This window comes from Panthera pardus, unplaced genomic scaffold, assembly GCF_024362965.1.
Source record: "Panthera pardus isolate Hobbes unplaced genomic scaffold, ASM2436296v1 HiC_scaffold_2, whole genome shotgun sequence".
Classification (NCBI taxonomy): domain Eukaryota; kingdom Metazoa; phylum Chordata; class Mammalia; order Carnivora; family Felidae; genus Panthera; species Panthera pardus.
In genome coordinates, this window is record NW_026526765.1 from 73,805,033 (window position 1) to 73,877,121 (window position 72,089).

Genomic DNA, 72,089 nt, shown 5'->3' on the forward strand with positions numbered 1-72,089 from the left:
ATCTTTAGCAATTATATAGAAAATACATATAAAAATATAACTTCTTAAACTTACACATTATTGGGTACAAAATACATAAAATCTTTAGAAAGTGTGTATTCTGTGTGCACAGTGATCTCATGAATGTTACTTAGTCCATTGCAGTGAAACCTCTATGTAGAGAGGTATATAAACTAATGAGTTGCATATCAGCTACTCAACATTAATTTGATTAAATGACTATAATGGAGAACTAACAGAAAAAATATACTGTTAATGGTAGCCATAAAAATGATAGGTTTACAATTCTGTAGAATTTATGAGTATGCTCTCTATGCAATGTGAAAGAGAGGGCATGAACCCAAATAGCATATATAACTAGGAGACAGGAACTCTGCCAAGTGTATACAATCTTTCAGGATGCTTCTTGTTTATCCACTCACAAGATAAGAAAATCCTTTTTTGTTTGGTTGGGTTTTGGTTTTTGTTGTTGTTTTTTTAAAGAGAGAGAGAGAGCAAGTGTGAGCAGGGGAGGGGGAGAGAGAAGAGAGAGAGAAGGAGAGAAAGAGTCTTAAGCAGGCTCCACACTCAGCATGTAGCCCAACACAGGGCTCAATCTCAGGACCATGAGATCATGACCAGAACCGAAATGAAGAGTCAGATGCTTGTCCTGACTGAGCCATCCAGGTGCCCCAAGATAAGCAAATGATGAGTTAAGTATACACATTGCAGCAGTACTATGCAATGGCAGTGATTAAGAATCACATTGTAGTTTATATAAGAAAATAACAATTTCAAACTCAAGATAAATCATAAAATAGAGCAAGCAGAGTTACTATAGTCCTATAGAAAAGGGTGTAATTAAATGAGGCTGAGGGGAATGAACAAGCCTTCACGGAAATGTTAGTGATATCCACCTAAGTTGTTATTACTAACAAAAGGATACATAAAATCATAAGATACATAGACCATAAGATCACATAATAGTAAATATCATAAATCATAAAGTATTAGAAGATCATTATGTCAATCAATTCATCAATTGATAAACTGAGCATTTATTATGAACATATATGCTTCTTACTCTGGAAGGTGTGCAGGGTAATGTTATAAAAGCAGTTTAGCAGTAATCACTATGCTGAGGAAGACAGGACAAAAAACATGTTCAAAAAACATTTTTAAAGTAGTATTAAAATTTTTTTCAACCCCAACTGAAGCCCATTCTGCAAGTGCTACCAACCACACAACAGAATGATAATGTAGTATACACATTATTTGGCAAGTGAGTTAAACTCAGTTAAACCCAAATATCTGCATCTATTTGTGAATAAATCTGTTTTCTTTCCTCTAAAAAAATTTGGCATACAGTCAACACATTTAGACCTAGAAGGAATACATGGTTCTTTAAAGAGAAAAGAAGAATAGAGAAGACAATGACTGCCCATTTATAGCAAGCAAAACTAGTTTTATCTGTATGCTAACAGTTTATAATGTTGAAATAAATGAAATAACTAGCACTGAATAAATTTAGTAAAGAAAATAGTCATTTGGTGTGATCTTTTGAGAAATTTTGTAGAAATATCAAAAAGAAGCCACACTGGTTAGCTTTGGAAAAGAGCAATAGAGAGCCCTTCTTACTAGGGAAAAAAATTGCAAATTTGTTGAATTGGATGAAACGTCCCAGAAAGATAATAAGAAATATGCTATTTTTGCTGAAATAGAGAATACAAAGTATAGAAACAATGGGAAGAGATGAGTAAATAGAAGTGAAGAATACAGACACAGAAAGGCAATCTCTAATTGAAATAAAATTAAGATATCGGGGTGCCTGGTGGCTCAGTTGGTTAAGTGTCTGACTCTTGTTTTCGGCTCGCGTCACGATCTTATAGTTCATGGGATCAAGCCTCACGTTGGCATTGACACCATGGATCCTGATTGGGATTCTCTCTCTCCCCCTCTCTTGCCCCTCCCCCTTTGCCCCTCCTCTGCTTTCAATCTCTCTCAAAATAAATAAATAAACTTTAAAATTAAGATATCATAAGCTTCTGTGAAGTTACACCACCCCAAAATTTTAAGTCCAACGTTTGAAACATCATTCACAGATACAACACATATCTTGGAATGTATCTAGCCAACTTGATATTCACCCCAAATTGGGAGGAGAATAGGCAATTCTATGTTTAAGTGTTGAATATTTTTCTCTTTTAATAAATAATGAAAGGACCACTAGAGAAGAGTCTAGCAATTTTGAAATATCCCTGCAAAGTTTGTATGTAATTACTAATTTATTCCACCATCACCACACACTATGCATTTAACTACCTCACATTAATACTGCATTTATATATAGCAATCTTACAATGTTACCTCCCTCCTTCCTTCCCCAAATAGTGAAAATATGAATCAATAAAATGGTTTCTTTCAGGGAAGGACATCTTCTTTTGACATAAACAGATATGTGCTATTTGGTTATGATAAAGGGGCCTCTGTGAAAAACATGAAGGAACTAAGAATAGACTAATTGTTCACCATAATATAGAATCACAAATTGGATAACACAGTGCAAAATAACAAAGGAAGAAGTCCAGCAATGCGGTGAAGACTGAAATCCAAGTAGAAAACATGCCAAATTCCCTCATGATCACAGGATCAAAGGATAATTATTTGAGGAATATCTACCACTCAGTATACATTGTTTTGTTGATATGCTTGCTTTCTTCTGTTCCTTTTAATTACTCCAAATGATTCCATAAATGAAAGTACCAGAGATTAGTATCTAACTAAGAGTAAGAAAGGAAGAACAGAGGTAAAGGACTATAAACAGACTGGGAAATGGACATTCAGTTGAAAGACAACAACAGAGAGATAATTAAACATAAGGGCAAAGGATGCTATTTTCCTTCGAAAATGGATTAATTTTCTATTACTGTATAACAATTTACCAAATTCAGCAATTTAAAACAACACAAATGTATTCTTTCACAATTTCTATGTATCAACAATCTAGCACAAACTGGTTGCTCTGCTTGTGGTTTCACAAGCCTAAAATCAATGTGTAGCCAGGGCCACTATCTCATTTGAGAGTTAGGGTCCTCTTCAGAGCTCATTCAGGTCATTGACAGAGCTCAACTCCTGGAGGTTATAAAACTGATGTCACTCCTTTTTTTGCTGGTTATTCACTGGGGGACATTCTCAACTTCTAAAGACTGCCTCTTATTACTTTGAATCTCTGAATTTCTCATGTGACATCCATACCCATATTTAAATAGCTTATGTAATTGAGTTAGGCACCCAGGGAACCTCCTTTACTTAAAGTCAGCAGTGTCATATAACATAAGCTAGGCAAAAGTGTGAAATCCCATCATTTTCATTGGTCTGGCCCACATTAAAGAACATGGCATCATACAGGACTTGTACAAAAGGGAGTGAAATTTTGGAGGGACATCTTAGAATTCTCCTACCACAGATGTTCAACTCCACCTTTTGCTTCAGTCTTAATATTTAGACAATCCCCAAGAAGTTGAAAGATGATATTTTCCTTGTAGAAGTAAAGAAATGTATTTAATTTTTCAATTACAGGATTTCCATGATGATTCAATTTTTTTTTGGCTATTTCTATTTTTAACATAATTGCGACTAACTCTAATTTGAGATTTACTTTCAAAGAAAATACTTTATATGTACCATAGTTTTAAAAACACAGAATTTTGGAAGAAAGGTTTACCTAACTTTTATTGTAATTAAGGTTTCTCCAGATAATGCAGGTATGAAAGAATAAATATCTTCAATTTTCTACGAAGTCAAAGAACAATGAACTTATGATAAAGAACTGATGTTGTGGAAGCACCCCAGTCCTAGAAGACATGCTCAAGAACAGGAGTAAGTAAACTATTTTTGTAAACAGCCCATAGTAAATATTTTAGATTTGGAAGGTTAAGAGGCAAAATCACGAACAGTAAAATAAGGACTTTTAGAAAAAGAAAGGCAAGCTTCCACACATATTTTTATGGATGAAACTCAAAATTTTATTTGTAAATACTGAAATTTAAATCCCATATAATTTTTATGTGCCATATATTTTATTTATTTATTTTTGCTTTTTAGCAACTAAAAAAGTACAATTCATCTGTAGCACATGGGCTATACAAAAACAGACAGCAGGCCAAATTTAGTTTGTGAGCCACAATTGGTTGAACACTTCTCTAGAGTTCTTATAGAAGTCACCCTTGGTCCTATTAATAGCTAAACCTTATTTTTTTCCCCTTACTTTCCAAAGAATCTCTCTGTATATATGTGTACACACACACACACACACACACACACACACACACACTCTATTAGACTAATTTTATTTTTTGTTTCTATTTATAATTTAACTCATAAATTCTCCTACTTAATTCCATAGTCATGATTATATACAATTTCATATGACTAGAAATAGATAAAATAAATCCCTATATTTTTGGGTAAGCTATATCCCTGAATGATTTTTTATTTTGGTTCCTATAAGACTCAGTTCTAGGGGCACCTGGGTGGCTCAGTCGGTTAAGCGTCCGACGTGGGTTCGAGCCCCGCAAGGGGCTCTGTGCTGACAGCTCAGAGCCTGGAGCCTGTTTTGGATTCTGTGTCTCCCTCTCTCTCTGCCCCTCCCCCACTCGCACTCTGTCTCTCTCTGTCTCAAAATAAATAAACATTAAAAAAAAAATTTTAAAAAGACTCAGTTCTATTATCTTTTACAAATAAATTTGTTTCACTATGTGACATTAACAATGGCATCTAAAATTTATGGTGTTATTACCTTGTGTCTTTTACAGTGAATGCATAAAAAATTTTTAATGAGAACAATTGTGTTTTGTTCATTTTTCTTAGTACTAGTTCTTGGGCTTTTAACAGAAATGTTCCATGGTTTACAGACACACACACAAAAAGATGGCTGAAATTTGCATTGTGCATTTGAGATTAGTAGAGAAAATACGTGCTAACGTAGTCCTTGATAGTCTAATTAACCCATAACACTTCAATCATTTTTTGTGCTCTTAAAACTTTTTCACAAGATTATTTATTCACAAATGGTTGCCTCTTGTACAGAAAGGGTATTTTTAAAGGTAAGATTCAGTAATGATTTCAAGAGATTAAATTATGGTCTATTCGCTTTGAACCCATGAGTAGTTAAATACCTTTCTTGGAAAGTAAACACCAATGTTTAATGGAAGCTAGGATATTAAAAACAGATTAAAATCAGATTTATATTTTTTATATCTTACAAAGCAATATTTATGATTTTTTTTTGACAAAGTGGTACCTCATAAATACTTTTTAAATAGCATTTTATAGGTTTCCAGAAACCTTCTTAAGAAAATGTTTTAACCTTGTGGCCCTAGAAAAGTTTTCAAGCTTGAAAATGCCTTACTGTTCTTTCATTTTCCAGGGCAGAACTTAGGTTTTTTTTTTTGTTTGTTTGTTTGTTTGTTTTTGTAAATTTCAGCTGAATGGAATAAAGAGATTTCTGAAAGATAAGGAAAGATAACCAAAGCAAAATTCAGCTGTTATCACCTCAGCCTTGGGGCAGAACTACAGGACTTTCAAAAGATTGAATCTCAAGAATGAAACAGGTCAGGAACATCCTTGATTTTGACAAATCCAGAGCAGCACCTCAAGAATAGTACTGAAAGAGGAAATGAGCGAGTGTGGAGGTAACAAGCCAACATTGAGGAAAAATAAAATGACTGATTCTGGCATTTAGAGAAATCTTTTGGGTATGAATACATAAAATCTCTTCTAAGTTAAAACAATTATTAAAGGACCTATGTAGTAACTTGTGTCTTACAGAGTTGTCATAAAAGGAAAAAATGGAACAAATACTGGGATGGAAATCAAGGTAATACAGCACCTTATTTCTATAGTTTCAAAACAGTAAGTCTAAGGTAGATGGCTTCTGTTAAATAATTACTAGTTACCTGGAATATCTTGACTGAATGGACTTTCAAGGGTCTAACTAGCTAAAGGAATGTTGGATAAAATGTTAGGCTCTATGATAACAATCTCACTTTCTGGCTCAAACCAAGTAACTGAGTTGTATGAGGAGAAATAATTGCCATAAATTTCCTATATATTGAAAAATTTGAAAGAACCCAAAGCTTTTGTCCTGATCTGTTCCTTCAGTTAAAAGGTTCTTTTTTTTCTTAAGTTTGAAAAACAGCCACGGTACTTAAAATATTGGCTGAAGTGATGACCTCATGAGATTTTGTAATTTCAATTTTTTACCAAATCTGCTTTATTAAAGCACTTTCATTATTAAAAATTATTTGAAAACCTCCCACTTGGTTTTACAGTAAACCACTGAGACTTAAAAAAGTATTTGTAAAAGATTTTAAATAAATAATTGAGTAGTTTAACAATATTATGTAGAAAGCTAGAAACCAAAAATAAAAGTGCAACAACACTAAAAATTATCTAGTAAAAATGTCCACTAAGCTTCTCCATGTGCATGATAGTTTATATTATAAACTGATTTTTTTTCTCCTAATGGTTGAAAAATGTAGGTTATCAATTACCTGTGGTTCTTTCAAAACAGTATTACATATTTATATAATTAAACAAATGCTCACATCCCCATTTCTAATAGAAGACGAAAGTATTTAATCTTACCATTTTATTTTAGTGTAGCAAGCTATTAAATTTCCTAATTGTTCTTATTCACAATATTATCTGGTATGCTAAACAGAAACATTAGATTAGACATCCTCAAATTATAGCCTGAGGGCCAAATCCAGTTGTGCTTTGTTTCTGTAAATAAAGTTTTATTGAACAGAGTAATACCTTTTTCTTCCTTTCTTTTATTTTCTTTTTCTTTTTTTTTTAACCAAACTCTATAGTTGCTTCCCCCCTACCATGGCAGATTTACATAGCTATTATAGGGACTATATGGCCCATGAAGGTCTAAAATACGTAATATTCGGCCCTTTACAGAAGAAGTTTGCTGATTTTTGGCTGTTCCTAATCATCATCAAAGCTATTCCTAAACAAATATGCCCAGTAGTTCAAATGTTGATAACTGGAAAACAAATAGAAACAAAAAAGACATTTAAAGAAAACTTTTTTTCATGTGATGTTCAAAGATTGCCTAACCAAAAAGAACATTTTGTAGCACCTTCATAACATTAACAAACTGCTGTCCTAGGTACAATAAGCAGCTGATTTATTGAAAGTGACTTGTATAGTCAATACCTGGAATGAAACAGCTAGTTTCATCTTGTCCAATTTTTACATTACTCTTCATTTTCCCTGAGAACTACAGAGCCGAGACACTTTCAGTGAGGCACTTCCTGTAAAATGATCAGTTGTATCTGTCACCAGGAAGAAATGCATTTTCCGTGCTTTACTACAGCCATCTGCATCCTTCATTTTCTTTTAATTCAGTCACTGGAGCCCTAATGATCGCAGTCATTTCAGGAGATGCCATCAATTATAGCAGGGAGCTCATTCAGAAGTGAAAGATGAGTTCCATTCTCTGTTACTTAGAGGTCAGTGATCATTCCCCAACCTCTTCCCAGTGAACAAATAGTACAGTAACTTTCACAGGCTCCCTTCATTTTTCTCAAGTCTGCTGCTTTACGACTTTTGTAGACCTTGGTTATAATAACTTCATATGTTTGACTCTGGCAGCCTTAAGACAAGCCTGACCCAATCATTTTCTTGCATCCATCATCATAAATTCAAACATATATAATTCTGACTCCCATAAGAGATGTTTAAAAGAATAGGTATTATTAAGATGGCATTTTAAAACTTCTAAAACAAATACAATTGTTAAAATTTACATCAAAAGGATTTTAAAATAGTAATCATTTTCATCTGCAAACTTTCTATTGTTTTCTATAAATATAATCATATTGAAAGATGCAACACAGATTACACATTTGTGTAAGAATTAGCACAGGATTTGATATACTACCCTTACATGCTCTTTCTAAAACCATCTTAAATTTTTTTTTAATTTTATTTTTTATTTATTTTGAGAGAGATAGACAGCAAGTGGGGAGGGGCAGAGAGATAGGGAGGGGGAGAGAAAGAATCCCAAGCAGACGCCATTCTGTCAGTGCAGAGGCTGATACAGGGCTTGAGCTCACGGACCATGAGATTATGACCTGAGCCGAAACTAAGGGCCGGACGCTTAACCGACTGAGCCACCCAGGTATCCCTATAACTATTTTAATAATTAGGATTAAAATTCAATTTTCAATATTTTGTTTGATAACAAAAGGTTGGATGGCTAATTCATCCACATAAAAGCTTTAACACAAATGTTTATATCAATTTTATATATAAACACTAAAAAGTAGAAGCAATCAAGATATTTATCAATAGGTAAATGGAAAAAATGTAATACATCTTTGCAAAGAATATTATTCAACAATTTTTTTAAATGAGTAATTAAGCCATGAAAAGACATGGAGAAATCTTAAACGTATGTTCCTAAGTGAAAGAGTCAGTGAGAAAAGGCCACACAACGTATCATGCCAATTACATGACATTATGGGAAAGGCAAAACTAAGAGGATGGTAAAACAATCAGTAGTTGTCAAGGGATCAAGGAGAGGGATAGCAAATTGAATAGAGATAGATGATTGCATAGGTGAAGCACAGGGGATTTTTAGGGTTGTGAAATTATTCTAGATGGCACTGCTTTGGCGAATATTTCTATTTCTAACAAAGAAAAGGTAATCTTTTCAATAAGTGGAGCTGAAATGTATTCACATACAAAAAAAATGAATCTAGACACAGACCTTACACCCTTCAAAAAATTAATTCAGAATGGATCACAGGCATACAAGTAAAACACAAAACTATAAAACTCTTAAGAGATAACATGGGAGAAAACCCAGATAACCTTGGGTCTGATGATGACTTTTTAGATACAACACCAAAGGCATAATCTATGTGAGAAATAATATATGAGCTAGACTTCATTAAAACTAAAAACTGATGCTTTGCCAAAAACACTGTTAAAAGAATGAGAAGACAACCTACAGAGTGGGAGACAATGTTTTCAGAAGACACATATGATAAAGGACTGTTATCCAAAAAATACAAAGAACTCTTAGAACTCAACAAGAAAGTGAACAATCCAGTTAAAAAAGAGGCAAAGACCTTAACAGACACCTCACCTAAAGAAGATATATGTATGGCAAATAAGAATATGAGAAGGTGCTCCACATCATATGTCATTGGTGAAATGCACATTAAAACAAAAGATACCACTACACACTATTAGAATGGCCAAAATACAGAACAATGACAACACTAAGTGCTGGTGAAGATGTGGAACAATAGGAACTCCCATTCATTGCTTGTAGGAATGTGAAATGTTACAGCACTTTGGAGGGAACCCTGGAAGTTTCTTATAAAACTAAACATACTCTGGGGCACCTGGGTGGCTCAGTTGGTTAAGCATTCAACTTTGGCTCAGGTCATTATTTCATGGTTCATGGGATTTTCTCTCTCCCCTCTCTCTCTGTCCCTCCCACACTGGGAGCGCATTCTCTCTCTCAAAATAAATAAATAAATATTAAAAAATATATAGGTGAAAAAAATTAAGATAAAGCATCGTAAAATCAACCATAGAATGTTGAGTACATCATGATATATTGCTAAATCAGTTATATTACTAACTTGGTAATAACTGAAGACTTTAAGATACTTATGGAGAAAAAGAATCCACAATTTTTCATCTGATTTAGTAAAATTTGTAAATAAGGTAATTATTTTATTAATTTAATTGTCTTGGTTTGTTTTTAACTAATCTCTTCATATTCTTCTCCTATCTCTTCCAGCGATTTCAAAATTAATATTAGCTCTATAAATGAATCACAACCTATCTCTAAAGCATAACTGCTGTCTATATTAATTTTCACAAATTCTCAATGATAAGTTAAAAGAATAATTCTGGAAAATCAAACACCATACCCTCATAACAGAATAGCAGATCTCTCTTAGTAGTAAACCCTCCAAATTACAGAAAGTCTATTTTCCTCAAAAAAAAAAAAAAAAAAAATAAGGAGCTCTAATCACACTCTTAACTTAGTAAGTTACTAATATCATCCTTCCTTAGTTTTAGGTACAAATAGTATAGAAATGGCTTTCATTTTAGAAGAGAAAAATATAACCTTTGGCTATATGAATTTATTCTCTCTGAATGTTGTTACATTCACCATTGGTGGTAATTTTTCATAACCTTTTAGATTAATAATTTATTTGATATCATTAGTTAATAATTTACTGCAAAATGTCCTACATTCTATAGAAATATATAGGGATAATAAGAACTATAAAAATAGTGACTGTGTCTTAGGATTGGGTTAAAAAAACAAATTTTATTTTTGGTTTAGACAATGAGTCCCCAGATATTCAGCTATTTCCAGAGTGATTGCTAGAAAAGAAACAAATTGGGTTAGAACTCCAGCTAACTAAGTACTATATTCAGCACTTACACAATATAGGCTACATTCATAATAAATGGCTTTAATTTAAATGTGATTTCTAAGAAGAATAATCTCACTACTCTGACCATATATATGTTAGTTCCTTAGGATAATAATTACTTCTAAGAATTAAAAACCTTGAACTTGCTGGCATAAACTTTACTGCCAGCACAATACAAGATGAAACATTAAAATTCAGCAAAGTCAGAGGTATATAAAAGATTATCACTCTCTCAATCTCTCTCCCTTCCCCTCCATTCCTCTCCCCACCCCCCCCAGCCCCCCTGTCACCACTAAAGTTAACCATTGGTTAATATGAAGGTTGGGAAACAAAATTAGATATTTTGGGACATACATTTATATTCTCATTAACTCTTTAAAAAATACTAATTGTCAACTAGAACATAGGAAATATGCAAGTGTCTAACTACTGCATCCTCCCCTCAGAGAGATGATGGTCCAAAAAGGAAGATGATAATACTTATAAATAAGTCCTATATGAGACCTAAAGTAATCTAAGCCCCCAGAAGAGTAGTATTCATAAAAGGGGTGATTCAGAAGACTAAGGGAGTTCATCTAGCTGATAGGATTAGAGAAGGCCACACTGAACAGATGATGATTCAATGAGTTTTCTAAGGTTTGTTAAGTTAATTAAACTACTAAGCTATTGGACTAGGGCAGTCCTGATGCTGTGATGGCCTATGGAAGGAAACCAAAATCTAAGACTGTATGTTAATGTTTGAAGGTTACAAAATTGAAACTTAAAGACAGTCAGTCATAGTCAACTAGGCTGTAAACTACAGTCAACAGTCAACTACAGTGGTTAGGTAGAACATCCTAACCACTTCTGGTTTGGTGCTTTTGGATTCAAATTAATTTTTGCTCAAATAACTTTTAATTTTTTAAATCCCTCAGTTAATCTTTAACAGTTTAGATATGATTTACAAGACAATTCTGGGGGCGCCTGGATGGCTAAGTCAGTTGAGTGGCCAACTCTTGATTTTGGCTCAGATCATGATCCCAGGGTCATGAGATCAAGTCCCGAGTTGGGTTTCATGCTGAGCGTGAAGGCTGCTTGAGATTCTCTCTCTCCCTCTGCCCCTCCCCTCCACTCACACACACACTCTCTCTCTAAAGGAAAAAAAAGGGAAAATAAAAGAAAACTCTGAAGAACAAGAAGGAAACTCTAGACAATGATTTCCTCCTGAGTATAGAACTATGGCAGGTACTTGGGGCACATATGGGAAATACTAAATAATTTAGAGTATATAGAAAATGTATACAATAATATATACATAATATATAAATAAATAATATATAAAAATAACAATAATTTGGAGTATATAGAAAATAATGAATAAAGTTAGAAAAGCAACTCATAGTCCTCTTTTCAGCATTTATTTTATTTATTTGGAGAGAAAGAAAGAGCCCACGTGCAAGCAGGGCAGGGGAAGAGAGAGAGGGAGACAGAATCTCAAGCAGGCTCGACACTGTCAGCGCAGAGCCTGACACAGGGTTCCTTCCTACAGTGAGATCATGACTTGAGCCAAAATCAAGAATCCTACACTTAACCAACTGAGCTACTACCCAGGGGCTCCCGTAGTCTTATTTAGTTACACACATTGGCTATATCATCAAAACAAAACAAGTTTTAATAGAAAAATATAGAGGTATTTTCCTCATTTCTTATAATTTTTGTTGTTGCTGTTTTCTTGCTTCCTTGAGTGATTCCATAAACTGTTATCTCAAATCCTTGGAAACACAGGATTATTACAGAGGCTAAAAAGTATATGGTTTACTTAATGAGAAGAGAAATATAAAAATAAAGTATTTGATGGCAAAATGGCTTTACATTATAAACTCATACATACTTCCTGTTAGCCTATAATTCTTTAAAAATAAAAAACAAAGTTAAGGGCATCTGGGTGGCTCAGTTAAGTGTCCAACTCTTGATTTTGGCTCAGGTCATAATCTTGTGGTGGTGAGATTGAGCTCTGCATTGGGCTCTTCACTGAATGTCTCTCTCTCCCTTTCTCTCAGTCCCTTCCTTGCTCACACATACTCTCTTTCCCAAAACAAATAAATACACATTTTTTAAAACAATAAAAAAAATAAAAAAATTAAACTCCAGAGATATGTATACTTAAGGATTAGGGTCTTAGCCTATATATTTCTAAATAAGAGATCTATAGGTTCTAATGCTCCATCATTATTAAATGCCTGTAGAGAACATTATGCCATTTTAGGGCATCATTAGAATCCTCTGTACTTTGTCTCCTGGCCATGCTGCTTTTATGTAGGTATTTATTTATTTGTTTGTTTCTATATAGAAGGTGTCTACAGGTAGTAATATAGAGAGGAAAGTAGGCTATAGAACTTTCCTGAGAGTGTACTTTTAAAGCAACCTTGGATTTTATGTCTATTGTATGTTTATTTTGGGTAGCCAGGATAGCCATAGGGTTCAATAGGGAATTAAAGCCCACTCAAGTTACCACTTGGGGCCGCCACCATTCATTCATTCAACACATATGTACTTAATGCTAACTGGGATTCAGGGACTATGATAGTATTAAACATAGAGTAACAAATGAGAGAGATAAAGTCTATGACCTCAAGGAGACTTGAAATATGTGGGGAAGAGAGAAAATTCAACAAAAATTGCACTTTTAAATGCAAATAGATGGTATAGTATGAAGGAATGAAAAATATAACATTGGTATGTAGATCCAGAAATATTTTATGAGTCCCAGACCCAAGAGAATTATGTCCACTGCATAGTACTATCATTCTTTTTCCAACTGAATCAAAATTATGAATCTCTAGAGTCGGAAAGTTACCTGAAGTCCAGAAGAATTACTGGTTAGTATGCAGGAGAGAATTTTATATCATCTTAACTTTTAATAATCTGTGAGCTTTCACCTGGAAATTGCTTATCATTCCAGAGTATGTATCAATGACTGGCAATCATAACTGGATACAAGTAAACACTTCTTTACTATCTTAACTATATACAGGAAAATATGTTGAAATGATTGCCAATAGAAATGATAATAATAAGGTGTGTCAAATTGTAAAATAATACTATCATAAGAGTTAATTATATTTATAATATATAGTATAATATATATAACTATATGTTATGTGTAATAATATAAATTATATATAATATATAAATATATATTTCAATATCTATATTATACACAATATATCTGTGTATACAGAGTAACGACAATATAACTATATGTTTGCATGGTATTGTAATATGTATAAAGTTTTTTACACATATCATTGCATAATTAATTTTCATAAAGTTTTATGACATAGGCAAGACAGGAAAGATGAAGTGTTCATGTGGTGAATTAAATGGCTTTCATTTCTTTTCTTCTTTTTTCATCTTTCTATTTATTTGTCCAAGTTTACTATGGCTATTGAGTAGCCGTCACAGTCCTTGAATCCCTGACCAAGATAGTGTGTCCACTGACCCAAAATGATAACATTATTCATTGGTTAAATTGGTGTAATAAGATTATAGACTTAAAACTAAGGGTGACATTGAATCAGAGTATTCATTGTAGGAGTTGGCTGAGGGGGCCGCTATTGCATTTTGGTGTTTTAACAGGACAGTAAGTTTTACAGATGAAGAACAGGCAGAACCAGAGATCAATCCCTCCATTTAAGTTCTTACACTAAGCACAGGTATACACCTGTTTTCAGATTTGAAGAGAAGGAGGAATCCTCACTGGAAAATGTAGCAGCTAGTTAAAGAGGCTGGAGCACCCGGGCTCTAAGAAGCAAGAGGTGGGTGTTGTAATTCAAATTGCATGCTAATTCTCATTGATCAGCCTATTTAAATGGTAATGAGGCACAGATAGTGTTTCTGGCCCAAGTGCTAGAAATTCCAAGCAGAGGATATCTGCCAGCAAGAAAAAAATACTGCTGCTTGCTTGAAAAGCTGTGGTTGCTTTAGGGGCTTGTGATTGTAAAAGGGAATTACCTTCCAGTCCTTTGACCTGTGGGGAAGGAGATCCTATCAAGAATTTTCAGGACTGCAGCAACACCCAGCTGCTACCATTCTTCTACTGTCACCTTCAGCTTTCTGGGGCTATATTCTCCTGTAATGAGAAAGAAGAACAGATATAGCTACAGTTGCCACTTGTGGGGAGAAGACAGATGACCAACATCACAAATCATCCTTAGCTGAGTACAGAGGACGCCTGATTGCTTGTCATGTTCTGCAAAAATCTTAATTATGCCATATGGATGTAAAGTATTGATTCAAGCAACAGAGCAAAATTAAAATGCAATTGTTTAGAGAATGAAATGCTCTTGAATAAAGGAGGTTATGGTTCAATAGGGAAGGAAAGATATAAATGCACTTAATACATGGTAGCAAGTGATGCTTACCTTAAGGAAAATATTAAAAGTGCTAGCTACATCAAAAGAGGTAGAAATGCTTTAGGCTGGAGAATAAGGGAGCACTTAATGGAAGCAGCATTTAAAATAGGTGTTCATTGGGGCGCCTGGGTGGCTCAGTCGGTTAAGCGTCCGACTTCGGCTCAGGTCACGATCTCACAGTCCGTGAGTTCGAGCCCCGCGTCGGGCTCTGGGCTGATGGCTCGGAGCCTGGAGCCTGTTTCAGATTCTGTGTCTCCCTCTCTCTCTGACCCTCCCCCGTTCATGCTCTGTCTCTCTCTGTCTCAAAAATAAATAAACGTTAAAAAAAAAATTAAAAAAAATAAAATAAAATAGGTGTTCATTACATGTTAACTAACTAGAATTTAAATAAAAACTTAAAAAAACAAAATAGGTGTTAAAATAAAATTTGGGAGTTGAGAAACAGTGAAGAAGGCATGGAGGGCATTTCACGTACAACACAGTAGGGATCATTTTAGGAAAAGCGTCTCAGATACTATTGCTCCAGGAAATAAATACTGCCTACTGTACAGGGTGCCCCTGAAACACTTAGAGAAATTTTAAAAATTATTTCTCATCCAATAGCTGTTCATTTAACTTTAGAATTAATGATGAAAGCAAAGATTGTAAGATGTGTATGTATATGTGTGTATGCATACATGTGCAATGTTTTTTAAAGTTTTGCTTGGAATTTCAGAATTTTATTGTTGTTTGTATTCATTTAATATCATTCTTAGTACTCCTGTTTGGTTCTTAGGGAAGAACTAAGCCTTTTTTTTCTTTCCTTTTTTCTTTCTTTAATGTGCATTATCAGGAAGTGTACCAGGCATTTTACCTACATTTAACACATACGAAGCCCAGCTAAGTAATCATATTAAAGAATTTTTTTGTTCCAAACCTGAGAAAAGGCCAATATCATATTAACAATCAACTTTGAAAAAAGTATATCTGAGTGATTTTCTGGAAGGTAATTTGGGGCCAACTTCATTGTTAGATGTGTTGGAGAGAAACTTCCAAAATGTTAGAGTATAACCTAGACAGCTATCATGCTTATAACCAGCCGACTACCTCAAACCAGATGGTTAAATTGGCAAGATACTTTAACCAGTCTAATTACTACCCTAATAATCTTTAGCAAGGTCTTCCCTTCTTATACATATGTTAACAATGTAATCTAGTTACTTTTTCTCCCTATAAAATACTCTATCAAATGTAAATATTTGAATGGCATTCCCAGAAGCATATTTCCCAAGGAAATTTATAAAACTTTGGATGCATACTCAAATATATTCTGCCTAAGAAGTTGCTTTAACATTTTCAAAGAAATAATAGAAAGTAAAACCCACATAATGTCTCTCTGTGGTTAGTTTTGCACACACACACACAAATTTTTTTTTTAAAGGTATTTTCACTAAGCACAACACAATCCCCTAATAGTGTCTTTTGGCTATTGATGTCAATCTTTATAATTTCTGTTTTATAATAACTACGCCGAAGTCTCCTCAATTCCAATATAGAAAGAAATACCCTCTCCCTGGAATGTAGCTGATGAGGCTTTCTATTATCTCACCTGTCAGCTACCTGGCTCCGCTTTTTTAATGTGCATCAATTTATCCCCTCTTGCTTCTTCCAATTTTCCTGTTTGACAATAACCTGGAATCTTCACAATAATGGAGCATCCAGGAGCTGATTAACAAGTAGGAACTCTTTCTCCTTGAATACTCATATGATAAATAGTGTTAGTTCTCTAACATTTGTCTGCTTTGATCTTTTTAGTCCTTTGCCAAGAGGAACATAAAGTGTAATTTTCAAAAAAATAACATTGTAATTGTCATGTGAATACAACATGAACATGTGTATAAGGTTTTATTCAACTCATTAGTAAGAAACCAAGTAAGCAATTAAAAAAGTTCAAAGAACTTTTAAGAAACTGGTTATTTATGGGTGATTTAATAAAGGAATGCTAGTATATAATTGCTGGGTTAAATACAAAACTGCTTAATATCCTACATTTGGGGTTGTCTTTTCTGCCAAAATAAACTATTTGTATCTTTCCCAGACAAAATTCTACATGTTAAACTCTACTTCTACACAGTTGAAAAGTAGCCTAGTCGATATAAAATAAATCAAAGGTTTAACTCAGAGCCATGCTGAAAGAACACCGAGTAATACCTTCTACCTATTTCCAAGCTTCAGACAATATTTCTAACACAGTCCTTCCTATGAACAGATACATCCTTTTTTTTTTTTAATGTTTATTTATTTTTGAACTAGAGAGAGCACGAGTGGGGAAAGGACAGAGAAAATGAGACAGAAGATTCAAAGCAGGCTCTGAGCTGACAGCAGAGAGCCCAATGTGGGGCTCAAACCCACAAACCACAAGATCATGACCTGAGCCAAAGTCTGATGCTTAACTGACTGACCCACCCAGGCACCCCCAGACATCTCCTATTCTCATTCATCTACTGAGTTAGAGGTTTCCTTTCTGAACCATGGTGGTGCTATGATGGTTTGATTAGCTATTTCTATCAGTTTCTCCTCAGAATTGTGGGAATTGAGAATTGTCAAGATGACTGGTATGGCAGCATTATTTTAATCTCATCCAGTCCCAGGTTCTCTGCCCTTTGTAATCTCAGAAAAAAATCAGCTTTTTTTCTGACAGTCTGACACTTAATATTTTGGTTTATATGAACTGAAATTATTATAGGACCACCTTTTTCTTCCTCTTGATCTGAGAAACACAGGTACTGTATATATGATTAATTACAAAAATCTCATTTGTGAGAAACTATGTCATACTAAAAGCAAATGAAGAGTTAAAACTCCAAAAATATAATTTAGTTATATTAAATTAATTGTATTTTGGAGGATGGGTGATGGGAGGTGATGGAAGAAAGCAAATCTGTGACTGGGGGAAGGAAATCTACTAATCCTCTCTCACTAGTATCCTGCTCATTGCAATCCTATTTTAAGAGACTTAAGAATACCCGTTTCACTTTTTTTACCCCCAATATACCCTGACATCTTTGCTGAGCTGAATTATTTATTGTCACTTACTAATTGCAGTCATGAGGTTTCATTTCCCCCCCTAACTTTGGTTAGCTACAAAAAAGAATTAGAATTCAATGACACTCATGGTTCCTGATAGATTATAATAATGTTAGCTAAATTGTTGCAATAGATCCCTCCAGAGACATGGTCCAGCCATTTCTGACTCTCAAAGCTGAGTTATTTTGTTTCATATTAGATGGCATAAGTGTATATTCAGTAGCAATCATATGCACTCACTGAATCCTTATAACAACTTTTTAAAGTGTTTCCTATTATTATCTACTTTCTAAAGAGATGGAAACTGAAGGTCAAGGAAGTTAAGTAGATTGTCCAATATCACTATCTATGGGAGAATTAAGATTCAAATTTGGGTTTGTCTGCATAGAATAGATAGAGAAGAAAGTTTGTGTTCTGTAACATTCCATTGCCTTATATCTTGAATGGTTTTAAATATTTTAAATATTATATAAAATTGATTATAAAACAAGGTAACAATTCCTGTTTAATATAGGTGAGATCTATAAAATGAACAAAATCATAGGTACAAATTTTATTTCCTAAGCTACTAAGTATAATGATAATATATCTGCCAATTTTAAAACTACGGAAAAACCAAATGCATATAATAAATCTATAAATACTCAAGATGACCTGATTTTATATATTTTTCCTGAAAGGTAACTTCCAATTTTAATTTTTCATGTCTCTCAGTAATTTGATAACATTTTATACTATAATACAAATGTCTTTTATTTAAAAAGAACCTAAATTTTTATTTTTCCATTCTAGGAACAAATCTTTGAGTATTTAGTGCATAGTTGTTAACTATTTCCTAATATTAAAGATACTTTGTTCTTGTTGATACAACTGGTTTGGTTTTGACTTACTTTTTCCAATTCAGAAAAATGCTTTCAAATTTATGATATATATTAGTGATATGATATTCATCTAAACATTATTACCTACTGGCAAAAATACAGGCCTACAGGGTCCAGGTAATTTACAACTGTAGAATAGTGAGATATTCTTAGCCCATATCTACTTTGACGAAAATAAGGTACTGGATTAGATGATCTTGCCACTTGCTTCTAGTTCTAAGATATAATGCTAACCATTTATAACCATTCACATATTGAGTGTAATCCACAGGAAGTGACATTTACCACTTTTGGCCTGTAGTACATGGTTGCCAGTATTTGAATACCCTATCACAATAAGAATTTTTTTTTTATAGTCTTAACCTCAACTCTACATACATTATGCTATATGATTATAATTGTATAACATTATTATATGAAAACATATTTTTGTTGCTTATGTAAATAGACATTCAATTGAATATATACTATATTAAGAGCTATCAACAGTTTGTACTGTAATGGAAAAAAAATAGGGAGATTAAAAGAAGGCATAGGAGAATATTCTCATTCCAAACCTTGGAGATGGATATAGAAAATTTGGTGTGTGCAGACATGTATGCCAACATGTATGCATGATACCTCTTTCTTATATATGCCACTGATACCATACTTATTTTACATTGTGCATTTTATTTATCTGGTGTATTTATTTATACTTATTTTATATGGTTTATATTCCATTATTTGGCTGTTGTTGATATTGCTGCTATAAACACTGGGGTGCATGTTCCCCTTCAGATCAACATTTTTTGTATCCTTTGGATAAATTCCTAGTGATGCAACTGCTGGGTCGTAGGGTAGTTCTATTTTTAATTTTTTGAGGAACCTCCACACTGTTTTCCAGAGTGGCTGTACCAATTTGCAAAGAACAAAAAGTTAAGCCACTTGAGTATTTCGCCAGATTTTTTCTTGACCCTAATTAAAAATGCGAACTTGAAATTATTCAATGCTAGTTCATTTTACAACTGTAGAGATTAATACCCTCGTGTGTTACTGTGTGTGTGTGTGTCTGTGTGTGTATGTTTTTGTTTTTTAGTTTAGTTGTTTTCTGCTGTGTTTCAGAATGGAGTTAAACAAGAATAGTTTTGTATTAGTAAACAACCATATTATTGGTGGACTGTGAATTCCTTGCCTCTTTTTCTTTTTTTTAAAAGTATTTATATATTTATTTATTTTGAGAGAGATAGCGCAAGTAGGGGAGGGCAGAGAAAGAGGGAGATGAAAAGGGGGAAAGAGAGAATCCCAAGCAGGCTTCACATCACCAGCACAGAGCCCAGTGTGGGGGCTCCAACCCATGAAGCCATGAGATCATGACCTGAGCTGAAACCAAGAGTTGGAAACTTAACCAAATGAACCACCCAGATGCCCTCCTTGCCTTTTTCTTATTGGTATCCAACACTTTTATTTTCTGTTAACAAGCTTAGGATACTCTCTGGGAGTGGGGGTGAGGAGAGGATCTGAACAACCCAAAGCAAAGGGCAATTTCACTTCAAAGTGTTTAGAAAATGATAGAATGTGAGATCCCAATCAGAACTTCTGCACACTTCTGCTGCTTTGGGAATCACTGGTGATATTCATTCAACTTTTTTGTAATTTATATGTTGTAATATTGTCAAACTTACTTTTCTCCAAGAAACTAAAAGGCCTACTTCTTGTGCCATGTACATTAATTCTTACTGTCCCCCTTAAGATGAAGATCAAGTAAACTTACGGTGTTATAGAAAAAAAATTCTTTTCATCTATAATATTAGTTATTGGTTCATATAACATACAAGTGACTCTCAAAACAGATAGTAAAAACCACCATCGACAATGACAAAACAGTACTGTGTATTTTAATAGTTTATTTTGAAAGTAATTTCTAATATAAAAGTTATATGATGATATATATGTCTCTCTCAAAAATAAATTAAAAAAACTGAAATAGTTGAAGAAAGTTCCACTTTATTTTTATTTTTCACTACATAACACAGATGTTACACAGATTCTGGTTTAAGTGAAACAGTGTTTTTATTAGGAATAGATAATTTCCCAGATATAAGAGTGTCCCCCCAAATGTAATCATATGAGTTTTAAACTATGATTATAAATCCTCTGATGCTCTTCCTATAGAATATGCCCTTGTTCTGAATCTGGGTGAGCTTGTGACTGTATCAACCAAGAGATTATAATGGAAGAATACCATGAGAATTTCAATACTGCACTTCAAAAGGCCTTGCAATTTCTCATTTGTTTGTTAATATACTTGCCCTTGGTATCCAGATCCACCATCTAAGAAGTCTGAATTTTTAAGACCACCATGCTAAAGTCTACTGTAGGCAGTTAAGTCAGTAGCACCAGCTGAGACAAGCCCTCCAGCTACATCCCTGCAAACACACCAGACATGTGACTGAGGCCATCATGTACCCTCCAGACTAGCCTACCTGCCAGCTGAGCACCACCAAGTGACTCCTGTTGACACCACGTAGAACAGAAGACTCACTCATCAAGTCCAGCCAGAATTCCTGTCCCACAAATAAGGGAGCTATATTAGTAAGATCATTGTTTTAACTCATTTATCTTCTGAAGTAATCTGTTACATATCAATAAATAATTGGGACACATGTCAAACATGATTTCAGATGATTGCCTATTCTGTCTCCTCAGAGTCAAAAATCCAGAATATACATTCTCTATGAAATGATCACATGAAAATCCAAAAATATTAATAATTAATTAACAATTAACCATAAAAACCACAATAATATGTACTGGTACTTATTGAGTGATTTTGCCAAGCACGGGGCTACACATTATAAATGAATAATTGATGTGGGAGCCAAATTACCTAGGTTACATGTATTGCACACATTAACAAAATCTGGGTATGATATTAAATACAGAAAGTCGAGGGCTGATAGAAAGTAGGGTATTTGTAAGAGTACTCAAGAGTGCAAGACTGAAGTCCTGATTTGTTTAGGGATTTCAGCAATGAGTAATGATGATATCCAGTTTATGTAATACAATCATGTTATCAACTATGAAGGCCCACTGTGAAATATTCTTTAAGATTAAATAACCACACAACTGACACTGTGGAAAGCTGTGTTTGACTATAAAATATGATTACTCTATAGAAAAATGTTTTTTCAGCATTACAAGGAGAAATATAGAGGCATAAAAATCTTTTAGGAATCAGTATGTAATGCATTTTTTTGAAGAAATATGTAAATAGGTTCCTACAAAATGTTTTCTGTGCACTTTGGAGTTGATATGTGAAAACTAATATCATTTGGATTAAAAATATTTCACTAACTCACTTAAAGCTAAGGTGGAATATTTTGCAATAAAGAAAATTACTTAAGCTTTGATCACTTATGTAGTGTTTAAACTCGTTATACATGGGTGAAATATTATACCACCTGTGCCATTACTAAATACTGTTCTTTTTTTTTTATTTCAAAAGTTCAACTACTGTACTAGGCATCAGAAATTTAAACATAAATGCAACCTTCAAGGATCTCATAGACTAGTTAGAAAGATGGGGATTTTTAAAAAACTTTTTTTAATGTTTATTTTTGACAGAGAGAGAGAGAGACAGAGACACAGCATGAGTGGGGGAGGGGCAGAGAGAGGGAGACACAGAATCCGAAGCAGGCTCCAGGCTCCAGGCTCCAGGCTCTGAGCTGTCAGCACAGAGCCTGACACCGGGCTCGAACCCACAAGCTGTGAGATCATGACCTGAGCCGAAGTCAGACACTCAACCAACTGAGCCACCCAGGCATCCCGAAAGATGGGGATTTTAAAACAAGTTATACAGTCTAATAAAATAGTAAGCACATTAAAACAATACACGGGTTGCACAGAGTAGATGACTGAATTTGCTGGGGTGGGCAAAAAAAAGGTGATTATGGATAATCTACTTATTAGTTTTCCATTGCTTCTGTAACAAATTATCACAAACTTAGTGATTTAAAATAATACAAATTTATAGGTCAAAAGTCTGGTTGGCCTGGCTGGTTTCTCTGCTCCTGGTTTAATAAGACTGAAATCAAGATAACAGATGACTGGACTCCCATCAGGAGTCTCATGGAAGAATTTGTTTCCATGCTCACTTCAGAATGTTAGCAGAATCCAGTTCATTGAAGTTGCACAACTGAAGCCCTTGCTTCTCTAGAGGCCTCTGTCTGATTCTTGCACAGAACATTTTCTGCTTTAAAAGGGTCATATGATTAGATTAATCCCATCCAGATAATCCAGGATCACCTCTCTATTTTATAGTTCATAACATCAATTATATCTGCAAATTCCTTTGCCATGTAAAACAACATGGTCACTAGATTCAGGGATTAAAGTATGAACATCTTTGAGAGACCATTCTGCTTGGCACAGTTCATAAATGTAGTTGGTTTTGTTTTTTTCTTTTTAGAAAGAAAGATCAAGTTAAATCTAGAAGCAGAAAATGAGGATATCTACGTTGAGAGTGAACTATCTAGTAAAAAGACCTAAAACATAATTCATGATAATAATATGAGAAACTAATCTGAAAAAGAACTGTGTTCAGGCAGGAAGACAAATGTTATACACTTTATTATGTGAAAAGAAATGAAAATAGCACTAATACATATAGATCATGTTATCTTGAGCCTAACATAGCTTCGGCTTGGTGGCATGGCCTCATATACATGTTCCTTTCATAACCTACTAATGAAAGAGACAAACAATAACAAAGACAAAACAGCATCAACAAAAAAGACTCTCCCTAATTCTCCAATTATTGTCCAATGTTTGCACCATGCCAAATATAGCATACATATGTAATGCTGGAAGAACAGCAATTCCTGGGGGAAAGGACTCTGAAGTCAGTAACTCATTGAGATGTGAGATGTTAATGTTAAGGTGGCATTATACATAGAAGCTGGTGGGTCCTAGGGAACTTTGGTGAAATATGCATGCTGATTTGTGTTTTCAACGCATCCCCTCCTCCTCATGTGGGAATATTAAGGGATATTCAATCTTATACAAAAGTATAGAGTGTATATGTGTATACATACAGTGAGTTGGAGGAATAGATAATCACAATCAAGGTTATGGGTGTAGGGATGGAAAAAGACTGGTTTGTCATCAGAGAGGAACTTTGAAGCTGGCTCCTCAGGAAATCATACCCATCAAGTTTTACCAAGTGAATGTGTAAAGAAAAAGTACAGACTTCTATTTATGGAAAGAATATGTCAAGGGAATAAAAGGTAAAGCACAGGGAATATAGTCAGTGGTATTGTAATAGCATTGTGTGGTGAAAGATGGTGACTACACTTGTGATAAGCATAGATAACATATAGAGATGCTGAATCATTATGTTGAATACCTTAAACTAATGTAACATTGGGTGTCAACTCTACTTAAACTAAAAACAAACAAACAAACAAACAAACAAACAAAGAAAACAAGTTATAAAGTCTAATAAAATAAGTTCACTTGAAAAAAGTTCATTTGATATAATTTAAAAGTGTATTTATTAAAGTACTAGTCCAGAAAGACTATGACTACTAGAGAGTTAATTTTGGATAACATCTCAGTTTCATGCTTATTGGAAGAAATATTAGTTCAGGTCCTCAAAGATACAGATGCCAAAATGAAAACAGAAGTACAAGAGATTTATTGGAGGAAATGCTTATGAGCGGAAAAAAGGAGGAAGCTGGCAAAGGCAGGAAGACCTGTCAGAACATAGCAGATTATGACCACTGCGATAGTGAAAGGGAATGAAAAAGTTAGATAGGAAGGATCTCAGATTGCAGCAATTCCTTAAGAAAGTTTTGGACAGGTTGATGGGGAGTCCTTAAACCAACATCATCTGTCAGAGGAGTCCTGAATTTTGCAGAAATTGGTCTTAGTATTGTCTTGTGTTCATTTGTTGGCTGGGAGTAACCAGTGAAAAGCATGGCCTGTGCATGAATGTGGTGATGGATTCAGAGCACAGTAGCTTCAGCTGTCCATCACTTACGGTATCTTAATAGAATAGCAGGTATCTTAATAGAATATTTTTATGCCTGCCACAGTCCACTTGTACTGCAAATATCTATTTCTGAATTCAGCTTTAGGGAGCACATCGTGCTTGGTTTCCATGGGCTCACTTGCTGAGAGGAAAATAGAGAAGGTTACTGGAGTGATCTGTAACCTTCTGTCAAGGTGATAGCTAATGGTGAAAATTGTGGCCTTGACACCAACTGCAGCAATAGGTTCTTCCTCCTTTGGGCCTTCTTAAAAGTTGGCAGCTGTCCATGTCATCTGATGTACAGTCCAGGGAAGCACTCCAAGGTATGGAGTATGTTGCCCCAGATCCCAAAGATGCCTACCAGGTATTGTGCTTCCTTCTTCGTGGTAAAGAATGCATGATGCATCAACCTTCCCTTTACTTTGGGGTGGTTTATGACACACTCCTGAATACTAGAGCTTGGAAACTTCATCGAGTGGCTAATTCCTAAATCTTTGCAGAGTTTACTTTTCATCATATGTAACACATATGTCTTACCAAGGCTGCTAATGAACTATCCTCTTCCTCACTCTGTGCAATCAATAGGATGTCATTTATATAAAGAATCAGAGTCATATTCCGTGGGATTCTCAGGCAGTTCGGTTCAGACTATAACAGAGGTTATGACAGAGAGAGAGCATTCAAGTATTCCTGAAGTAAAAATTTAAATGAATACTCCTTACTTTTATACTATATGAATGTGAACTGTTTTTGACTTTCTTTTATTATCAGAATGGAAGGGCACCCATTCTCCAAATCAACAGCTATACACTATGTACTTGATACCTTATTAACCTGTCCCAAAAATGATGCTTCATCCAGCAAGGCAGCCATAACCAGAGCTGTTATGTCTGTTATGTCTGTAGCTCTATAGTCTGTAGCAGTCTATACTCATTCTCTAAATCTGAGTTTCTCCAGACGCAGACTAGTGAATTAAATGGAGACTAAAAAAAAGAAAAAAAGAATGACCTCTACAACCTTTAGATTTTTAATGGTAGTAAGAATCTCTCACATACCTCTGAGAAAGAGATTTCATTTATTGTTTACTATGTTACCTGGAAGAAGGATGGGGTTTTAAGAAGCTACAACTTGGCTTTCCCCAAGTTTCCTAGTTCTTGATCCACAAACCAAGAACCCAATATGAGTATTACTCTAACTGCCAAATGAAGTCTAACTTTACATTTAGAGACTGAGGAAACAATCATTGGTTAGATCTATGGACAGAGTGGTCCCACCATGAGTTAGTTAGACATTAACCATTACATTTAATCATCACTCCCTTTATTTCCTGTCATGCGTAAGCTTCTACTCTCACAGAGGGGCCTGGGTAATGCTTTGGGTCTTCAGTTATCAATATCACCTCACACTCAAACTCTGTATTCAATGGTCTTCAAATGTGTATTACTTCCCCGTTCTTAAATGTACAGTGATATGAGGGGGAATCTCACAGCCTATAATGTTCTGTCCTGTTGCATGGTCCTTCCTCCTAGGGAACTGACCACCTCTTTAGTCAGTATCTTCCATACCTAAAAATTAGCACAGGTCTGGACACTGAAGTTTTATTGAGGTGACTCTCCAAACCCCTGTGTCTCCATTCTTATTTTTTAGGGGAAAAAGTTACAGACGTCAACAAGCACACTTGTTGCCTATGCATCTATTTTGTCCTAGGGGCTCATTGCTCTATTAATCATCTCCACAACTCCATTTGGGTGAAGCTCCGTTGGCTGTCTATTTGACCTTGACAATCTTTGTAGTATAAATGCCCCCCATCTTCTGGATTTCAAGCACTGACACCTAGATTCTATTATTTTGGAGTAACATCACCCCATATATATTATAATGCCCAGCTCTGAGATAACTTTTCCTACTGTCAGCCCTCTTCTATAGAGGAGAGCCACCAAACCTCTTAGTGGTCCTGTGCTCCTCTAAGCAGCACATGCTGATGGCTTTGATGAACCATGTGATCGATCTCTGGGTCCTCCTGTAAAGCACAACTATATGATAGGTCTTCTTACCTCACATAACATATCCATTCCAACATGACCATTGCCTCAGCTTCTTTATTCCTTTCTCTACTTTCTTCCAGGGAAACTCAGGCATTCTATTTTACTTAATATTTTAGCCACAGTTTTTCTGGATTTCTAAAGGCAACCCTAGCATCTCCCCATTGCTGGGGGTCCTTATCAAGGTGTTAAAAACTCAAGTTTGGTTCAAACTCCCCGTTATCAATGAATTCTTGCTTTTGTGGTCTTGTATTTCAACCTTCTGATCAAGTACTCTCAAAATCCAAGCACAGTGGTACATCCTCACTCTTGTATATACATCCTCTTAATTTTTGTAGTTCATTAGTGTACTGTACCTCTTTTCCTTGGTAGGCTTAGCAGGTCCTTACTTAGGGTATGGTGGGATCTAACTCTAGTTATCAGCCTAGCAGTCAGAAGGAGTGGGATTGTCTGTTGAGGGTAGCACGTGTTGCCTTGTGGGAAAGAGGACTGTGCAGTGTCTTAGAGCAGAGAGGAAAAACTAGATCTTACTGGGAATGGATGGGCTCTGCCAATCTGTAGAGTCATTATCTACATGGACATCCTTCCAGATGTCCCTAACCCATGTTTCAGGGCCCCAGAGAAAGACTTTGATCTTAGCACAGCAGATCTACCTTAAAGGGGTTTTCAGATGTCTTAGGAGTTTTGCAACTATAATGATCAAATCTTCAGTTTGCTGCTGTATTTGTTCTTCTATTCCGGGAGATAAGTCTCCTTTTAAGTTACCAAAGAGACCATCTCAAGCTCATATTTAGCCATTAACTATGTGTTTACATCCCTCAGTTTCTCATTATCCCTTTGGAGGGCATCAATATAATGTAGAAGCCTACTGCCTTTTTTGATGCATCCCCTTATATTCATATTTTTTTAAATGCCTGAATCATTTCACTTAAAAAGGCATTTCCTTCCACAGGGACATAGTTCTGGTGGTGAAATCATTATCAATTAGCTTACTGTCTTGTACCAGAGAGTCTCTATACCTTACCTACCACTTAGGACAGCATCTTTTTCACTTGTGAGGTAATGACTAATTCTGTCTTCAATACCAATCTTGCCGTGTGTGTGAGTGTGTGTGTGTGTGTGTGTGTGTGTGTGTGTGTGTGTGTGTGTTTTGGGCCACTTTCAGTAAAATCTGTGTTAGTTAGATCCTCAGAGAAAAGATGTTAAGACAGGATTATTTGTGCAAGACGTTTATTGGGGAAACACATGTAAGGAAGAAAGGGGAAGGAGTCAGAGAAAGCATGATGAAGGTCTGACTTCTGGGAAGGAGAGTAGGAAAGAAGTAGCACTGGGTAGGAAAAGTTTCAGACTGTAGCCTACCTCTAAGGAAGATCTGGTCACAGCAACAGAAAATCCATGAACTAAAGCCAAGTGTCAGGGGCACCTGGGTGGCTCAGTCGGTTGAGTGTCCGGCTTCGGCTCAGGTCATGATCTCATGGTTTGTGAATTTGAGCCCCGCGTCAGGCCCTGTGCTGACAGCTCAGAGATGGAGCCTGTTTTGGATTCTGTGTCTCCTTCTCTCTCTGTTCCTCCCCAGCTCTGCCTCTCTCTGTCTCTCTCTCTCAAAAATAAATAAACATTAAACAAAATTTAAAAAAAAATAAATAAATAAAGCCAAGTGTCAGAGGAGTCCTAGATTTTGCAGGAATCAACCAACCATTGTACTCATGCCAGGAGTGGCCCATGAGAAGCATGGCCTTATAATAAGCATTGTGGTAGAAATAGCAGGGCCACTCATCAATGCTGCCTTTGGCAAGAGCTCTATCTGGTATATTATCATGGCCTCCATAGAAAATATGAAAATTTATGCTGTGTTTTCAGAAGCTGTATTAGATGAAATGTGGGGTGGGACACTGCTAAAGTTAAGGGCCAACATTTGCAATATGTGGACATGTGAAGCTGGGTTATGACTTGGAAAGTAAAAAGAATAGCAAGTATTGCTGGAAAGTAACTTTTTAAAAAATGTTTATTTATTTTTGAGAGAGAAAGAGATAGAGCACAAGAAGGGGAGGGGCACACAGAGAGGGAGACACAGAATATGAAGCAGGCTCCAGGCTCTGCACTGTCAGAACAGAGCCTGAATTAGGGCTTGAACCCATGGACCATGAGGTCATGATCTGAGCCTAAGTCAGATGCTTAACTGACTGAGCCACCCAGGGACCCTTGAAAGTAACTTTTGATGGGGGTGCAAGGTATAGGAGAAAAAGCCAGAAGCTTGGATGAGGCCAAGTCATCACAGAGAATGGAAATATAATGTGAAATAAGCACTTGAGCAAACCTATACCCAAAACTTGCTTCTGGAGCAAAATCTCATACAAGCTGCCTTGTCACGTTCATCAATAAATTATCTTTAACTAAACTGTCATAGGTGTTTAAATCATCAGGCTTCCAGTACTCATATAGCTTTTAAACTGAACAGAGTTGTCTAGCTCAGAGAGTTAGAAAAACTGAAACTTAATAGTATACACCCTGTTGTCCAAGATATGTGTCATGGCACTGGGGTATTTTAATATGGAAGGAGGAATGGTGCACAAAACTGCCATTCATTTACCAAAAGAACTATGCTTGCTCAGAAAGTGTGATTTTTTTCTTTCCTCACTGGAAGGAAAATATTGGGCTAATTATGGATTATTATATCACTTATTAAAGTTATTTCTATAGAAAATTAACTTCAGTTTAGGTTTTTTTATTTATTCCTTTTTATATTAACCCTAAGGCTTTCAAATATGTAAATTTCAGAGTCATATTCATAGAACATATAGATGACTGACCATCAGAATGACTTCAGATAGATTCTTATAGGATACAGGAGTTTTTGAGTGAAAAAAAAATGGGGGAGTGTATCACTTAGTGCCACAAGTTTAGCTGTCACATCAATGCTCCTGGGATTTGGCTCACTGTGGGTATATCATAATGAGGTATAATTTAGGTTTTTCAATGTCAAAATAAGATTTTCAAACCTTCCTGATACTAATACATTTATAGAGTACTTTTTTCCACCTTTACAAAGATAACTGTTATATAGTATTTCACAATGTACTCTTTTAGCAATACTCAGTGGATTTGCTAAGATGGCATGTGCTACTTATGACAAAGTCATAAGTCTTTTATACCAGCATTATCACTTCAAAATAAATATAAACTTCTCTTGCTCATGACTGTTAGAAAAAGACTGACTATAAAATATCACATGACAGACATTATGTCATTTAATTTCCAACAGTTTACCACCAAGGTAGATGTAAATATTATGTATCAAATATTCTAATTTCTTTTTCCATGGTACTCCTCACTGTGGGAAGGTTATATATCCCCACCCTACTGAAATCAATCTTGCTATCAGACTTGGTGTGTATCAGTTCCAAGCAGAATATTTTTCAATGCCAGATGTTGGTTTGAAATATCTCTGTCCTATGAAACACTAATTGGCAATGTTCCAGAAGGCAACTTCTTCATTAGACTGAGTCCCAGAGTACAAATGTTGTGAAACAGGTTCTCAATTAGCATAGGGCATGAAGAAGAAATATCTAGAGAGAGGATTTAGCTCATATTCAAATTCAAATTTCCTTTAAAAAATTACGTATTTTCAGCATGGGTATAATCACCAAACAAATTCTCCTACTTTTTTTTTTTTTTGGTAAAAAATGACCAAAAAGTATTGCTTAAGATTCCATTTTGATAGAACTGGACCAATGCAATGAAAGTATATCTTGACTATAATGGATTTTACCTCAACATAATGGGAAGTGCTTCTAAATCCAATTCACACTTCAGACTCTAAAATAATAGCTCTGTTGCAGTTATTTGCAACACATGGGTAGCTGACAAGTATTGGTTTTGACAAAGGATTTACATTTACTCCAGCAGTGTTTAAAGAATCTGAGAGCACAACCCTATCAGAACTGTCATAGTTATACCTTATCACCTTCCAGAAAAAAATGCTAGTCCAAAAGGATGGTAATGACTACTAAGGATACCCTGAATGTGATGGTTTGAGAAAATTGCTAACAAGGTTTCTTGTTGCTGAACATGTTATCTCATATTCAAAACCACAAGTGGATTGTACTAATTAATGTGTTGCTGTCTCAAAAATTGTCAGAATGACCTTCACCTGACTTTAGGAGAAAAGAGTATTTCTTTGTTTATTGATTTTTCTGTAGCAACACTGTTGGTTTCTATTTCTTTGGTCTTGAGATGAAATCCTAGAGTGAACCTCGAAATCCTAGGTTCACAAACAGTAAGTTAATAATCATGGTCCATACTATAAACAAGTTGGAGCTGCCTTCCCTTGCTGCTCATCCCAAAAGTTCTAGCAGAGAAATAAAATACTCAGATATATAGTAGTGCATCAAATTGCATAAGCAATATTTCTCCATAGGGAAAGAAATTTGCAAAATCACTCTTATTGTGAGAGCCTAGAATATTTGTTGGCAAAATAAATGCTTAACAAGTGGTTTTCAAATAAAGAAAATGAATTAGTATTTTGGAGGAATAATTTTACTTCTTTCTCAAGATGGGCATCTTTTCCCACTGCATGCAGACTATTAAGTAATGAGAACGCCACTTCCTCAACAAGAAAGACCTACAGACCAAACTAACAATCATTGGAAGCAGTGATATGAAAACAGATTCCTTCTGGTTAAGATGAATTATAGGTCCGAGTCTCGCTAGAGGTTGACTGTAAGTTAGACGTAAAGATGGCATATTAGGGTATAAACTAAGGTTGCTATATAAAAGAACCTAAATACAATGGCCTAAATAAAATACAAGTCTATTTGCCTCTCAAAAAAAGAAAATAGATTGCTTCATATTTCAATTGTAAAGATATTAGCACTGTATAATTTTTCCCTCAACAGAAAGTCCATTAGCAGTTACTCCTTTAATACCATCTACTGATTATTCATATTACCTTCTGGATGCTCTTCAGGACCATAAATTGAAGAATGCGGTAACATTTCCCTGGCCACAGTAATTGTCAGGATATAAGCAGCTGTATTTTCTCACCTAAATATTTGACACAGAGACAAAGTCACCCAAGTGAATTCACTTATTAATTAAAATATTCCTGAAAGTGTATTTGTGCGATCCTTTCTGAGAGTTGCTGTGGTTCAATACTGGTTATTTGGATATTTCAGTTTCCTTTAATTGAATGTGAGATTTCAATAAAAGCAAACTAGCTTCATTTTGAAAGCAAAATGTTACCTTTCATTAGAGCCTTGCTTTTTTTCTTATCTTTACTCTTAAAAAATTATTTATATATTCATTTTTCTTGTATCACTACTTAAAACATGGACTGTACTCACCCTTACTATATAAAAGGGAGAGCTTAGAATTAGTAACCTTTAGATGCATTTTTAAATGACCTCTGTCTTTTCTAATACTGAACTCTCACATGAGATCTTTCTGTAAATGAATGACAAGTTAAGCTTACCGATTTAGTCGTAAATTCAGACAAAGTAATTCTTCCATAAATTTCATTATTCTGTGGCACCAAACCAATAAATACAGCCCATACAAGACGTTTTAAGTCACTTTCTAAAAACTAGACTTTTCAACTCTATGGCTTTAAAATTGATGGCCTCAATTCTCCACTTGCCTTGTAACCCTGATGGAGCTGATACAAGCATGATGCTCCTTGAAAGTAGAAGTGCTATGCTTAAATTAAGCCCCGTGATGGTGCAGAACAAGTCATATATTTAGGTGAAACTGTTTCTCGGGTGAATAAGATATCTTGACATGTCAATGGAATATGAAACTCAATTTCACAAGATTTTTCTAGTGCCAAAAGAGATTTAAGTAGAGCTATCATTTTTAGTCTTAACAGAAAGGATAAGTCTTCCTCTATAGACCTCTACATTCCTTGCCTCTAAAATTTAATTTTATCAATTCCTCATAAAGGCTATCATTCTTTAAGCCTTCATGAAACCAAAATTACATTTCATTGTTGGTCCATTTTCTGTTTTCACTTTTAGAAACTTCTTATCATTTCCAATTGTTCCATTGTTCCTCCCTCCACTCCACTTAAGAATATCTGTATTAGCCAGACAGTTTTCACAAAGCTGTATTCACTAGTAGAGTGGATGAAAACTTTCTTTAAACTATATTATCTTAAGAAAGATAATAAATAATTACACAATCGGGGAAATATTTAAGAGCACGGTCAGATGAGTTAAAATTAAGACCATTTCCCCCAAAGCGGCATCAAAACACAAAAGGGCCCTAAAACCTGAGAAAGAGAGAGAGCGCAGCCAAAAAGCAGTGAAAAATGTCCTCAATTGGAAATCTGAGTTTATTCAGAAATAAAAAATTTTAAATGAATTATTTTTATTGTAACTATTATGGAATCATTGTTTTATTCTAGAATCATTATTTATTTCCTAAATGTCAGTGTTTTCATGAAGTATCAGATGATACTTCAAATTTTTAAGTAACTTTTATTCCTAATCTTCTGCAATAACTCTTAAGTATGGTTAGCTAACTCTCATTCTTCCACTCATAACACCCAGACATTCGCTCAGTTCCCCAAACCAAACCTCAGATGTTCTCTACATATTTTTAATCAGAACAGGAATCAAACACACTTTCCCCAAAAGTGTTCACTAATGAACTTGCTGGCAATCAAATAAACATGTATGCCAGCTATTACATATTCTTTAAGTAGGAACAAACTAACTAAATGTTACTTGAAGGAAGTACTTTTAAAAGTCTACAATCAATAGAAAATGTACACATCCAATAGAAAAGAGTAGGAAAAAAAAGAGGAGTCCATTTATAAATCAGCAGATATTAAAGAACCTCACATCACCTTAGAGCTCTATCTAACATTTTGGGCAAGTAGGTATGGGGCTAATTCCATGCCACTGTGCATCACTGCATTTTATTTTCTCTTTCATTCCTTTGGAAAATGAGTTCTTACAGATTCACAAAAATTTAATTATGGGATGTGAATACTGATAATGTGATAATGACAAAGAATAATAGGGGTTCAAGGGAAATGAAGGCGAGAAAACTTGATGGAGGTGATTCCAGTGGTTGTGTAGGTAAGCATCAGGTAGCAGAGCTGGTACCCCTTCCTACAGTTAAGTTAAAATTTGCTCTCTCATTGCCTTAGATTCTGTTGCCCGTTCCATACTGTGTTTATGCAGGAAGGATATGAGAGAGAAGAAGAAAACATTGAATACTATTCCTCTGGAATCCCATGACTTTTCATTGCTGCTTTTGCATCGTATCACCAAAGCCAGCACTACCTTTAGGTAAGACTGCCAGGATATCCTTCAGCAGATGACATCTGTGGTTCAGTTTAATATTCAAACTTCACTACTATTTGTGACACATGTTGAAAAAATAGAGCAACACAGAAGAAGATTAGGTTGACTGCATTATTTATTTATACCCTAGTTTCCAGAGAATATGTTTCACAGCAGATCTGAGGTCTACTTCACCCATTTCTCCCCAGGGAGCTTTTGATGTGCTGCATTTGGTTGCGTGTCATTGGTTACAGTGTAGGCCAAGGAACGTCCTCTGGAAATGTATGTTGTGTAAACACAGTGCAGTGCAATTTTGTCATGCAGTGTTCCCAACTATTGCATGGTTTAGACAGGATAATTGTAAAGGCTTGTTTCCCCCGTTAACATTTTAAACTCCAATCAGAGTCTAGTTCCGTTCTGTTGGAAGGCTGAGCACACAGAGAAACAGATTTCATGATGACAGTGAATATTGTCTTCATGATGAGAAATGATATAATCAAATTACTACTATCAATTTACTGCTCATAGGGACTATGAACCCTTATGTTACCTTCTGATTATCTATTTCATTTATATATGCTTTCATTTTTATATCATTCTTCAATAGATTATTATGTCATAAGGCTCAGGTACATTTTATGGATTATCTTTATAGCATCTAAAATGTTCAGCTTCCAAGGATAATGTCATATATCTCACGATGTGTATTTGTAAAGGTATAATGCTAAAGGCATATGCTAACACATTGGCCACTACGTATGCTCACACAAACTGCTTCCCCCTCATGCTTTTTCCTGTCTCAGTTATTTATGGCTAGTTCAGCACATCTTTAGTTCTACCATCTGCTTAGTAACCCAGTTACATAGCTCAGATTATTTTAATTAGACTTGTCATAGGTGATTCACTAGTTGTTTCAACAGTCAAAAAGTTAATTCCTGAGCTAGACTATAACAGATTTTGCCAACTTTGACCTTCCATGACTGTTGCTTTTTTTTTCTGCTTCTTTTTAAAATAGAACATGTTTCTCCATTACAGATAAAGATGAGCCTACTTTCATTCTTGGCAATATAGTATTCTGTCCTTTGGGTTGGATTATAATCATTATGTTATAAACTGTGCGAAATGACTAATGCTAAATAGCTCTTCCCTGCCAACAATTTACAGCGGAGGATATGCTGAATACAAACTGAAGCGTGTAGGCTTTTCCACAAAAAATGTGCAAACTCAACAGGAACTGCATTCAAATGTAAACCACAGGAGAGCTATAATCTTTACTTTAAATTTATGTGCACTACTTCTTATTTAAAATCAACTAATTAACATGCCCATGCTTAAAAATAAAAGCAGATATTATTGTTGGATAGATCTCTGAGTTACTACTTATATTAGTGGAATTAATATGGAGTAGCAAGAGAAAAGGGGTGAGGGTACAACTAAAAATTAGAGGACTTAAACTAGATTATGCCATCAGTTGCAACAGGAGCTGTGTAAGATGGCAATATTTTGAACTCTGGTATCTTTTTTTTCCTTTTTTTTTTTGAGGTAAAATCCACAGAACATAAAATTAACCCTTTTAAAGTACACAATACAGTGGCATTTAGTAATTCACAATGTTGCACCATCATCCCTGTCTCATTCTAAAACATTGTAGTATCCACAATGGAGTCCCCATACCTTTTAAAGCAAGGGTAAAGGATAAAACATGCTTATCTCCCAAAATCTCCTTGCAACCATGAATCTGTCTTGTGCCTCTTTGAATTTGCCTATTCTGAATACTTCACATAAACGGAATCAGAGTATATGTAATATTTTGTGTCTGGCTTTTTTCATTTAGCATAATGCTTTCAAGGGTCATCTTTATCCACATTGTAATGTGCATGAGTACTTTATTCCATTTGTATGGCTGAATAATATTCCATTGTATAGATATACCTCATTTTGCTTATCCATTCATCTGTTAAGGGACATTTGTTTCTACCTTTTGGTTATGAACATACATGTATAAATACTGCTCTGAATACCTGTTTCCAGATATTTTGTGTATATTCCTAGGACTGGAATTAATGGTTTATATGGTAATTCTATGTTTCACCTTTTGAGGAATCACAATACTTCATTTATTTAAAATTCATTTATAAAACTTGCATTGTAATTCACAAATCACTTTCTCAATTATCTCAATTATTATAAAGATCAAAAGGCAGATACAGTTATCCATATCTTATAAAAACTAAGTCTTAAGTCCTAATTAATTTAAGTAATATACACAGTATTATTTAAAACTTTCAACATGATTATTTCTGAAGCTGACTCCAACTCTATAATTCTGTTACTTTAAAATTCTAGGTGATCCATAAGATATATCTGGCAGTTCTCCTTTTCAATGTGCAGAGTAACATCTCCAACTTGTCTAGTCATGGCTCTGTTAGCCCATCTCTTATTGCTTTTTCTTATAATTTGGAAAAGAAAGAAAAGAGCAACTTATGTCATGAGTCACCAGTGACAGTCTAGCTCACCTTTGGAGGAGAGCTTTTCACTTTGTGAATTTTATTGACTCTTGCCATCCTTTATAAAATTTGTTTAATCTCAACCTATAAATTATGATCTGAAGTTATGATTAAATCAGATGACAGGAGAAAGGAAGGAGGTGGGCAGGCTTAGATTATCCAAATGATAAGAACTAGAAATGGATTAAATCAATGGAAAACTAAAATGTTTAAGCCTTGCTTTTAAGCAAGCTACATTTACACTTTTGAGTATTAAAAAGGCACAAAAATGTGTGGCATGAAAACATGGCTAAATGGAAAATGTGAAGGGACACAGGGCAGATAATTCCTATAGCTGGCATGGTTTCTGTGTTTCTCTTTTTAACTCAAGTTATTTTCTGCTCTAACTGGATTTTTGGTCCATCTCCCTGCTAAACACTTCACATTTCAGTTCCCCTCTGAGCCTTTAGGGGAGATTGAAAGTAGCAGTTAAAGTTGGTTATGCCCAATAGTCAAGGCAAATTTTGTTTACAAGATGCTCCCTGTTACAGTGTTTGCATTGTCTAAATAACAGGTAATAAAATCTATCAGCTGGAAACCTCCCCTTGTTGTAAATGAACAGACTATTTTAATCAGAACCTACTGCTGAACAGCCTTTCAAGGGCAATCCAGTTTTAATATTAAGAAAGCTATCTGAAACCTTCAGATATAACCAATCTGTATTTATTGAATTGGTGGTCATGCACTCAGAACTCTGCTAGGCTCTATAATGGATAAAAAAAAAAAATTAAGTCCATGTTTCTGGGAATTTAAAATCTATTTGTGGTGACAAGCTAACCCCCATTTTTTAAATGGGTAAATATCATTTTATGGTTCTGAGTTTAAATGTAATAAGATCAAAGTTAGAGGAAATCATTTGAGCCTAGACACTGAAATACAGTTTCGATGGAGAACCAGATCTTGAATTGACCCTCAAAAATTTTTGAAAATGTGAAATCATCAAGAAGATGACAGAGGAGATGGTAAAGACAATGTGGATAACAGAGAAAGAGATGGCTGGGATTCATGTGACTTAACAACTAGAAATAAAAATGTTTGGGAACGTAGGAAACAAGTGTACTGAAGGCTTTGCAAGCTATACAGAGTAGTTTAACTCACTGAGGAAGTCAATGTAGCTTAATGAACTTAGAACAAAACGAGGTTGATTTTGCATATGCTGGTTATGAACACAGTTCAAAACCGTTCAGAGAGATAACCAGGAAGCACAGAGATTATAACTTGCTGTAATCTAAGGGTGAAGAGATGGGAATCTAAATGACCCAGTGGAAATGAAATGGGAAAAAAAGGGGAAGGAAAGACACGGTTGACATTTAATAGGAGTGATATTCCCCTTAGCTCTTTTCTATTCTTGACCTCATTAACTGGTTTGTATGAGGACACATATTTCCATAGCAGAGATGAGGAAACTGAGAGGTTTTATGATCTGCAGAAGTTGGATAAAGATGAGATTTTTACCTTGATCTATTTGACTCCAAATTATATGCTATTTCCTTCTGGGACACTGAAAGTTGCTTTTCTTTCTATAGCTTCCAGGAAGGATAAAACATAAAATGAGTCTTGCATACTGATGATTCCAGTGTTTGTCATTACTCAGGAAAGTACTAACTGTTATGTGTGTGGATCACAAACCATAGCCATAATTCAATTAACACAGTTATATATTTACTTTGAAGTTGATAATGGCATTCCAGGTGATTCTACTTTCCCTCTTCACATGGTGCCATGTCCCCAAACCATGTCCCCAAAAGCCATGTCTTGCTTTTGTTGCCTTAGAGATAGTGGCCCCATTTTTTCACCAAGTTGAATGTGTATCGATGCTCACAGCACCCTCAGCTCCTCTCGTGAGTTTCACACCCCTTCCCTGCTCAACTTCAAATGTTTTCAGTTAGTTTTCAAAATCCAAAGATCTCTTATGCAAAATCTTCTCTGGTTTTGATATAACAAGTTTTTTTTTTTCATTTTTTTGGTATCTCTACCAAGTCTTTCGTGTCTATCAAGTCACCTCTCCTCCATGTTGATATCTCTTCTTCCCATTCAGTCTTCTAAAAATGTCTCCTCCAAGTCAGCCTGTCCTCTGCATATTATTGCACTACAGTTTTTTAACAGTGTTAGTGACTTGTTAAAGGCCTCTGTTCTTAGAATATCCATATACATTTGGTTTTTCTTTTTACAACTTAAAATCTTTGAGGGAAAGACAGTATGCAAATGTCAAATGCTTTATGTAGTAATTTGAGATTAAATGAGAAAAAAAAAAAAGCCTCTAACAGCACTGGAAAAAAAAAACCCACACATTTAACGAGCTCAAGCAATTTCAGTTTTCTTTAATTTTTGTCTCTTTGAGATGTTTTCTCCTCATATTAAACTATTCTGATAGACTCTGGCAATGAGAAGAAAAGAAAGATGTTAACTGCTATAGCCAATAGAATCTGCCCATTGTGGAAATGATTTTTGCTTTCAAGAATCAATACCAAAAATGTTCTTGTGAAAACCCTATGTTTTAGCTGTCACAAAGATGGTTTTTCTCCATTTTGCATTCTGTTCAGATTTTTTTCAATGCTGTTCTAGTTGAAAGCTTGATAGTCTAATAGAGTTGCTTGTCATATAAAATGTGAGTATACAACTAGAGAAAAACTAATTTTTGTGGAAAACCATCCTGTAAAGGTATACATTACTTAAATGAATATAGACATACTATAATAAATTATGCCTTTTTATTGGACCTTTAAATAATATCCAATATATTTTGAAGTTCAGAGTTCATTATCTATAATATTATCACTACTTTCTTTCAGGTTATAATAACATTGGAATATATTACAGTCACAGAATCTCAAGATCCAGAGGCCAATTAAAGTTGAGATATAAAAGAATTTTTTCATAATAGAATTTCAGTGTAATCTTGTGAGACACCTTTAGTCAGAGTGATGCCATTTGAGAATCCTTATTAACTTCACAAAAATTATATAAAAATAAATGAATCATGCCAAATAGAAATGAATAGAAGATTTATATAAATTATTTTGGGCATTATTGCTGTTTTTAGGAATTAAGAGCACTCTTAGTCATTTTCCCCATTGTACAGCCTACCTATTTCCTTCCAGCCAAAAAGCTTTGTGCACACTATTTCTTCCATGAGAAATGTTTTTAGTTTGACTTAATATTGCTTCAGGTATCTGCTACTTCCTCCTCAGAGATGCTCTCACTCATTCTCCAGATCAATTATTATTTGTCAATAGATTTGTGCTCTGCTAGACTATTAAGCCTATGAGGACCAAGAGCAAGTCAACTTTCAGTGCCATATCTAACACAAAGTACATCAGCAATAAATATTTGCTAGTGAATTTAGGATATAACCAGCATATAAGCAGCAGCAGCATCATTATTCTCACCACCAGCAGCATTATTTGACTTCATCTCGTCTTTATAAGTATTCATGAATAAAAGGCTGTGGATATCAATGCCCCATTTTTACCAATTTACATTAAGAATGGAGATCTTTTTGTATTTGGCATTTGAAGAGGGCCAAAGGAGGTATCTTCATAGGTACCTTTCCCATGACCACCTTAATGTTTATAACTTTTATAAGCACAATAAAACACGTTCTTTTTTTAAAGACAGCTCAAGTATAGAATATTGAATCTTTTAGGGGACACTGTTTCTAGATTGATCAATTTAATTTGTTTTATTATATTTTCCCATAAAACAAGCCTGCATTTATCCCTTCCCAGTATATATCTGTCTTTCTCATTAGAATATGAGACCAGTGGGGTGCCTGGCTGGAACAGTCAGGGCATATGACTCCTGATCTCAAGGTCCTGAGTTCAAGCCCCACGTTGGGCATAGAGCTTACTTTAAAAAAAAAAAAAAAAAAAGATTATGAGACCAGTGAGATTTTGAACCCATGTCTGTCATTTTTACCAGGGCTTACCATTAGCCTTAAAAAAAGCAGGGACTCAAAAACCAGGGAAACAATGAGTAGCTTTTATTTCATACAAACAGAGATAATGGAGTCAAAAAGACCTGCTGGGAAAATTCTTTAAATATACAGAGGATGCCATTTAGATCAGTCATCAGGCAGACATGCCTGCAAGAGGAAAGGCCAACAATATATTGAAGTGATTTTATGATAGAAGAAATGGCATTAGGTTGCTCTTGAAACCCTACCAAAAGTTGAAAGACTTTGTGCCCTGAGGGTCCAGGAGCCTCCTTAGTGCAGGTTCAATGTAGAGTAGATTATTCATTTGTTCTATCATTCAGCAACTCTGTACTGACCATCTATCATTTGTCAGGTGTGATTCTAGTTGTGGGATACAACTGATCATTACTGCTGTTAATATAGCTTGATCAAATATTCAATGCACAAGTCACTAAATACTATGAATTACAGTCATAAGCAACCCACTTACCTTCCAAAAAAGGTGTCGATGATGTTATGGCTTGAATTCCTCATTTAGCTTGCCTTGCCCTGTTCCATTGAAGAGGACATGAAAACTACATGTTGAGGGTCAAGATGTTCCTCTTATCTAGCTCTCCATTCCCAGAGCCAAATGCAAAGTTTGGCATACTTAGGGAACTCAGTAAATGGGACTTCACAAGAAATGAATTTGTTTAAACCAGCTCAGTTTATTTGGGTGACTTTGAAGAAATCACATCACTCTTTAGCCTCAGTTTCTCTACCTAACAAGCGGGAAGATGTCTATTCCATAGTGGTTTTATTTCTTTTGAGGGATAAATAAATAAGATAATGGAAATCACTTAGTATAATTCTTGGAGTATAGTAAATACACAGAAATAATTAACTATTATTTTATTAGAAATAATTTTATTACTACTTTCATAATTATTAATAGTTCTTACGTCAAAGGATGATTTTGAAGATGAAATTAAACTTTGAAAGTGATTCTTTTTTAACTCTAAATAATGATTGATTAGCCTGAGGCAGGCTGACTCATGAATCACTATTTAAGAACCCTTTCCTTGAAAAATGTTGTTGGTACTCTAAAGGATATCATTCAATTAAATTCTTCCCATGAAATCTAAAACATCACTAGTAGTGAGTGAGGCCACTGAGCAGGCTCATTAATTCTATCAGATGACTAAGGAACCATCTGGTGCCTGCCACCCATAATTGACATGGCAGCAAAAACAATCCACCATGATGATGGCCTCACAGTAGTTTCCAAGTTGATACATATTGTCTAATTTTAACTTGTATAGTAAAAATTAATCTCACCTTTTATCAATGTGCTTTTACAATTGGAAAAAAACAAAACAAAACAAAACAAAACCAAAGATGGACCAGTGACAGCACATGGCAATTTTTATCATTTGTAAAGAAAAGAGAAGTAATGTTGGCTACATGTTATTTGTAAGTACTTATAGACCCTTTGTGTAAAAATTTGTCAGGATGGAGGCTGATTCAACAACAATTTAATAAAATGTACAAAAATAGTAGTAACTACATTTTATATACTACTTAATGTGTGCCAGGCACACTATAAATCATTTAAACTGTATTATATTGTTTAACTATTTGGATAACATTAGTTACCACAAATTATCATCTTCATTTCACAGATAAGGAAACTAAGAACCGGGTGGGTTGGGGGGGGAATTCCTTAAGATCAAATACATAGTTAGTAAATAGCAGATAGGATATCAAAAATCAAAACAAAAAACAGGTATCAGTGATGTTCAAATCTCAGATCTTAATTATGACCCTGCATTAGCTCAAAATAATAGCTCTACCTAAGTATATGTTATTAAAAGACTTTTTATAAGTAATCATTGAGATTTCTACTTTTTTAAAGGAACAATGTTCCTAAAAATCCAGAGTTATTAACCTGCATAACAGCTATATAATCAAAAAAATCCTCTTTAATTTGTGACTTCACTGATTTGTCAGATTTATCTGGTTTTCAATGTATTTCAGTCTTTTATTGTCAAACTTTCTAACAAGATCAAACTCATGAAAACAACACGACAGTTCTGACAGGCATCTGTTTACTTCTCAGTTTGTTTCTTTGTTCTGATTCACTGGTCTGAAGAATTCCGGATTTAAGTAGCAAAGAGGGCAAATGTGAACAGCACACTAAACTCTCCATCTTATTGGAACTCTTAACATTACATACTCTCAGTGGCACTTTCTAGTTGTAAATTAAATTATTCCAGAATAATTGTCTTTAAGACTCATAATGGGGGAGAAGGATTGTTACTGCATGTTGACTACACACAAGAGTGGATGAGCAATCAATGAGTGATCATCAGTGCACGATACTATCTCATTCAACAGTCCAGTGAAATACAGGAAAAAAAAGAAAACAAACACAAAGATAACTCATGGAGAAAAGAGATCAATATCAATTATGAAAAATTATGCATAAATAAAAATATTGCCTTTTACCAATTCAGAAGCTTCTGAAAGGTAATTTTCACCATCACTATTTTTTTTTTTTACATATTCCCAACACAGTGATACACTTTGATTAAAACAGTAAAAATAACTGGATTTAATGTTAAATGATTTTCACTCGACTTTTATGAAGAAAAAATGTCATCAGTATTGACTGGTACCATGAATCTTATATAAAGAATGTTGGTGAGCTGTTCTAGAATTAGAGCCCATCCACCATCACTTGCATTTCCTATAACTAAGTGGGTTCTATGTCATGGAAGCTGATGCTTAGAAAGATTAAGACTCAATTTATTTTACTCGACTATATTTACGGAAATTAAAAGCTGGATAAGTCTTTGGAAATTCTCCTTCTATGTATAGACCAGAAAACTGAGGTTCTATAAGGTGAGATGGCTTGCTTAAGTTAATCAAGGCAATACCTCTTCTAAATTCAGGTATTCTACTTCCCATTTCCCAAACAGTGACCCATAAAATATGACCATAACAAGTGCTCTGAAAAGGAAGAATTCTAAGGAAATAAAATAATGGTAAGTATATCAATTAATGACTTCCATTTGAAATTACCATGTACTATATATATATATATTATATATATATATATGTACTATATATATAATATATATTAACTATATATAATATATATATATCAACTATATATATAATATATATTGACTATACTAGATATATGTACTATATATAATATATATATTAACTATATATATAATATATATATTAACTATATATATAATATATATTAACTATAATATGTATAGTTAATACATTAACTATATAATATATATTAACTATATATAATATATATATTAACTATATAGATTATTGATTTTTAATAGATAAGCTGTTCCCATAGTGTAAATATCAAAAAAATATACAAAATCATATAACCAAAAACATTTCCCTTTTATTCTTACTCTATCTGCTTAGTTACTGACTTTCCCCTCCATGTCTGACCTCAGGTGGTACTGCCATTAGGTTCTTAGATATTCTCCCAGAATGCTTTTATATAAAAGCAAATGTGAATAACTATTTTTTAAATGTTTATTTATTTTCGAGAAAGAGAGAGACAGAGTGTGAGCAGGGGGTGGGGGACAGAGAGAGAGGGAGACACAAAATCTGAAGCAGGCTACAGAACTGTCAGCACAGAGCACAATGTGGGGCTCGAACCAAAGAACTATGAGATCGTGACTTCAGCCAAAGTCAGACACTCAACTGATTGAGCCACCCAGGCTCATGAATAGTTTTTTTTTTATTACAACCCTTTTAGACAATCGGTGGGACATACTTCAGGTATTTCCTTTTTTCATTAAACTATATGTATGGCAGATTATTCTATATCAGGATACAGAGCTTCCTCATTCTTTTGTATAGCTATGTTACTTTTTCTATCATGGACGTACTGGGCAATTATGGTATTTCCAAGCTTTTGCTAGTACATACAATGGACAATAAATAGCTTTGTACACATCACCATTTCGTACATGTGTATGTATAGAATAAACGTGGAGAAGTAGAATATCTGGGTTAAATGTATGTGCACTGGTAATTAGTAAAACACAGAAGTTGTACTAATAATGTGTGAAAGTATCAGTCTTTCCACAGGTACAGAATTGACACAACTTAGAATCTTCTAATCATGTCATTTTTAAAAAAAGGCATTCGAGCATTGTTCCAACATGTTTTTCTCTTATTAGAGTTAAGTTTAAGCAACTTGCCATATGTTTAAGATCATTTTTCTTTCCTTTTCTGTAAACTTACTAGTCAAAGGTTCCACTATTTCCGATTATTTTGTTATAAATTTGTAGGCATTCTTTATATATTAGAAAGAATGGTACTTTGTATTTGATAGTAAATGAAAATATTTTCACAGTTTGTTATGTTTTGAATTTGTTTGAACATCTTTGTTATATAAACTTATAAAATGTGGTGATACTTATCATTTTTAAATGGATGTGGGATTTAGAAACATAGAAAGATCTTCCTTATTAGATTAAATCTTTGATCCATTTGTAATTTGCCTTAGCCTATAGTGTGAGTCATATATTAATCTTGATTTTTTTCTGTCCAGCTGTCTGTCCATTTGTCAAAGCACAATATAATAAATAGGTCATCTTTTACTACTGATCTGAGATGCCATGTCAAATCATATGCTAAATTAACTTATGTGACTGAATTTATTTGTGGTCTTTATTTTGTTTCATTGGCCCCTGTAAGCTTATGTGTCAGTACTACACTTATTTAATTATTAGAAACTTATACGAAACATTGAAAAAAGAAATTGAGGAAGACAGCAATAAATAGAAATATATCCATGCTCATGGATTAAAAGAATTAATATTGTCAAAATGTCCATATTACCCAAAGTGACCTACAGATTTGATGCAATCCCTGTTAATATTATAATGGGATTTTTTTTCATGAAAATAGGATAAACAATCTTAAAATTCATAAGAAATAGTGAAAGACACAAAACAGTCCAACAATGCTGAGCCAAAAGAACAAGCTGGAGGCATCATGTTACCTGGTTTCAGAATATGCTATAAATCTATAACAATCAAAACAGCATGTGCCTGACATAAAAAGAAATACATATACCAATGGAACACAATAGCTCAGAAATAAATCCATGCATTTACAGTTAATTGATCTTTGACTAAGTTTCCAAGAATATGCAATGAGTAAAGGACAGTTTCTTCAATAAATGGTGGTGGGAAAACTGGATATCTATATGCAGAAGACTGAAATTGCACTCTTTTTTCACACTGTACACACAAATCTAGTCAAAATGGATTAAAGACTTAAATATAAGACCAGAAACTGAAAAGATGATGGAAGAAAATATAGGAAAAAGTTTCTTGACATTCATTTAGGCAATGATGTTTTTAATATGACTCTAAAAGCACAGAAACAGAAGCAAAAACAGACAAACGGGATTGTACCAAATTAAAAGGCTGTTGCACAACAAACAAAAACAACCAAGTGAAGAGACAATCTACAAAACAGGAGAAAATATTTGCAAACCATACACCTGACAAGGGATTAATATCCAAGATATATAAAGGAACTCAACCCAAGAGCAAACAAACAAACCAATTAAAAAACAGGCAAAGAGGGGCGCCTGGGTGGCTCAGTTAGTTAAGCATCCAACTTTGGCTCAGGTCATAATTACACAGTTCACGAATTGGAGCCCTGCGACGGGCTCTGTGGTGACAGCTCAGGGCCTCGAGCCTGCTTCAGATTCTGTGTCTCCCTTTCTCTCTGCCCCTCCCCCACTCATGTTCTGTCTCTCACTCTCTCAAAAACAAACATTAAAAATTTTTAAAGTAAATAACTAAAAATAAAAACAGGCAAAGGACCTTAATAGACATTTTTCAAAAGAATATAGACAGATGTCCAACAGTTATATGAAAAAATTACTCAAAGTCATTAATCATCTGGAAATGCAAATCAAAACAATGAGATACCACCTCACATCTGTTAGAATAAAAAAGATAAGAAATAACAAGTGTTGGTGAGGATATGAAGAGAGAGGGAACCTTTGTACACTGTTGGGAATATAAACTTGCACAGTCATTATGGACAGGTATAGAGATCCCTCAAAAAATTAAAAATAGAACTGTATGATCCAGCAATCCCGCTTCTGGGTACATATCCAAAAGAAGGGAAATCATCTCCTCAAAGATTTATCTGCACTCCATGTTCATCACAACATTATTCACAATAACCAAGATATGAAATCAACCTACTTGTTTATTGACCAGTGAATGGATAAAGAACATATGGCATATTTATGCAATGGAATATGTTCAGCCATAAAAAAGAAAGACGTCCTGTTTGTGACAATAGCAATGAACCTGGAGGACATTATGCCAAATGGAATGAGCCAAGCACACAAAGTCAAACACTGTATCATTTCACTTATACATAAATCTGAAAAAGTCAAACTCAGAAGCAGAAAGTGGAATGGTGATTGCTAGGAGCTGGGGGTGGAGGAAATGAGAAAATGTTGGTCAAATAATATAAACTTTCCGTTATACAGGGTGAACACATTTTGAAGAGGTAAAGTACAGCATGGTAACTATAGTTAATAACACTGTACTATATAACTGAAACTTGTTAAGAGAGTAAATTTTAATTGTTCTTACCACACACCAAAAATGATAACCATTTGAGATGATGGATATGTTAAGTAGCTTGATGGTGGTAACTATTTTACAATGTACACATATATCACAATATCAGGTTATACACTGTGAATATATGTAACTTTTATTTGCCAATTATATCTCAACAAAACTAGGGGGAAAAAGTAAAAAAGAAAGTAAAAAAAAAGGGGGGGGGGGACTTAGGTCCCTGAAAAAGTGAGATTGCACACATTGTTTTCCCCTTATTATTTTTAATTTTTTAGAATTTTCCTAACTATTTTAGTTCTTTTTCCACATAAATTTTAGAATTAGTTCATTTAGTAAAAAAATTAAATAAAATAATAATAATAGTAATAAATAGCCTAAATAGCCTACCGGTGTCTGGTATTTTCATTGGTACTGTATTACCTTATGCATAAACTTAAAAATAACTGTATTTTATTTTTTTAATGTTTATTTATTTTTGAGAGAGAGAGAGAGCGTGAACAGGAAAGGGGCAGAGAGAGAGGGAGACACAGAATTGGAAGCAGGCTCCAGGCTCTGAATTGATAGCACAAACCCGACGCAGGGCTCGAACTCATGAGCTGTGAGATCATGACCTGAGCTGAAGTTGGATGCTTAACTGACTGAGCCACCCAGGCACCCTTACAAAAATAACTGTATTTATTTTAATGTGTCATTCTAGTCAAGAATATATCTTTCCTTCCTTTCAAGACTTCGTGTTGGCAATGATTGTTTAAAAGTTTGTTTCCTAGAAATCCTGTGCATTTCATATTGTGCACATTCCTAGAAACAGCTATTATGTTGGTATTTTGAATGAGATAATTTATTCCAGTATATTGTATATGAAAATTATTAATTTATATATATTGATTTGGCACATCTATGTCCTATAATATTGCTTTATATTTGTGTTAGGTTTTTAGTTAATTCTCTTGGGTTTTCCAGGTATACAATTGTGCCACCTTCAAATTTAATAGATTTGTCCACTACTTTATTTTTTCTTCTAAGTTTTTTAAATTGTATTGACTAGTACCTAAATATTTAATAATAGCAATAAAAGTGGTCACTTGTCATTCTTTTTTTTTTTTTTTTTTTACAGTAATAGACATGTCTCCAAATGGTTCCCCATCAAGCATGATGGTGGATTTGGGGCTGAGATTGATATATTTTATAGAGTGAAAGAAATACCTATAGAACCATGTTATGCTTATTGTTTTTATCCAAAATGTTGTTAAATTCTCAGTTACTATAGAAATGATATGTGATTTTTCTTATAAATTTTGGTAAATTATGTTAATATTGAAACATTCTTCATTTCTTGGGAAAAATAACACTCAAGACAACTACATTTTTAAGAAGCTGTCAGTTTCTGTATATTAATATTACATTAATAATTTTCACACAACTGTACATAAAGTTGCTCTATAATTTTCTTTTTTGATATAGTTATCAGATATTTGTATCCAGGTTATACTTATTTTTACAGGATTTAGAAATATTTCTTCTTTGTGATAGTTTAACTGTGTTTTGAGTAAGCTTTCAGTTCATACAGAAATTAAATTTGCTACAATACTGTATCTTTTTTGTTTTCTAATTAATAGATGTTTACTGTAACTTAATTGGCAATCAGAATGCTTGAGCTTTTCAAAGTTCAAACCTATTGTAAAAGCATGGAATTTATCTTTCTAAGTGATATTATGAGCATATTCATATGAACCAATCCCCTTTCACACATACTGTTAATTACTAAAGAAGGGGATGGGAGAAAAATATGGATTCACTTCCTATTCATCATGATAGACAACAAAAGAAGAGAGAATTCAATAAAGGAATGATAACATAAAAGAAAATAGCTCTGAACTTCACCCCTTAAAACACTGAGTAGATATTTTTATTAAGTTGTTCTATCAATGTGTTGAAAGTTAATTTATCATTAAAAACATCTGAGGTTTTTTTCCTTCTAATTTTAACCAATCAGAGCACATATATGTTCCCTGCAATTTGGGAAAACAGTGAATTATTCCCTTACTTCTTGTGAGAAAATGATGCCATTTGTCACAGGCTGGCTAGCTGCTTTCACTGGGCATTTGGATCAGTCTTCCCTCTATGGTTTGGCCAATGAAGAAATATTTCCTGGTGACACATTTCAGAGACAGCTGGTATGGAATCTTCTTAACAGAACAAGATGAGAGAAGCTGCAAACCATAGTCCATTTCTCTTTAGGCTTCCTGCATCTGAGGGAATTGTGTGGCCTCAATTTCAAGTAAGTTTGAAGATGTGAGTGTTAACTCATTGTGTAGAAATTTTAATTTCTGGGTTGACATTCTATTTTACACATGAATGATCAAAATTTTGGAAACTGCACAAATTATAATCCAAAAAAAGGGGAAGCACTAGTTTCAATTAGCAAATTTAGAGGGAAACTGAGTTTTATGACATTGAAAGGGACAGAGGATTATATGATTATACCCATGGATCCCAAATGCTCAATTTTATGCTTACAATGTCTGAAATCTTGCATAATTTTATCTATTTATTAGAAGCTAGACATTCAAAAACAAAACAGACAATCACTTTGTTTCATACATATGTTATTGGTTTTTTTTATGTCACTGACAGGAATTTTTTCTTACATTAAAAAAGACCATTGCAGTCTGGATTGTCTATTTTCATTCAAGATTTCTTCTAATTAAGAATTTTTTTTTTTCTTGCATCAGAAACAAGACACCTTGGGGCACCTGGATGGCTCAGTCAGTTAAGTGCCCAACTCTTTTTTTTTTAACATTTTTATTTATTTTCGAGAGACAGAGAGAGACAGAACACAAGCAGGGAAGAAGCAGAGAGAGGAAGACACAGAATCAGAAGCAGGCTCCAGGCTCTGAGCTGTCAGCACAGAGCTCAATGTGGGGTTCGAATTCACAAACCACAAGATCATGACCTGAGCTGAAGATGGACGCTTACCCGACTGAGCCACCCAGGCATCCCTAAGTGTCCAATTCTTGATCTTAGCTCAGGTCATGACTCATGGTTTGTGAATTCGAACCCCACATTGGGCTCTGTGCTCATGGCATAGAGGCTGCTTAAGATTCTCTCTCCCTCTCTCTCTCTGCCCCTCCTCTGCGTATGCTCTCTCTCAAAATAAATAAACTTAAAAAAAAAAAGAAACAAGGCTCCTATGAAAAGAAAAAAAAATCACTCAAGAAAAAAAAATAATAAAGCTCTTTAAAATAATTACATCCCATTTCCATTTGGAAATCCAAAAGGCAGATGTCATCCTTTACATTGACAGATGCCACGGAATGCACTAATCCACACAGGCTTCTCTTTCTACAACATATACAACAAAGTGTTTCAAAACACAGTTTGTTTCAGACAAACTCTTTAATATAAATATATATGTCTGACATCTGTGTTTTACAGGTAGTCCTTCTACAAGCAATTGACTCTAATATTTTCCTAGACAACAATCCTAAATTGCCGAAATATTGGAAGATACTATTGAATAGTGTTTTCTTACCCTGGCAGTAGATTGATTTTTTGAACAAGGTGTGGCAAATTCTAATTTGGGGGCTACAAGGGATTATTGATATCCTATACATATTTAACTTCCTCAAATACAATGTTTAACAAAAAAAGGGATGAAAATAACCATATACTTTATAGGATGTAATGCTTATAAATCAGAATATACCTTAGCTATTTAAAAGCATTCTTTGGTATTGATGAATGAAAATCTCTGCTCTGTATTATTTTATGGAGCTGCTGCTCACCATGCAAGTATCCAAGAATGAGAAAACATATCTAACCCATTGTGTCTTATAGCAAGGAAAAGAGTGACCATTTTGCATGGGGTGGAGAATAGGATAACTCAGCTAGTATAGTCACAAATACCAAACACTTAGATTTTAGCAGGCAACTGATACCAATGAAAATATTATTGTTACAATGCACAGCAAAACACCTATACTGAAAATTTTGTTCATTCGGATTTAGATGGAGCTGTTTCCCAACTTATTTCATTAAAAAAAATCAATAGTTTTGTTGAATCTAACACGGGATAGAGTAGGATATATGGGATTATAGATGAGAGTTTTGAATATTTCAAAACAATGAAGCAAGCAATACTCTTATACATGTTGGCACAGGGTAACCAGTTCCACATATTTGTAAAGCCCTCTCAACATTACTTGTCATCATTTTGATGGACATATTATCTGACTTAGAAAAATGTACTCAGAATATATACTTTAGATGCAATCACATATATTCATGAAAAAAGTAAGCTTAAGAATATCATTGTCTGCATTTTTATAAGAACAAAAGATTAGAAAACCCTAGATGTAGTTTAGTAAAGCTGAATAAATTATGGTAATTGATAAAAGAGAATACTATCGTGTAGCCACAGGGAGTAGGGGGAAGAGACAGCTCACTACGCAGTGATACAGGACAAACTTTAAGATGTGTCATTAAACCAAAATAAGGAGGAGAAAACTGAATTTAATTTAGCACCATTTGTATGAAAATGACAAAATGAGGTTGGTATAGACATATTCCTAAGTAAGTTTAGTATAACCTATTTCTTCAAGGAATCCCAAAGAGCTGTTCTCTGGTCAGAGTAACTCAGAGACTGTGAAAGTAGCTGGGAATTAAGGGAGGGACAAGACACAAGAAAGTGTGTGGAGCACATTCTGGAGGGAACTTCCTTTCTAGTGAGAACTGAGATGGTGGTTCTGGGCAAACAGCCAGAGAAGAGTCTTTAGTCAAGTATCTAGTTTTTGTTTACATCAGCTTTAAACAGGCATATATTATAAACATTGGGGTACACGTGCTCCTATGCATCAGTACTCCTGTATATCCTTGGGTAAATTCCTAGCAGAGCTATTGCTGGGTCATAGGGTAGATCTATTTTGAAATTTTTGAAGAACATCCACACTGTTTTCCAGAGTGGTGGGAGGGAGAGGAGGGTGGGTGATGGGTATTGAGGAGGGCACCTGTTGGGATGAGCACTGGGTGTTGTATGGAAACCAATTTGACAATAAATTTCATATTTAAAAAAAACAAAAATGAAATAAAATAAACAGGCATATATTCAGACTGATTCCTTCTCTTTCAGCAGAGATCTCCTTGAAGTATAAATCTGAACTTTCAGCTATCTTTCATATTAAGGAGAAAAAAAGAAAACTGTCCAAACACAGGTTTTCTTCAACCGTGTTCTTTATCTATGTTCCTTGCAATCTTGTCTTATCTCAATTTGACAGGACACACATCTGGTACCTAGCTGTGGTGCTTATTCACCAAGAGAAGCTAAGAAGAGAATTGGTTTATGGTTGGCACTGACATTTGACCCATCCTAAGGGCTCAACATGACAATTAAAGTTAATGTTCTCTGATTAGTCTTTTGTCTCCTCCCAGTAGACCAGATTTAAAGAAAATTAGTTTCTCAAGGGTGATGCAACAAACATTAGGGTAACTATGATAAATGCAATTATCTAATGTTATTGAATTTGTCACTAGCTTAAGGAGGTGGTTCTAACCCATGTTATGTGTGTTTAGTGAAAGAGTGAGTGAGGAGCAAATGAGTGTGTGTGTGTGTGTGGGGGGGGGGGGGGGGTACGGTGCTTGGCTTGTTGTCCTTGTTGGCTGCTCCCTGGGCCAGGGGAACTGAGCCACAACCATGACATTGAGGTGGAGAGCAAAAAAGAGCAACTGAGGTTTCAATCTGCCTATGACAAACAGGCTCTTCATAACACACTGGAATGAAAACATAGGAACCACATCAAAGATGGCTTTCACGGGTTGTGGGACTTGGTCCTGTCACTCCAAGGACAGCAGGCACTCTGGGCCGAAATCCCAGACAAAGCCACAGAGTATATCCAGCATACGCAAAGGAAAAACCACACACACCAGCAGGATACTGATGACCTCGAGTGGCAGAACGCTCTTTTGGAGCCAGCAAGTCCTTGCGTTGGAAGAGGCGAGGTCGAATGTCCAAATTCAGACCAACTACCCCTGCTCAGACAACCATCTGTACACCAATGCCAAGGGCAGCACTACTCATACCTTTGATAGACGCTCAGACTCCAGCTCGATGTCAGAGTCCAAAGCAGGAAGAAGTGTCAGAGGGAGGCCAGTTAAGCTCCGCCGGACAGGCCAGCAATACAAACTGTCTCCTCCAGCATCTCACCCTACTTTCTTTCAGTTTATGCTTAGAATCTTCAGAACTGTATTAGAGACTCTTTTTTTCCTCTTACTCCCTTTTTATTTTTAAGTTCCTTTTTACATAGAAGCTCTTAGGCAACAGCTCTCCTTCTCCTTCCCCATTTCCACCTTATTGATTTATTTGTTTTTTAACATTTCCCTTCAGGGATTCCCTGTCCACACTAGGAATTTTTAAGCCCAAACAACGCAACTTGGCAGCTTTTTTTCTCTGTGGAGGACACATGGCCACCTGGACCTCTGAGCACATAGTGCCGTGACTATGGATACAAGCTCCTCCAGCCCTCCAGGGCACCGGCCCAGGGGAATCCTGCCTCTCTGTCTTTCCTCCCAGGCCATTCTCAGCTCTGTTTGATAGACTTTGTGAATCTGTGGACTGCTCTACTTCAAGAAGATGACCACTTTTGGGTGCCTGGGTGGCTTAGACAGTTAAGTGTCTAACTTTGGCTCAGGTCATGATGTCAGAGTTCGTGAGTTTGAGTCCCATGACTGGCTCCGTGGTGACAGCTCAGAGCCTGGAACCTATTTCAGATTCAGTGTCTCCCTCTCTCTCTGCCCCTCCCTGACTCACACTCTGTCTCTCTCTCAAAAATAAATAAACATTAAAAAAATTAAAAGACAAAAAAGAAGAAGATGATCAGTTTGGAGTGATCAGCATTAAACCCCCTTCTTTTAATGATTTTTTTTTTCCTAAAAAGCTATTCATCACTGGTATTGAAAGACCAGACCCTTGAAGAAGTTTGCAGTATAAGAACAAATGGGGACAGATTTGCAGCACAGAGACTTTGGCTTGTCTCACTCCTGCTTCTCTCAGCTACCTTAGGGAGGGCCACACGTCACATGTAGTATATGTGGGGGACAGCTGGCAGCGGTAAAGTGGAAGCCACGTGGGGTAGAGGGGCGCAGTAGTGGATGGGACAAGGAGGGAGGATCGGGTCAGGTAGAAGTTTTGTACTGACAGCCACTGATGATGTTTTGGTATTTATCTCCTGCTACTGACTGGTATTTGAATCTGAGTGAACTGTCCCTATTTCTGATAATGTAGGTATTGCTAAGTGACAGATTCATAAAGTAATGATCAAATCTTAAAAAAAGAATTTGTTACTAAGCATTGGTTCCATGGATAAGAGCCATTACTGGAAAGCCCCTCTTTTTCAACAGTTGTTTCCTTGCTACACAAAAGTCATTGCATGACTGATCGAAACTTTGAAGAGGTTATTTGCTTCTAATTAGAGGTGGATGGATAGTCTGAATTCTTAGTAGTTCACTCATCAGTATTTTCTTCATTTTCTCCATGGAAAGAACACAAATCGTTTCATTGGCCAGTTTTCTGTTGATCTCCTACACAGTTCTTCTTTGATCTATATCATCCTTATGTTTTTCTAAATCTTGGGAATGACTAAATGGAATGCTTGTTGGATTGGATGCACTGAATTTACCACTAGCATTAAGGATGAAATGCTTATGTTTAGCATACATGTCTTGGCCTATTTTTGTAGGTTTTGGTTCTAATGACAGTTCAACTTTCAGATATTTCATACTGTTACTTTGGTCTACTAGTTTATATGGTACTGCTGATGTTCTCTCTATTCACTGCTAGTGGTAAGGATGGAGAAAAGATTTCCCCAGTGATGGCCACTTGGTGTATGTTGGTGGAGGAGTGTAGTCTCTGGTTTTCACAGATGAAGATACTTCCCTGGCAGGACACTTGTTATGGCAGGACCACTCCTGTCTTTTGGAAATGGAGACTGATTCCCAGACTACTTGTTGCCTTGTGATGTGATCTCCCTAGAGGTCCTTCCACCCTATACTACTTCTTCCCCATCAGCTTCCCTGATGTCTCTAGACCACGTAAACAAGTCTCAGGTCCAGGGCCAGTGAGGAAAGTGTGTCATTATTGGTGAAACTCCAGATCAATCTCCTTTGCTGGTTCTACCAGGTTTAATCTGGTGTGCTAGGCACAGCTCCCATTCAGTCTAGGAAAGGAATGGGCATACTAGGAATGTTTTCTGTTCCTGGTTTGGGTGTTGTGAAATGACTTGTCTTCTCTTGATAGGAGGATGTAAGACAGCTTGGCACTCTGTTCCTCTAATCCTGGGACTCCAAAGCAGTTTGCTTTCTGGCTAGCAACTTTCAGAGATCTCCTTTGGTTGTCTCTTTCAATATTTCCAGGGTTTTTAGTTATATTTAGCAGTGAGGATAAGGGAGAAATGGGTCTCTGTCATATTGTCCTGCAACTGAGGTTTCAATAAATGTTAAGGCCAACAATGAGTTTCATGGTTTCTTTCTACAGATGCTCCTGAGATTCCTCCCTTGAAATATAATTGCATGGAGCACTAAAAAGAAATTTCCAAAGATATTGGATATTATAGTATTATTGACATTCCTTGTCTATAAAAGGCCATATTCTAGAAAAGTCTAGAAAATTCAAGGTAATAGCCTGGTGAAGGTAAAGAGAGAGAAGTGTGGAACCCCCTCTCTGATTACCATCAAGGGAATGGCTACTGGGTTTCTTAACTCCCATAAATTAAAATCTACCTGTTTATTTGAACTCTTGAGATAGTTTTTTAATCCAGTGAATAGTATTTCCCTAACTATTTACATTACTGTAGTAAAGATAGGTAGAGGCTATTTATATTGGTAATCATACTTAGGTGATCTTTTAACTTTTATCTTTTAATCCTTTAAAAATCATAAATTATTTCTTTAAAATTTTTTTAATGTTTATTCATTTTTTTGAGAGAGTGTTAAGTGGGGGAGGGGTAGAGAGAGAGGGAAACACAGAATATGAAGCAGACTCCAGGCTCTGAGCTGTCAGCACAGAGCCCAACACTGGGCTCCAACCCACGAACCATGAGATCATGACCCGAGCCGATGTCAAACACTTAACCAACTGAGCCACCCAGGAGCTCCATAAATTATTCCTTAATATTTAACTCAAGTTCTCAGTCCCTTAATGAAAGAATCATTCTCCTATCAAGACATTTTTCAATCAAATAGAATAGTCAATTAATTACTAAAAGTGTTAATTTTATCAGGAGCCCTGTTCACAGATCTCAAAGGAAGTTATTCAGTATAAAAATGGGTGAAAGGTAAGCTTTGTTTCAAAATGTTTATCTTTGAGGCAGTGGAAAACATTTTACTATTTTACAAATGAGCCAGGTTTTTTGTTTGTTTGTTTATGTGTTTCTTTTTTCATAGTCAGCTTTTTATCCTGTCATTTTTATCTACTTCAAGCAGAAGGTGCTGGTATTGTTTCACATAACACACCAGAAAGTTTAAGATAAATGTGATAGATGCAGAGGAGGCTGACATACATAGTTTCTAAAAGAAGAAACTATAAAGAGACTGGCTTCTTTGTGGAGTTACTGAAATAACAAAAGATACTAAGGGTAATAATAAAAAATACTGCAAACGTGTCAAGAAAATTTTAGTACCTTTTTACACCTGAAACTAGACTACTATAAAACCGAACTTAGGAAACACCAATATTAAAAAAGAATTTTTAAAGTAGCCCTGTAAAATCGTTTAAATCAATTTTGGAAAATTTCAAATTATCTTCATAATTAAATAAGTCAATGCCTACATAGTCTATATTTTCCTTTAACTTCCCTATTTCTAGACAGCTTTAACCTGGCATGTTCCATCATCATGACTAATTCTGTTCAAATGCCGAGCTCACAAGGCTCCAGAAAAGGAGAAGTGAATTCATATTTAATGATCATCTACTATGTACCAGAGAGTGAACTCACCACTTTATTTCTCCTCCTCTTTTATTATTGTTCACATTTTACAGATGATAGCAATGAATGTCAGAGAAGTTAAATAATTACTCTTTGACTTCACAACTAAAATTAGGTAATTTCAGATGAAAATCTAATTTTGCCTATATCCATGATCATGCTTTTTCCATTAAAGCATAGTACTTTCCATTATATTTAATCCCCAAATTACACCATTTACTTTCTTGGTTCTCAAAATTATTTTCTGGCCCCACTGACTATTAAAAAATAAACAATTAAGTATGTGTAGAATTTCCCTTTTTATAAGGATTATGTATTAATGATAGAGTATAAGATTACTACATAGTTGTTCTCCATTTAATTGTTCACTTAATGAACATTTATTAAACACTTTTTATTTTTTTAATGTTTATTTTGAGACAGAGAATGTGTGTGCATGAGGGGGGAAGGGGCAGAGAGAAAGAGAGAGAAAGGGAGAGAGGGAATCCAAGCAGGCTCTGCACTGGCAGCGCAAGGCCAACACGGGGCTCGAACTGATGAGCTGCAAGATCATGACCTGAGTGCAAATCGAGAAGGGGGACACTTAACTAACTGAGCCACCTAGGCACCCCTATTAAATCCCCTTTAAATCACGGACTCCATGTTGGGGATATAGTAGGAAATACATATTAGCTCCATCCTACCATATTTCATTATGTACTATCAAAGGTAAATTTATCAACAAATAATGCTATTATTGAAAAAAATGCTCTAATTAAGAGATATAAAAAATATTATTTGAGCACCAAGAAAAGACAAAATAATTATTAATTCTCAGTATATAGAGAAGATGTCATGGAGAAGGTGACATATGGGTTGAGCTTTGAAAGATGAGTATGCATAGAACATAGGGAAAGGGTGATCCAGGCAGATGGGGAAACACAAGCAAAGTCACCAAAAACTATATTACATGATGTATTCCAGGCAGAGCAAGTGACTTACTGCTCCCAGGGCTGGAAAAGCACAAGAGAATGTGAAAGAGGAGACCCTAGGGAGACAAGTCATGAACAGATTATAAAGGGTATCCTGTATCTGATGAATTATGATGACTTTAGATGAAAATGTTGAAGGATTTTAAGCAGAAGAATATTATTATCATATTTCCCTACTCTTATGCATAGTAGCTCACATCCTAAGTGTTATGATATTTATATCATCACATTGCAATGTTTTTGTTCTTACAAAGAGTTAGCGAATGTTTTCTTCACAGAGTGAATTAGTGAGGTGGTAAGGTTATCCCTTAAAGTCCTCTCTTATACACTCAGATGTGATTTCTTGTGTAGGAGAAAAAGAGATCAGAGTTAACTAGTTGTTGCACATGACTAGCAGCATATCTTATAAAATCAACATCTACTATTTGGAATCCTGAACAATATGTCACATATGTACATCACCGTAACACTACTGTGAAGAAAAAACAAACAAACAGAAAAACAATACAGTGAATAGTGAAGATGTGAAACAGTAAATCAAAGAGGACTAAAGATTTTCATTAATAAATATGGTTTCCTATTGTCTGTTTATTTGTGCCCCAGTTGTGAAGTTGTTCTCCCTCGCCGAGGCAACAAGTGGAGCCAGTTCTTCAGAACTGGAGCAGGAAACAAAGTTGTCAAGTCCTTAGTTATTGCCACGGGCATAGCAAGTACCATTTGACACTAGCATTGTGGAGCTACTTGGCAGTCACTCAAGCCCACGGAATGTCCAGTCTCCATCTGAAGATTTACCTTGAATACCTTACATTGCCTGTGTCCAGAATATGTATAAATTGTGCTTCCAATTACTTCACTGTTAGACAACCCTCTCTACTGTCAGTGGTCAACCACTCAGGATCGGAGATATTCATTGCTCAGTTCCCCCATTTGACCACTTCAGATGAACTGTGTGCCACTCTCTACCATGCCTTCATTCTGGAAATAAAAATAGGATCTTGGACTACTATCAGTGAACTCATGATGTGAGAAGTGTCGCTTGGACCTGTCTGAGGTCATGCTAGACAAAATAGATTCAAAATCTTTTACTGAGCCCAAAGTGAAACACCTCCTTATCACCATTCCTCCAAAACTCTACATTTAATTAAAATGACTTTTTATATGATAGGGAGATCCTTTTTGCCTCTGAGCTTTCAGTTCCACAGCATGCATACAACTGCTTTGTCTGTCACGGCCTGGATCCATTTTACAGCAGAGAGAATGAACCATAGTGGTACTTGAAGGGGTATTTTCCTCTAATTTTACATCCATGTATATTTTGTTAGAATTTTTACAAGTAAATAGATAGTAGTTATCAGGTAAAACTTTGGAGAGAAACTGCAAAGTTCACTGGATCAATTAGAGAAATCAATTTTATGATACAGTAAGTGATTGGCTGGTTATGGCATACTGATCTCTGGAAAGTTTCTTTAAAAAATGTGAAAGTTATCTACATTAGCACTGTTTTAATGATCCTATGAAAATAAAGGTATTCATTTTGGAGCAATGAGGTGGAATTAACTTCTAATGGGTAAGACCTTTTGTACCTTGGTAAACAGAACTACATCATGGATGATTCAACTTGAGAGGGACCAAGGTGATCACATGGGGCAGGCTTCAGCTCATAGGAGTAACCACTGAGGTAGAAAGGACAGTGAAATGCTGAGAAGCATGAACTATGAAACCAGACTATGAGAATATTTTTATTTTTTTCCAAACTAAATATGTGTATAGTACTGAACAAGTGACTTAATCTCAATTTCTTTTCTTTATAATGGGGATTATTAATAATGGTGTATAATTATTAAATCAATTTTGGGGTTGGCAGACAAAATATAGGATACCAAATTACATTTGAATTCAGATAAACAACAAATAATTTAAGTATGTCTCAGATATTGCATGGGATGGGCAAATTACTCTACACCCAGGAACTTTTCTTGACCAGTGATCTGTATGAACCAAGGAAGAATAGAGACATTTTCATATCAAACAGACTAATTATATTAATTAGTCTCTTTAACAGACTAATTAACAGATTAATTAGATAAAAGTGATACAAACCAACACATACTCAAAAATAAGTGTTTCAAATTCTGGAAATGACCACTGGTTTATCTACTTTTCAAAGGTTACTATCTGAGATAATTCATGCCATAGTGTTCACTCTGCATTTGTTAGTGTGAGTAAATAAAACTTGATTACATTAAATGGCTTTCAGAAGCATTTATATCCTATTTTTTTCATTCTAGAAGGTTATTCTCAATGGTAATAGTTCAGCCCTTCCAACATTATTTCATCTAGTAGATCATTTATATAGAGCTAGTATTATGTTGAAATAGTATTTCCTGTGTGGGCTTTAAAGGGCAATCTAGCATGTAATCTTACATAGCAAAAAATTATGAGTGAGGATAACATATGTCAAAATACCTAGGATTGGAAAAGTGTAAGTAGAAACAATGGTAAAAAAAATGTTGAGGGGATGGATAGAGAGAGAGGTGTATGCTCTATCTTCCACAGCCCCCCAACCTTCTAATGGCCATGAAAAAATGGCCTGTGCACATCAAAAAGAAGACTGACTTTCCCAGGAAAACACTGCTCTGTTTGGTCTCACTGTGGCATGAATGAAAGTTCTGGGAAATCTTGTATCTGGGGAAAGACATGGGATTCCCTCCTTATGAGTCAAGGTCATGAAACTGACTCACATATGTTGGGGTGAGGGTAAAGCTATGCTGTTTTATTTAACTTGATTGATTTAGTTACTCAAAGTGCCCTGAATTAGGCAACAAAATACTAAATTTTGTGCAGTGGCTAGAGCATAACAAGTGGTCATTATATATTAAGTCATGAAGCGGAAACTCATGGAAAACATTGTCCTATTAAATTATATTTGTATAATATTTCATCTAATACTTATTAAACATGAATCATATTCTATACTCTTGGCTTTGTTTTTGTAGATGTTATTTCTCATAACCAAAATAATCCTTTTAATAAATACTGTTTCTCTTATTTCCTGATGAGAAAATCAAGAATTGGTAATATAACTAACCAGGCCAATATCAACCACTTGGTAAAGAATCGGCAAAGGCAGATTCAAACTCAGGACTGGCCCACTTGAAAGCCCGTTGCTTTCCACACAACCACCCAGTGTTAACTTTATTTTGGCAAAATGTTTTCAGTTTTCAAAATTTGCTTTAAGAAACCAACATTTGGGGCGCCTGGGTGGCTCAGTCGGTTAAGCGTCCGACTTCAGCTCAGGTCACGATCTCGCGGTCCGTGAGTTGCAGCCCCGCGTCGGGCTCTGGGCTGATGGCTCAGAGCCTGGAGCCTGCTTCCGATTCTATGTCTCCCTCTCTCTCTGCCCCTCCCCCATTCATGCTCTGTCTCTCTCTGTCTCAAAAAATAAATAAAGGTTAAAAAAAATTAAAAAAAAAAAAAAGAAACCAACATTTGACTCAGAGAGAAGGAAGACTTTAATAAAAGGCAAAACCATAACCCATGGATTTTCAATTACATGGACATATTACTTCCCATGATGTGGGATGTCTTACAGTGTGGATTAGCCTCATAGAAACCCAATGGAAAGATGAAATAATGGCTAATTAACTATTTCAATAACTTATTATATAGAATCAAGCAACTAAGTTACACATTAAATACACAATACCTAAGTACCACAAATTTCATACTAATAGTCATACTGACTATTGTGCATTTCTAAATAAAATCTAGCTACATATATAAAAATAGGAAGAAAAAAGCAAGTGTTTTTATTGGACCACTTATTTGAGGAAGTCCTGGAATTTATATGTAAAAGTTGCTAGTAATTTTTTTTGCCCTTTTTACAAGTTTAATGATTAAAAAAAAACTAGTAATTTTGTTATAATACCAAATATGTGGTTGTTTATTTTAGCAACACTGATAATCTAAATTCATCAACTTAGATTTCTGCATTTATCATTATCATTCATACAATGAATATACAATTTTAATTAGAATTCAAAATATTTAAAGGATAATGCCATCAAATAAATTTAGAGATAGACATATATGAGACTATTTCTGGAGAAACTACTGACAAAATCTTTAAATAATAATAGCAAATGGCCAGTTTTACTGATAACTACTTTTCTATAAAGTTGACTATTTTATTATCCTCAAATAAGGGAATAAGTGTTGTGGTGCAGGTACAATCTTATCTCACTCAACTCTAAAATTGCACAGAATACGGATAATAAAAGATTTGTTATAGGCTAGGAGATACTAATGTGATTTGGTTAATTTACTGATATCAGTTTACTTATATAAGTCTCATATATGAGGAGGGTAAATCTGATACAATATTTGTTCCCCTTTCAAACTGAAATTATTTTTAAAACTACAACTTGGTTTCACCAATGACTGACAAAGATGATCATATCCTAGTCCTTAAAAGGTTTTACTCAATGAGACTTTCTGCAGACACCAATTTGACACTTTAGCATTGCAAGAATACCTGGGCATTTACTGTTAAACCAATAAATTCAGTCCTTCATCGTTGTCACAGCTACCTTATTACTTCAAATCTGGGAGTATGAAATCTGACTGTCTCTTCCTGGGAAATTTTTCCACTGAAAGGTGCATCGGTATAAAAGAAGGCATGGCGGCAATTTTCCAAGGGGGTTAGCTTTATTTCTTCAAAACTAGAAAGAGAGACTCCATGGAGGAAATGTTAACAAGCAAAACAAAGAGGTTATACATATGGTCACAAATCAATAATCCTTCACAACAAAAGGAACAAGCATGAAACATCAAATACGCACACAAGGAATAAAGCATTTGTATTTAAAGATGAAAGATATACCAATCTTACTATTTTCACAAAATTTCTGTCCACTAATAGAATAGAGCACACAGACCTTTAAGTGGCTGTCCCCATCCAACTGAGCTGGTGTATGCAGTAGGAGAGCACTCCATTAGTTTCTCTCCAGTACTTAATCTACCATGTGCTTTCCTGATTCATTTTCCCTGTAACTTTAAGTAATTTTAACTTTAAGGGAGTTGTAGGAAATGATTTAGGGAATGGAACAGAATATCTCTGTCCTTCATTTCATTGTTAACATTATACTTGACATATGTCAATGAGAAAAAAGAGCTCAGAGCCTATTTAGCTACGAATAATTCCACTACTGAGGAATTGAAATTATCTGACTCCTTTTCTTCCCTTTTCTTTTCATTCTCTAAACCTTTGGTATTTTTGGAAAATTTTCTTTAAGAATGAATCTACCTGAATAAGCTAGAAGCTGGAAACAACTTAAGCTATAAAATGGTCTTTATGCACTTGATGCCATCTTATTATTTCTTCCAAAAACTAAACACTATTACTGCTATTCCTTTTTTGTGTAGCAATTCAATGACAAAATGAGATAACAGTGTTTAAATATATGGGAGAATAATTATTTATATTTTTATTAATACTTTTTAAAACTTTCATTCTGGGGGTGCCAGGCTGGCTCAGTCAGAGGAGCATGTGACTCTTGATCTCGGGGTCATGAGTTTGAGCCCACATTGGGTGTAGAGATTACTTCAATAAACAAACTTTAAAAAATAAATGAACCAACAAAACTTTTATTCTGTTTGTAATTGTCAAAATTTAATAAGGTTTGCATGTAAAATAACTCAAGTGATTTGGACACATTTATTTTTCTTGGCAGTTTAGCCTAATGGTGCCCTGGCCTAAGCCCTGATCTAAACATCCTTCCATGAGTGTAAGAAATTATTGGAGATTAGTGAGCATTCATACTTCCTGTTATAATCAGCCTCTGTGCATCTCCATAAGCACTTAAGAGATCTCACCTTTGGGATGCCTGGGTGGTTCAGTCAGTTGAGCTTCTGACTTCGGCTCAGGTAATGATCTCGTGTTCCTGGGTTCAAGCCCCGCATTGGGCTCTGTGCTGACAGCTCAGAGCCTGGAGGCTGCTTTAGATTCTGTGTCCCTCCCTCTGTGCTCCTCCCCTGCTCACACTCTGTCTCTCCCTGTCTCTCAAAAAATAAAATGAAATGTTTAAAAAATTAAAAAAAAAAGAGAGAGATCTCTTATCTTTACCCTTTTCCTTCTTGTCCTGTCACCATAGAAATAAAAAAGAAGTGGGTGTCAGTGGTGCTGTTTCTATAGAGACAGGGGGCACTGAACAGACTCCCTGGCTTTGCCCTTTGTCTCATGTTGTAAATTATTGGAGAATCAAATGGATATGCCTTCTACTGAGTGTTCTTTTACATAAAATTTCACAAAATTTTTTTGTTTATTTTATATTCTATACTTTTAATTCTAAAACATTGCTAGATTTTGTTTTGTTTTAATGAGAGGTCACCTGTGGAATTCAATGTTCTTCAGTGTGTTCTGCATTAATTTCAAAAAAGATGTATTTTTCTGAATGTATAAAGAAACTCTGAAAATATGATGAACTAATAATAAGACGTGTTGACAACAGTTTCCATTTGAGCAAATCCCTTTATTCAGTTGCCACTTGCAACTACTTGCTGCCATATAACTTGCCCCAATAAGCTAACATCTGGGTTTTGTTTTCCTAGAAGTTATGTTTCAGCAGCAAGCAGCACAGTTAGGACTCTTGTCAGTGTGACTGGGTTCACAGATCTCACTCAGGTACAAAGCACAACTTGGCCTACACTTGGGAGGGATAACTTTAGGCCACAGATGTATCCATTGGTAAGTGAGAAAGAAGGCAAAAATAACTACATATACCTAACTGCTATTTATGTCCAAGGTTCAGTATGTATTCACTCTTCCCTCCATCCTTCTACTTATATATGTATATGTGTGTATACATATATAGATATAGATACATATATAGATATAGATACAGATATAGATAGACGTAGTTGACGTTTGAATAACATGTATTGGAACTGCATAGGTTCCTTATACATGGACTTTTTGCCAATACAGTACAACATTACAGTACTATAAACATATTTTCTCTTGCTTATGATTTTCTTTTCCCTAGAAATTAATACATAATTTGCATATGATAATTGAGTGCTCATGTTATCAGTAAGGCTTCAGTCAACAGTAGGATGTTAGTAGTTAAGTTCTTGGGGAGTCAAAAGTTATACAGACTTTTGACCATGGTGGGGGAGGTTGGCACCACTAACTTTCATGTTGGTCAAGAGTCAACTGTATAATATAAATATATACATTACAGATTTCTTAAACCCTATGGAGTAGGAATTCTTGAGCTGATTTATACATATTTAAGGCTCAAAGGGATTGAGAACATGTCCAACAAACACAGTTAATAAATGATAGTGCTAACACATGTTCATTTATTTATTCATTATTCAATATTTATTGATCATTTATTATGTGTCACTCTACTTTACATTTGGAATGCACCAATGAATGAAACAGACAAGATCTCTGTCCTCACGGAGCATACATTCTTGCAGAGGGACAGCGTAATAAGCAACAAACATAATAAATAAGTCGTAAAGTATATTGGAAGGAGATAAGTACAATGTGAACAAAGAAAGAGCAGAGTAAAAGGGGCCTGGGTCTAAGGATGTAGGAGAGCAAGGAGCAGAGTGAAATAGGAAGTCAAGACGCTAGTCACAGAGATTGAGATGTGAGCCCACGTTCAAGTGGGGAGACCTGACTGGCTCCAGAGTCCATATACTTTCTTTCATTACAGCTACTTCCCTAATAGGCATTGGTCTGTTCCTAGTCAAAGTCTGATATTCTTCACCTGAGGTCAAATTGATTCTAATAGGTAATGAAACAATTTAGACTTGTAGATTTATTGATACTTTTTTCAATTGAATGCTTAAAAACTATTGGGGAATGAAAACTTAATCTCTAAATGTTACAGAGACATAGCAGGATTGACTAAACTTTCTCAAATTCTGACATCAAAAATTGACTGTGACAACATAATCTTGAAAAATTATAGTTTCTCCTTGGAAATTTTGGGAAGGATACACTCTTCCTGAAGGCATTATGGAGCCAGATCCCCATAAACTCACTGCTTTTACGTTCCCATTGTGTTTTGGGCTTTCTTTGCATAGTGACAATTTAGTTCTACCTTAGTGCTTCTCTCTACCCTCACACCTCTCCAAGTTGAGTGCTATTCTGTATTCTTATAGCACTGTGTGTGTTTTATTTTTCTTGGCACTAGGTATGCTGTGACTGAAATTGTGTATACTTGTCTCTCTTCTTCTTGTCTCAGATTGTGGGCTACTTAAAATTTAGGGCCCATACTCAAATTATTTATGATATATAACGTATCGATGCCAGTATTAGTACACAATAAATGCTATGTAACACTTGCTTATAAAAATGTAAAATGAAATTTAAAGAGGAGAGAATGAGAATTTATCCAAAGGGTAACACTTGACCTAGATTTTTATATTATTCACAGCAATTCTTTTATGCTGACACTCCTAGCCTTATTCAGATATTCTTTTCATGTCTGGTCAATCCTACAGTGAAGGTTTCATTATAATGTCCCTAGTGTTGTAATTTTATAGCTCATGTGTATACAATGGCATACTATTGATTTGTCCATAATTGCTGAAGGAAACAACACTTTAGTAAAGGTTAAGATATAATTGAAAAGACATTAATGACAAAATCACTTCCATTTACCTCTGAATATATTGTGTATGAAAGCTAGGCATTCAGATTTTTGATTCACACTGTAGGAGAAGTAAACCAATTTTTTACAGTACTATAATTGTGGAAGTACTACTTCTTTTTTTTTTTTTTTCACCCCTCTACATCTTAAATATACATATTGTTTTGTATTATTGCAAGTAACAGGAGTTAAAAATTTGAACTAAGCACAATATCCATTTTCAGAGAAAAAATTTCATATAGTAATCACAGACTTAAGCTAAATGATCCTTTTAATTTATACTTTAACAGAAGTCATCTAATCTGATGTGATGGGAACTTGTGTAGTTGCTCCAATAATTAAAAAATTTAAAAAAAATTAAAAAAAAAAACTAACATCAATTAAATCAAGAAATATTTTTTTAAAAATTACACAATAACTATACATTAAATAAAAAAGATAAAAGAACAATTATTATCTATTTTTTTTTTTTACTAAGGATAGAGGCATAGAAGCTTATAGGAAAGTACCTCCTAGAAGTCAGAATTCCAGGCAGAATAGATAGATCTGCCAATGTGTTTTTATATCAAAGAGATTTCTATCACATGTCAGTAAATCATAGAGCAGAGACAAGAGACTGTTATATATTAATGACTAACTACCTTTTAAAACTAATTTTGAATTTGTAACCATATTATTTCTGGCATGAAATGTTTCAACCTGATGTGCTGTAGCCAAGGAATACGCTTACTGGCACAACATTAAGAAGACAGCTATAGTTTTGCCCAATGGATGGTACATTTTTGGCTCAGACTTCTTCTGAAATGTACTTTCCCCACAATTTTCCTGATAATTACAGCAGAGAGACTGAGCAAGAGGAAAAAAAAAAATAAAACACTGCTATACAATACCCAGAGATAGCAAAATTCTGTAGCACATACTGTTGACTGTATTGGACACAGAGGATCTGTACAACTTCTGGGAAATTAAGAATAGAAACAGAAAAATATAACAATAGATTTCTTTTCTTTTTTTTTACTTGAAGTGTGAACCTTTTGCAACCGTGAACCTACTTTTCTGCAAAGCAAAAAGCCACTTCCAGATAAAACAAAGCATGCCCAAAACAGCAGGCAACACAGAAAATAATAAACGAAACCTATACCAGAAGAGGAATTTAGACGAAACAAGAACAAAAACAATTTTCTTAAAATAAAAACAATCAACTAGCTACATATTTCTCTATTCCCCGGGAATAGGAAAGTTACTTAGTGGAACAATCGAAGGTTAACAGTGGAACCCTATTGCACTATACTTGTAGTTCCCCAGCACACATTTTTATGTTGAAGTTTATGGCTTATAAACCATGTGTAATTCTCATTATTTAAAATGGGTTTGGTTACTTTCAATTAATCCTCTTGTAGCTGTACAAAGCCTTAAGCTAGACAAGTTTCACTGATCACAAATAAGGTTCCCATCAGCACTCCAATATCCAGAATGATGCCTACAGGGACTTGAGGTTAAGGAAAGGTTTTGGGAAAGAAGCATTCCACAAAGCTATCAAAATATTACTGGGAAACATATTTTCTAATGACTTCTATTTATTTTCTTATAGGATACCTCATACAAAGTCAAGCTTTACCAATAAATAAACTTTAGTTTCCTTATCTATAAAATGGGTAGAGTAATAGACACTCCAATACATGACTGAAGGTTCTATTGTCTTTAGTAATTTTTCTGAACAAAAGTATCTGAATTTGGATAATAAATTATATGGTAACTCTATGATTATGAGAAAAAAAATACCTTGCAAATGGCTTTAGTTTTCAAATTTCTCCTTTCCAGGGGAATTAAATAAATACATACTGGTTAATTTCCCTTTTCTATATTGAAACGTTGCCAAGATCCAAACACGAAGGACATTTCCTTACATATGTGTTCAATAGTGTTTAAATGTGTAATAGGACTTCATATGAGCACAAGATGAACTCTAACATCACTAACCTACAAGAAGCTCTGTTCCATAATAGGTATTTGTCACTGTCATTTGACAGGCAAGGTTTCCACAACTACTAAGAGAAACAATACTTAACATGTCTGATCTCTTCTACGCAAACTGTACTACAAATATTTTTGACTATATTCACAACAGCAATAGTAGATAGAGTTATATAGCACTTGTCTTGAGGATAAATTGCTTCAATTATGTTATTCTCAGAAACAATAAGAGTCACTCTGATGATATTAGGCAGTTACAAAAAACAACATCATTTTCACTCTTCAGATGATTTCACCAATCATAGAGGACTTCTCACAATGCAATTTTACAAATGTAGTCCTAAGGACTTAATGTTTTTCTCTTTGTAGACTATCTGGTCACTTTTGTTTGTACATCATTTAAGAGATACATGTCCTACAATGAGATGTATATCTTAGCCTTTCTCCCAAAAGAAACTGCATGTGTATAGAGCAATTTTTTATACTAATATTTAGAATGGGTTAGTGTTCTCTAACTTGTTCCATACCCAAAAAACATTCTGTGGAAATTTTTATCTTAAATGTTTCCTGCAAAAATGCTAAACATCAACATAGGCCACTATATACATATACATATACATATACATATACATATACATATACATATACATATACATATACATATACATATATATATTCTTCTGTCTTTGTTTCATCAAAACCAGAAGTGTAGGTTTTAAAAAGCAGACAAGAGAAAACCGCCAGAGGATTAGCAGAATGGAGTCTCCGGAGCCAAGCGCAGACAAGAGGCCCACGGAAGAGGAAAGGATTGGCACGAGATCTTCAATGTGATGAACAGAAAAAATACGCAGCCGAGAATCCTTTATCCAGCAAGTCTGTCATTTAGAATAGAAGAAGAGATAAAGGTCTTCCCAAACAAACAAAAACTGAAGGAATTTGTCACCACGAAACCAGCCCTACAAGAGATCCTAAGGGGGATCCTGTGAGGCAAAGTACCAGAGACATCACTACAAGCATAAATCATACAGACATCACAATGACTCTAAACCCATATCTTTCTATAATAACACTGAATGTAAATGGATTAAATGCGCCAACCAAAAAACATAGGGTATCAGAATGGATAAAAAAACAAGACCCATCTATTTGCTGTCTACAAGAGACTCACTTTAGACCTGAGGACACCTTTAGATTGACAGTGAGGGGATGGAGAACTATTTATCATGCTACTGGAAGCCAAAAGAAAGCTGGAGTAGCCATACTTACATCAGACAAACTAGACTTTAAATTAAAGGCTGTAACAAGAGATGAAGAAGGGCATTATATAATAATTACAGGGTCTATCCATCAGGAAGAGCTAACAGTTATAAATGTCTATGCGCTGAATACGGGAGCCCCCAAATATTTAAAACAATTACTCACAAACATAAGCAACCTTATTGATAAGAATGTGGTAATTGCAGGGGACTTTAACACTCCACTTACGGAAATGGATAGATCATCTAGACACATGGTCAATAAAGAAACAAGGGCCCTGAATGATACATTGGATCAGATGGACTTGACAGATATATTTAGAACTCTGCATCCCAAAGCAACAGAATATACTTTCTTCTCGAGTGCACATGGAACATTCTCCAAGATAGATCATATACTGGGTCACAAAACAGCCCTTCATAAGTATACAAGAAATACAATAAAATGAAATTATACCATGCATACTTTCAGACTACAATGCTATGAAGCTGGAAATCAACCACAGGAAAAAGTCTGGAAAACCTCCAAAAGCATGGAGGTTAAAGAACACCCTACTAAAGAATGAGTGGGTCAATCAGGCAACAAGAGAAGAAATTAAAAAATAAATGGAAACAAACGAAAATGAAAATACAACAATCCAAACGCTTTGGGATGCAGCGAAGGCAGTCCTGAGAGGAAAATACATTGCAATCCAGGCCTATCTCAATTAACAAGAAAAATCCCAAATACAAAATCTAACAGTACACCTAAAGGAAATAGAACCAGAATAGCAAAGGCAGCCTAAACCCAACAGAAGAAGAGAAATAATAAAGATCAGAGCAGAAATAAACAATATAGAGTCTAAAAAAACTGTAGAGCAGATCAATGAAACCAAGAGTTGGTTTTTTGAAAAAATAAACAAAATTGACAAACTTCTAGCCAGGCTTCTCAAAAAGAAAAGGGAGATGACCCAAATAGATAAAATCATGAATGAAAATGGAATGATTACAACCAATCCCTCAGAGATACAAACAATTATCAGGGAATACTATGAAAAATTATATACCAACAAATTGGACAACCTGGAAGAAATGGACAAATTCCTAAACACCCACACTCTTCCAAAACTCAATCAGGAGGAAATAGAAAGCTTGAACACACCCATAACCAGCGAAGAAATTGAATCGGTTATCAAAAATCTCCCAACAAATAAGAGTCCAGGACCAGATGGCTTCCCAGGGGAGTTCTACCAGACGTTTAAAGAAGAAATAATACCTGTCCTTCTCAAGCTATTCCAAGAAATAGAAAGGGAAGGAAAATTTCCAGACTCATTCTATGAAGCCAGTATTACTTTGATTCCTAAACCAGACAGAGACCCAGTAAAAAAAGAGAACTAAAGGCCAATATCCCTGATGAATATGGATGCAAAAATTCTCAATAAGATACTAGCAAATCGAATTCAACAGCATATAAAAAGAATTATTCACCATGATCAAGTGGGATTCATTCCTGGGATGCAGGGCTGGTTCAACATTCACAAACCAATCAACGTAATACATCACATTAATAAAAGAAAGGATAAGAACCGTATGATCCTGTCAATCGATGCAGAAAAGGCCTTTGACAAAATTCAGCATGCTTTCTTAATAAAAACCCTCGAGAAAGTCGGGATAGAAGGAACATACTTAAACATCATAAAAGCCATTTATGAAAAGCCCACAGCTAACATCATCCTCAATGGGGAAAAACTGAGAGCTTTTTCCCTGAGATCAGGAACACGACAGGGATGCCCACTCTCACCGCTGTTGTTTAACACGGTGCTGGAAGTTCTAGCATCAGCAATCAGACAACAAAAGGAAATCAAAGGCATCAAAATTGGCAAAGATGAAGTCAAGCTTTCGCTTTTTGCAGATGACATGATATTATACATGGAAAATCCGATAGACTCCACCAAAAGTCTGCTAGAACTGATACATGAATTCAGCAAAGTTGCAGGATACAAAATCAATGTGCA

At 34.9% G+C, this 72,089-nt stretch overlaps 1 pseudogene; it reads left to right on the top strand.

Moving 5' to 3' along the window:
- Positions 1 to 33,859: 33,859 nt before the first annotated feature.
- On the top strand, positions 33,860 to 53,401 carry LOC109267414 (protein max-like; annotated as a pseudogene).
- Positions 53,402 to 72,089: the final 18,688 nt, after the last annotated feature.